The 72,089-nt window shown below is 32.6% G+C and overlaps 2 protein-coding genes and 1 long non-coding RNA gene across 19 annotated transcripts; 1 reads left to right on the top strand and 2 right to left on the bottom strand.

Moving 5' to 3' along the window:
• Positions 1-252: 252 nt before the first annotated feature.
• On the bottom strand, positions 253-7,296 carry LOC148598889 (uncharacterized). Of its 3 annotated transcripts, none has more exons than XM_088560509.1 (2): positions 7,210-7,296; positions 253-1,683 (listed from the first exon to the last, which is right to left on the bottom strand). In XM_088560509.1, the coding sequence occupies exons 1-2, from the start codon at positions 7,220-7,222 to the stop codon at positions 326-328; spliced, it is 1,371 nt and encodes a 456-aa protein (XP_088416635.1). In that variant the 5' UTR covers positions 7,223-7,296; the 3' UTR covers positions 253-325. The 3 variants fall into 3 exon arrangements, with proteins under 3 accessions (XP_088416635.1, XP_088416634.1, XP_088416636.1); XM_088560508.1 differs by having other exon boundaries at positions 7,049-7,228; XM_088560510.1 differs by lacking the exon at positions 7,210-7,296 and adding an exon at positions 4,723-4,877.
• Positions 7,297-16,444: 9,148 nt separating this feature from the next.
• LOC148598887 (cholecystokinin receptor-like) lies at positions 16,445-64,132 on the bottom strand. 15 transcript variants are annotated; one of them, XM_088561379.1, is made up of 3 exons: positions 35,814-35,937; positions 34,929-34,956; positions 16,445-18,723 (listed from the first exon to the last, which is right to left on the bottom strand). In XM_088561379.1, the coding sequence occupies exon 3, from the start codon at positions 18,656-18,658 to the stop codon at positions 17,495-17,497; it is 1,164 nt and encodes a 387-aa protein (XP_088417505.1). In that variant the 5' UTR covers positions 18,659-18,723; positions 34,929-34,956; positions 35,814-35,937; the 3' UTR covers positions 16,445-17,494. The 15 variants fall into 15 exon arrangements, with proteins under 15 accessions (XP_088417505.1, XP_088417497.1, XP_088417503.1 ...); XM_088561371.1 differs by having other exon boundaries at positions 34,929-35,018; positions 35,814-35,934; XM_088561377.1 differs by lacking the exon at positions 35,814-35,937 and adding an exon at positions 26,805-26,892 and having other exon boundaries at positions 34,929-34,943.
• LOC148598888 (uncharacterized) lies at positions 21,256-23,171 on the top strand. Its single transcript, XR_015918721.1, has 3 exons — positions 21,256-21,478; positions 22,029-22,173; positions 22,447-23,171. It is a non-coding gene; the product is annotated as an uncharacterized LOC148598888 (long non-coding RNA).
• Positions 64,133-72,089: the final 7,957 nt, after the last annotated feature.

Genomic DNA, 72,089 nt, shown 5'->3' with positions numbered 1-72,089 from the left:
CTTTATAGGAAGGTCAGAAATCATAAGTGGATGCGCACATAGAAAAGCTATATGCTTCCAAAGGAAATAATACAAGACTATTACATTAATTTTTGACATGTAGGAGTGTTTTTATTTTTATTTTTTTTATTTTTTTTAAGTAGAGTGAAAGTCCTTAGATTGATTCAACCTTGTGTGACCGAAATAGCCATTGAAACCACCCCTGAAGTCGCCCCCTCCCCCTTGTTTTCTTACATGTACTTCGATACAACATTATGTTTAATTCATATACTTTAATACACAAATAAACACAAACATTTTGTAACGCAGTGGAACAGTCAGGAAGTCACTTTGATTTACAGAATACTTTCCTGAATTCACGTCTGAAAATTTTAGTACAAAACCCATAAACGAATGGATTTACTCCACTGCTAATGAAATGAGAAAGTATAGCTACATTGTAAGCCACCTGTAATGGTACACTTATACATTTAAGAAAGTCTGGCATCGTGTTTCTAGAGATGAGTAATGACATGTAAGGTATAAAACTGATGACTTGAACAGTTGTAATGATAAACATTGTTATGGTGATACGCTTCCGACGTAACATATTTCGACTGGGCGTCGACGTCGAACTAGAAAAACTCATTTTTCGCAAAATTGAAAATCGGGATATTCTTTCTGGCTTCATTTTAGTGACATTGTTATTTCTTGAGGTTAAAGGTCGTCTCTTTTCTTTCCTATCAATTGTGCTATTTCTTGAAGATTCTGTTAAGAAGTCACACGAGTCTTCGCTTTCTTCTGCTTTAAATTTGTCTTCAGATTTGTTAACTTGGGTAGTTTTTGGTTTCTGTTTCACTATTGGGTCGTTTTCATAATTTTGTGAAAGTGAGGGGTCGTTTTTCTTGTAGTCACGTAATATTATTCCTTTAGTATCTGTCTCCTTCTCTCCCTTTGATTTGCTTTGAGAAAACGACGACAATTCCAAACTGGCGGTATACGAACTTCGTTTGGCATTTGTCGAAGTAAGGTTTGGAAGTCTAAGGACTCGAATCCATATTAAAGTGTAAAAAACAACTAATGATGACGATATTCCAAAAAACAGCAAACAAATTATCCAGTAATAAATTTTAGGGTATGATGTATCACTGTATTCAGGTGCTGTAGAGCACGACGTTTCAGCAATGATAAGTGTTTCAGGTTCTGTTTCTCCAAAAAGCATCAGAGTCGGCCAAGAGAAAACTAGGGAAAACATGAAACACACACAACATAACCACCTGGCTTGTGATGACGTAATGCGCGTAAGAGTATGTCTGCAGATACTTAAGTACCTGTCAAACGCAATAATAACCAACATTGACCCTGCAGCTAATGACGTCAGTGCACGTGAAAATCTTTGTATCTTACAGAGAGCATCTGATTCCCTTCCAATAGGATGTCGTAGCATTGCTATTTCCATCGGCATACAAATACAGCTTGTCAAAAGATCAAAGGATGCAAGAAAACCAATGAAATATTTTATTTTCTTTTCCTTCCATTTTCGATAACAGATATAGCATACCAATGAGTTTCCAATGGCACCCGACGTCATTAATATGGCAACAAAAGCCACCACTGGAGACAAAATATGGGACATCTCGTCCTCCTTCATACAAACTAATGTTTTATTTTCTTCCATTGTGTCATTTAAAGTTTCCATTTTATCTACAAAAGTTATAAAAGGTTAGAGAGAGAGAATAAAACACGAGCAGATAAATCTACAACACACTTGTAAAATGACATCAGATCATGACAGGATGTGAGAATTATCACATGTCAATTACAACGTATATTTATAAAAAAAAAATCACCATTCATTGAGTACAATTACGTAAAAAAAAAATTCACAAAAAGCTTATTTATTTTCAGGAAATAGCATGCAAGCTTTGCGGAATGAATACATTTACATAGATCAATCTCTCACGTAATTTTAATTTACTGTACAAGCAATTGTATACGTACCGTGGGCGTTATATTTATAGGGACATGGCAATTCGAATAGTAAGCAACAGTGTCATACATGTATGCACTGCCATACTTAAATATCTCTATTATATGGAACGATTTACAGTCACAATTCGATTACTGGTGTAAATTTCTTTTTCATCAAATCGCCTTAAAACAAGAGTAGACGTCATTCTCGGTTATGAATTCACGCAAGCGAATGCTCCAAAAACGCAATTAATGCGCAACGCCGGTTCCATATGAAATAATAGATATCCGTAAAATATCTGGCCTGGATTTCATTAAAAAATCCCAAGTTAAGAATTTCCTCAAGTCCTAGCCCGTGCCACAAAAGTAAAAAAATGTCTAAGAATATTCTTAACTTTCATGGTAACTTCAATCACAATCTTTGAGACTGATGACGTCATAATCAGTTGAGAATTTTCTCAGACTTAAGGAGGTAAGTCTAGGGTAAGAGACATTGATAACTCTGAAATTAGTTATATGTTTCAAATTGTATCATTTTCAATTTCACCAGAGCCTATCAAGCTTTAATTTGAAAGAGAATGAAATTAATCTAAGTCACTTTGATGCTTACACGAGATTGATGTAAAATGCTGAATACAATTGCAAACGCAATCGGAACACCTCAGACTTTCTTGTTACACAAAAGAAAAACCTCGGAGGCACTAGTCGGATGGATCTGTCCGAAATTTGACCGATCCAATTCTAAAATTATAGTTAAACTGGTTGAATTTTTTTACCATTCCTTTTTTTCCCTAGCTCCTCGCTTCGTGCCAAAATTCTGGTAGTTCCAATTGAATACATACGTTCAAATGATTTGTAAGAGTTGTGTCCATTACCCTAGATCTACCTCCTTAAGTAATTTTCCTAGTTTTGTGACAATGTGGCCTGTTTTTTCTCAAACCCTCAATTTCAAGTGATCTGATTGGTTGAAATTTGAGTTGAGGAAGGACTTAAGGATTACCTCAATTTTAGGTATTGTATGAAACCGGACCCTTTCCCAGTGTAATATTTTATAAGAGAGTAATCAAGGGAACCAAGGTTATAGCGGTAATCAAAAGAATGTAATCCAGGGACAAAGACCAGACATGGAAAACAGACATATACAACAAAGAACATAACGTAACCAAAATCATACATTCAAAGTAACAAAAGTAAATGAGCAACTCGGACTCCACTAAAAACTGGGAGCATGGACCAGGTGCACCGGTAGGGTAAGCGTCCTCTGCTTTTCTAGAAACACCCGCACCCACCGAGTTGCTCATAAAAAGTCAAAACCGGGGGAGACAAACGAGGGAAGGAAAACTATGACCCGTTGAATAAATCAGTTTTCATGGTGTGATGGATACACCATAACGATCCACGAGTTCATGATAACGACCATAAAACTTCTGTAGTGATGACTTCAATCTTGTAGCAACATAACCCTGTTCCAGAAGCGTATTTGTTAGAGTTCTAGCCTGATACAAAAAGTCTGCGTAGTTTCGGCAAGCTCTGGCATAACGTATGAGTTGTGATATGAACACTAAAAAAAAGCCGCCATTTTTTTTTATCAAAAATGTCGCCAAAATCGGATTTCAATGAAAATTAAAATCTAGGGAAATCATCGCATTCTACATTCAATGGCCGCTTCACAATTTGGCTAATTCCGACTATTTTGCCGGCTTTGGCGACTTTTGTCTTTCGCTTGCAAACACAGTACCTCTTGTTATTGTTGAAATGTATTGCCAAAATCAGTCATTTTTTCCCGACTTAATTTGCAAGTTAATTGCCTTTTCTGAGAGGGCTTACGGCAGCGTCTAGATTGAATTTCGAACGTCAGACGCTGTTTTGAAGCCTGGGGTTGAAATTAGCAGTGAAAAGAAGTCGGAAAAATAAATTGGTATCATGTTTTGTTATATATTGTAACTACATTTCTTTATATCTGTTAATGTTTACTTAACGTGAATCAGGCTGACGGGGCATTTGCATTACTATCTGCATTCATGATACATGTATTTATTAGTACCTTACATGATATTAACGTAGTATATGGCAAACTAAAATTTGCAAGATTTTAAATCCAATAAAAGAACAAACAGAATTTCCCAACTACAAATGAGAAACAGCGGTCCTTTTCAAAAAAAAAAAATCGTAAGTGTAAAATTAGTCGTAAGTTATGATGTCATAATAGTTAAGTATTGTGACCTCACAACTTACGACTACTTTTATTCTTACGATTTCTGTGAAAAGGGCTGTAGTCGTCGATTTCATAAAAGTCGTAAGTGTAAAATTTATCATAAGTAATGACGTCACAACCAAAAATAGCATTATGGCGTCATAATGTACGATCAATTTCATACTTACCACTTTTGGTGAAATTGACACCTGGTTGAATAAGTAAGTAAGACAAACAGTAGCAGATCCAGAAGATTCTGAGGATTGGAACTCCCAGCTTTTGGAATTATTTGTGCATTTTATGCCAAATATGGGTAGCATATACATTTTTTACAATGGAACTCCTGTTTTCAAATTCTGGATAGGACCTCGTTTTACTAAATTTCTGTGCAAATCCCCTGACAAAACTGACCTACATTGTACCGCCATTGTTTGTTACAATGTGCATTCTATAATACATGTACATGTACCAGAGTACTAAACAAGTACTGTCAGGGTTTGGTTTAACTTCATGTTACGTCTTATCTTTACACAAATATTGATGTACTATCGAAATAAAAGAAAATATAATTTTCTTACCTCAGCCATTCATCAATTAGAAGTCTTAATAACTCTTTACAAACAATAATACGGAATTAGTTTCATGACAGGTTGGAATGTTTTGGATAAAATCGGAAATTTCAACTTGAAACTTAATTATATCTATTAAGGAAAGGCGTTGTTGGCTAATTGTTATGACCTTGAAGTTTTTGTATATTGTATTTTGTTGTCGGAAATCAACGTTTGAAGCGGTTTGTATTTGTTCACATTTTTGTCCTTCATGTTAAATGTTAATGGCGGTAAAATTCAGGTAAAAAGAAAAAAAAGGTTTTTTTACAGTATGTAAATGGACAATATGAAACGTTACTTTCAACTTGTCTGACCCTTATCCAAATACACCATTCAATGGAATGGATAAATAATCTTGGCCCGATGAGATTGAAAAATAATTTTCCAACCGTTAAAATTTCATAAATAAATATTGCAATCTGCTTAATACTGTCATGAATGTGGCAATGTATTCATTCATTTAACATTTCATAATCTGGTTCCCTTTTATACTGATTCTCGTAATTACGCCTCCTTTTCATCCATGAAATCCTGGATTCGCCACTGGATGTATTGAAAGCAAATTCATTTAAGTGTTGTCTTTCTTTTACACCAGAACAGGAGCATCTTGTGGTAAATACTAAATGGCGATTCCGAAATTAATTTCGTGCCTAAGTGAAACAAGATTTAAAGATACTTTTCAAGATTTATACATGTATGTACATACACAATGTTTTCTGTCCTGCCTGACTTTATGTATACATGTGCATGTAGAACATGTGAGCATGTTGGTAGTGAATACGATCCTTTGAGATACAAAAAAATTATCAACTTTCATACGAGGACAAGACCACAGTTTGTAAGTATGCAGCTGTAATATTTCAATGGTATTTTATGTCTGAGGAGAACATCTTGTGAAGGTCGTGACTTTCAAACCTTACACGGATTCAATATCAACTGAAAAGTATCGTTTGAAAACTGTCCTTCTTCCCGAAACTTTATCTGGAGAAAGGTAGTTGACTTGTCTATATAAGTGCAGTTTAGGAATCAATATTAAGTATAATTATTATTATTATATAGTACTTTTGATATAGAAAATTATCTGGACTTTCTGACATCATATAATGAGTTTAACTTTACAATGAACCAAAAAAAGAATGATGAGGTTGATATATATGGACAGTCTCTTAAAAGAGAGATTTGTTACATTTTTTTTTTATTTTTCTCATTTACCAAGAACGAACCAAGGAATCCCACTTCAGAGAGCAGGGTGAAATGACACAAACTTGAAGCCCCATCCGAATGAAAAGATCTGCCAACATCTAATATGAAACCGTGAAAAAATCATATTGGTTTTCAAGGATCCAGACAATTTGAAAAGGAGGGGTGCCAACCTGGGTTCCACAAGAAAAGGGGGTGCTAGGACATTATTTACCATTTTTGTGGTCTCCCCCCTCCCCCATTGGTAAGGATTTGCTTTTTCGCATGCTTCAACAAACTTTATTCCATCCACTTACTGAAATTCTTGATCGAGTATATTGTAATTTAATGTTTATACATCATTCATTCTAAGTGTTATTGATAATAGTTTTTAACGGGGGAATAGTCTAATCAGAGAGACCTAAGTGTTTTGACATGTAAAGGAAGGGAAATAGCGCTTTTAAATTTTATTTTTCTTCTCCTTGGCATTGTGAATGGGATCAGACGGGGTCGATTATTGCACTTTACAACTGGAAAATGACAAAGGTGTTTTGAAACTTTTACACATGATATACAGTACATGTTCTGTACGTATTCGGGATGATCGTGGTATTATCTCTTTATTACCCATGTATCATCATTCACAAATTCCCCGTCGATGCATGTATATATAGTGACAATTTTGTTATCGGCCAAATGAAAGTTGATATAAATCTTCAGCTTTTAATACTTCCTTTCGGCACTACTTTGGGTCATCTATCGGTCGTTTTATTTTTTCTAGGGGCGAATACCAAATTAATAATTATAGGCAAAACATCAAGTAAGAGAAGGAACAAACGTCAACCACTGCGTCCAGTTTAACGTCAACGTTGTAATTAGATTACTAACCAAGCTGTTGAGTGCCATTTGAACAAGATAATTCTTTCAAAAAGATGATATCCTTTGAATGTAATTCCAACCTAAAACACGAGTTATCGACTTGACAAACTGTTCTAGTAGAGACGGTAATAAAACACCTGAATACTAACCATTGTTTCAACCTTCGCTGCAGAGACTTGTTACAAATTAGTGGAGTACAGAAAAAAGGCGTTTAAGTGTATTTATGTTATATACTTACATTTGATCATAATTTGCATATGATTATCAAAATTTTCCAACAAAAGAGGGGTCCATCCGCCAGAACTCCCTGGATCTGCCATTGTTGCTTTATGTTGCTGTGAATGTGCCTTACCTTTCATACTTAGTTTGTTCATTCTATTTTAAACGTTAAGGACTTACCCGATATCGACATTACTCTAACTCTGTAAATAAAGTTTCAGTTTAATTATACAACATAAGCGGGAAATGAATCACTGATTCTTGAGATAGTATCAGTAAACATTTATAACAATACTTGATGGATCTTTAAATACATAATCAAAGTTCATGTATTTGTAAATTTTAACTATGACGTAATACTTGCACTTTGTTTGTAGGGGGAATTTCCTTTTCTAGAATTTTTTTCTTCTATTTTTGTCATGATGTATGTATCTGTTTGTCATCATTTTGTTGTAGGTACAATTATTGTGTAGGGTTTCCTTATTTCTAATAAATGTTTGGACTTAGAATCTCGACAATTATAATTTAACTAAGGTGTCTGATAAAAGAATAAAAGTTTGGGGACTGTACATTTTTCTAGATAATGTGTCTTTTTTAATTCTCAATTGTTGTACAATTATTGATATTTGTTTGCATATGGTTCCTTAATAAACTGTCCCTTTTTATTGGAAAATTTGTCATTTTCATGTGTAAAATTCACAAAAAAATGACAAATAATATCCTAGCTGCCCCCTTTCTTAGGAACTTCGGCAGGCACCCCTCCTTTTCAAAGTGTTTGGATCTATCCCTGCATCTGGTATTTATAGATCTTATTTGATAAAATTTAAAACATGTAAGTACTTATATATGTAGATGTTAATTGACTTAGCTTTTCTACATATAAAATAATCATTTTCCGCCATAATAGAAGTGTGTTTGATTCTCAGGCCTTTGTGGTGAGTCTCGGATTGATATAACATGTGATACAGATTTTGATATGTGACAACCCAGTCTCAATATTTAAATTATGTGATTTTGTTTTATAATTGACAATATTGAAAATTTATAGGTCAACTTAAATGGAATTGTTGTATGTTATCATTGTGTATATACTGTTACATTTTGCTGATGTGTTAAAAAAAGACAGTGCTTATGTTGCTACAAGATTGAAGTCATCACTACAGAAGTTTTATGGTCGTTATCATGAACTCGTGGATCGTTATGGTGTATCCATCAGCACCATGAAAACTGATTTATTCAACGGGTCATAATTTTCCTTCCTTTGTTTGTCTACCCGGCATTGACTTTTTATGAGCAACTCGGCGGGTGTTTCTAGAAAAGCAGAGGACGCTTACCCTACCGGTGCACCTGGTCCATACTCACAGTTTTTGGTAGAGTCCGAGTTGCTCATTTACTTTTGTTACTTTGTATGTATGATTTTAGTTACTTTATGTTCTTTGTTGTGTATGTCTGTTTTCCATGTCTGGTCTTTGTCCCTGGATTACATTCTTTTGATTACCGCTATAACCTTGGTTCCCTTAATTACTCTTCAGCAATTTAGTTCTCCATTACTCTCAGTTTAAATTCTAAAATTAACTCTTTTTCATACAGTATACCTTGACTTAGCCAAACATCTTGGAATCCATGTTTATATAAAATATTTCTAACCTTACAAATGTTCATGCCCAGTTAAGTTTGTCGTTTCTTGGAACTTGTTTTATTTAAGGCTTAATAGATATTGCGTAAAATAAATTATCAATTTTGAAAATATGCAAACAATAGAATATAATTCTAGCGTACCTATTAACATGCATGGGATTTTTGCCCAATGCAACATATACCATATCTTAGTAACTTGTTGCAAGTTACTGTGTATCCATCTGCACCATGCATGAGAACTGATTTGTTCAACGTGTCTTCCTGTCCTCTTTCGTCTTCCCGGACTTTTATAAGCAACATAGCGGTAGGGCCCTTACCTTATCGGTATATTTACGCCTGGTCCATGCTCCAAGTTTTTAGTGGAGTCCGAGTTGCTCATTTACTATTATTACTTTGTATGTATGATTTTAGTTACGTTATGTTCTTTGTCTGTTTTCAATGTCTGGTCTTTGTCCCTGGATTACATTCTTTTGACTGCCTCTAAAACCTTGGTTCCCTTGATTACTCTGTAATATCTTTTTTATAAAAAGGTTAAATGCAAAGTTTCTATATCTACTCCTTTAATTATTATCCATAACAAATACTCATAATTAAGGATACTACCTAAATATGTGTGAACAAAATGAAACAGAGATTCTGCACTGAAAAAAATCATCACGTGGTTTTATCATACAGATACAATACTGACTTTTTACCTTGGTCACAGAGAACTCTGTGTATTTATAAAAGTACCATTGTAATTAAGTAAAAGAACAAGATAATTTAAACAAACATTACATGCGTCAATGAGTGTGCCATTAAGATACCATATTTCGTTCTCTTTTACTATTCTGCTCTGAACAAACTTTTTCAATTAGTGTGTAAACCTATTCTAATTCAACATTCATTTACAGCATTATTCAAATTTTGCAAATCAACAATATTTTCACTAAAAAGGAAAGTGTCGTCAGCATATACATTAAACAAAACAAGTTTAACATTCCTAGTTCATAAAATTCAATACCCTGGGTTATCAGCTTCATTTTATATCACTTATGTAAATTGCATATAAAAAGTGAAAGTGATTCACTTTGCATAAGGCAAACAATCTGATATCAAACGACTTGATGTAATACTTAAACACAACATTTAATTTTTCAATACATAGATTTACAATGTAAGGGTCATAAGCAAATTTCCGATTGTGCTGTTTTAACCATTTTTCAAATAAAAATATGAAACTATGACATAGTCAATAAAACAATATTTTACCATTACTGAGTGACTTAGCAATTAAATAAAGGACAAACATTGCATCTCTCGTCCCTGAACCGGACAGAAAACCGAATTGAGGGTCTGTCATTATATCGTTATCCTTGCTCCACTTAATCAATGTAGTATTAATAACTGATGTAATAGTTTTACTCTATAGCTACCAATGTCATTGGCGTTTCCTATTTTTTTAAAGAGGTACTATAATGCTTTTTACCCATACTTCTGGGAACCAGCTGCAGCTTGTACATAATACAACGTTAAGCAGTTTTCATAAGAGTGGTAGTAACACAGTTTTTCCTTCCGCCAAGACTTCATTTAACACATTGTCTGTACTAGATGTTTTCTCAAATAACAAGTTTTCTATACATTTGAAAATTTCGCCTCTATCCCGAAGAATTTGAAATAAAAGATACTGCAGACACTGTGAAGTCAGTGTCATATATCAACCTACACTAAGAGATGGATGGAAAGGGAAAATTATTGACTAAACTATACGACAAACACGATGAATTTTCATTCTGTATTGTCAGTTTTCCTTTCATCTGTGGCAACATACCTTCAGCACCTGCGTATGAAGTTTTCATATCACAATTCATACGTTATGCCAAAGCTTTCCGTAACTACTAAGACTCTTTATACCGCGCCAGACTTCTTACAATTAAGCTACAGGAACAGGTTTTGTTGCAAGATTGAAGTCATTACTACAGAAATTTTATGGTCGTCATCATGAACTCGTTGACCGTTACGGTGTATCCATCTGAATGATGAGAACCGACTTGTTCAACAAGTCATAATTTTCCTTTCCAATTTCGTCTACTCCTGACTTGACCTTTTATGAGCAACTCGGTGGGTATTTCTAGAAAAGAAGAGGACGCATACCCTACCGATTCACCTGGTCCATGCTCCCAGGTTTTAGTGGAGCTCGAGTTGCTCGTTTACTTTTGTTTCTTTGTATGTATTATTTTGTTATTTTTGTTATTTTATGTTCTTTGTTGTGTGTACATCTGTATCTGTTAATTTTCTCTGTCTTTGTTCCTGGATTTCATCCATTTGATTTTCGATAGAATCTTGGTTCCCTTGGTTACCCTTTCAAGCTTTGTAAATAAATTGTCCACTGCACCACATACTGCATCATTCTGTATCACCATCAAAAATAGTTCAAATTTCTAATTAATCACCTCTAGAACCAAGATTTTTTAAATTTTTGTTATACATTGTTACTAGTTTTGTATACATTGTAGTATCTCGTTCATTTGACCAACACATTCGTCAAGGCGGTTTTGGACGCTATCCAGCATTGTGCTGTTGTCAACAATTTGTCGAATTAAAATGACAGTCCGATATGATCAACTACAAATGGCGACTAACTACCCTACAAAATTTGAACAAAATCCTTGGAATTGCGTCCACAATTGTGACCGGACGCACGGACATACGGACGGACGCCGGTATTTCTATATACCCGTCAGCAGACAAAAATACAAATGTAGGTTAATTCAGATATTAATATTGATCTGTGTGGGAAAGACGCGTCAAGTTCAAGATGGAAAAGTACAGCGATATATTGATGATATGAAAATCTTATGTCAGAAACAGTATTGTCGACAATATCATTCGAAATCAAGAGTGCATGTACATGGCGTTAAAAATCCCTAAAAGATCTCAGCCCGCCTCCTCCACCGACAAAAATAAATTTTTGTTTTCAGTTTAGTTTGCATCGGCAAGAAAGTAAGCATTTATGTGCAACTAATTATATAAGTAGATTGTTACCTTCTGTCAACTTCCTGTTCGCGGAATGGGGTATACATGTTTCAAACACATGATTTATTTCCTGCGTGTGTATTAGGTGCTGATAAAAAATGTACAGTGGCGAGTCCGTCCCCCACCACTTTTTCGTTGGAAAATTGTACTTTTTTTGTGCAAAACATGGGACAAAGCCTGGATTCGACCTTTTACTGTAACCACTCTGGAATCTCCCTTTTCTAACCTCTGGATCCACCCCTGAAATATAACATTTGTCTGCACATCTAAAGTTTTGCTGATCAGTATCCACTCCGCATTCAAACATACTTGGAATGTCCATATTTTGTTTATACATGTGTGCACAGAAGAAATTTTAGTACAGAGATACTGCTAGACGGTTTGTTTGTTTTGTTTGTTTGTTTGTTGGGGTTTAACGCCCGAGCAGCAATATTTCAACTATATTCAGACAATGAACATGAAATTGATGATAAAATGAACATAAATTGATGAAATGAAAAAGGGATGGAACACAAGGATAATGGGGTCGACAAATTTTGATTGCCACTGGAAATTGGGAGAGGTGGGTAGAGTTGGGCAATTTAGCCTCCGGTGGCGGAGCCCTGTGGTTCCTACTCCGGGAGAATACCACAGTAGAGTTCTTTAACGTGCGAGGAACGTGGCATCTTTCCCAACACGGCGCACCACTATGGTTTGCGGTCAGGTTGTCCGTATTATAGCCTGACAACCCCAGCATGTAACACGCCAGGGGTACCCCATTCCACCGCCTGGGGCACACAACCCATTTGCTCTGTGGGCAGAGCGCCCTAGCCCCTGGCTAGAGTTCTGAGCACTATTTAGTCGCCTTTTACGACAAGCTTAGTGATTCTGCAGGCCTATTCTTTTGACACCCAGACCTGCACAGGTCTACTGCTAGACGGAAGAGCCAGGTTAAACGAAGGTCACCTCGGATCCCACAACTCTGGTCAACTGCTTAAGAAAGTAAATTGGCAAATGTGGATTAAGAGAAATACCCAAATTGCAAGGCAAGGAAGGAAGAAAAAACTACAACAAAATACATCTAAAAAAAAAACAAAACAAAAACAAACAAAAACAAAAACAACTTAAGTCTGTTAGAGTTATCTCATCCTTGAATTTACATGATTTTGGATTACCTCCCAATTGACACCAAAATACACGCGGTTGTTTTGCTTACAAGAACAATTTTTGTACAAAAAGTCATCTGGTTTTGGAGTAATTGAAATATTTTCATAATATTAAGCCCTTGTCTTCCTACTTAAAGATACTCAGGAAGATTGAAAGGTCATATAACAAGAAGGTTCCAGAAAAGGGGGTGTTTAAGGCTATTATTTGCTCTAACCTCATTTTTGCCCAATATTTGAACAAAATTAACATGATTCCCCAACAATAGGGGATTTCGCCCCCCGGAACTCCTCCTTGATCCGCTTCACTGCACATGTATCATAAGGAGGAATATAAACCACTAACAATTAAATATCAATGATTCTACGTTGTAATCTAACTGAAATTGAAACGCGCCTACAAAATCTAAACATGTATTTGTTGGACAAGCATACATGAATATATATATATCTAGGGCGCTGGAATTTGTACAGGTGGTGTTGCCATAGATGTCACAGTGGTACGAGTTCGAGTCCCGCGGAGGGAACGACCAAAAATTTGCATTGCAAATTTGACAGTTCTAACATCGTTGGGAATTTTCCAGACACACACATATATATATATAACGTCTCAGAATGTGACGACTCTATTCGCTACACTGCTCCATCGGATCAAATTGATACAGGGAAGATATGTAAACGTATAGATGGTCTGAAAAATTCCCAACGATGTTAGAACTGTCAAATTCGTTCCCTCCGCGGTACTCGAACTTGTACCGCTGTCACATATATGGCAACACCGCCTGCACAAAGTCCAGCGCCCTAGACCACTCGGCCAGCTAGGCTATATAAACATATAGCTTTCGCTTGCCGGGTCATTCCTCCTGGTAGGATTAATCTAGGGCTGTAATTTAGTACGCGATGCATGGTAGCACGGGACAGCAGTTCATTTCGGTGTTATTATGTAGGTTAGAAGATCAAATTAATGATGCATGTCACAACAAATCAATATTATACAACGTCTCAGAATGTGACGACTCTATTCGCTACACTGCTCCATCGGATCAAATTGATACAGGGAAGATATGTAAACGTATAGATAGGTCTGAAAACATCGTTGGGAATTTTCAGACCTATCTATACGTTTACATATATATTAATGTTATTCCTGGCCCGACACGGATACATGTAGCTGTATATCAAATTCTCGGCATATGTGGTATGTTCGAGGCTCAGCGAGAAACAAATACACGTTTTGTATTAACCGCCTGCACATTCTTTTTACGATAATTTACGGTTAAGTCATTTCTTTCCGTTTAATTTGTCTTTAAATGTCACATTTTAAGTGTTTCCGAACTTAACTATTTTTAGAAACCTCTTCCGAAAGCAAGCTTTTGATTGAGTTAGTTTTTAAATTATCAATTTCCCTTTCTTATGTAGTTAAATACATGACTATACCAGCTTCCCCTGCATAAGCAGTTAATACATTGTATTTCCCAGTTGTTGAGGTTTGTCATAACTAGAAGTCCCTATTCATGCACTACGGCTGCCTGAGAAACAGGATTTAGGATGAAACAAAAATACGCTGCCTAAAACAGATTTATATCCGATATCCAAGTCTTATTGAGAAATTATATTCTGTTTCTGGAAAAAAACAGATAGTATATCAGAGTTTTATAACATCAGTAAATTTCTTTTCAGCATTTTGTACTTGTATCAAACATGTATTATTTTTATCTTGAACAATCTAAAGTACAAGACTTATTTTTGAAGTTGTGGTCTTCCTTGTTTTACTTACAGAGTATTTAGATCCATGTTTTTTTCACTTTTTTTGTTCATATTCTTTGTACTGTTTTGACAAACTTCACCAGTTTTGACCGCGATATGATAACTGATTTAACCTATCATTTCCATCGGAAATGCCGGTACTAAGTTAAGACCATTGTGGTTCCAACTTTCCGTCTTTTACCTTGATATTGCTATATTTACTATTGCTGAGTTTTTATGTTCGATAACTTTATTATTGTATACCCTTCATACGCTACATGTGGACATTGGTAGGTTACCCAATAAACACAGTTCAAATATGAAAAAAATGCCCTCTGCATTCCCTGCTTCATATTGTAGAGTAAAACTTGTGTAAACCGTACCATGTATAAAGCACCAAACATCCTCTGTAGTCCATTTACATTACTCAGTACTTTTTAACCTGTGTAAATCGAACCCCTACCTTAAACTAATATCCCAGTCCAAAACTGGGACGGTTTCTAGACAGAGTTCAATGTAATATGAGACCAAGGGGTCAAAATAATCTTCACTGCGCTACTGTCAAGACGGGGTTAGTAAATATCAAGTTCTAAATATAGGAGTTTAAACGAGTTAACATAGTATAAGAACAACCTGCAAATAAGAGAAAATAAGTAAAACCCTGACAAAGTAGACAACCCATGTATGAAATAAGTAACCCTGACAATTCAAGTAGACAACCCATGTATGAACTTGGTTGTACCATAAACATCCTATTCCATTCTAGATGAAGTGTTCAACTGCCTGCTACAGACAAACATGGTTAATGGAAAAAACTGAAATTTATGTTTATTCAAGGGACAAGATGCAAGCAACGAAAGCCTAGCAGGAAATTATAGACATAATACAGGAACCGAGAGAAAACTATTAGTACTACAATGATGTACCAGGGGGCAACAAAAACTGGGGATCATTTTTACCGATTGGACCCTAAGCGTCATCTGCTTTCCTGGAATACACATGTGTAACATGACTTGCCATATTCGATGTAAGAAAAAATATACCGACGACAAATCGAAACATACATGTATGTAAACTATCACTACTTATATCAAAGCGCTCAAGATTGTGGCCGTAGAAGTTTTAAAACCTCTTACATTACCTCGCTCCAACGGCTTATCTTTTTAAGTAGCACTCCAGATAAGAATCATGCAAAATGTGATTCATTTTTCGAAAGCCCACATATATTTATTTCTGATATTGTGTTTAAGATGATATCGTAAACAGAAATTAACACGTGGTATTCATATAACCCTTGTTTTATGAGAAAAAAATAAAAATGTATCGTCGAATTCAAACGTAAGGGAGGTAACGCTGTAAATAAAACTGAAATACAATGAACACTGCTCGAATTTCAGTGTGGATTATCCCCCAAAAGCAGACAGATTGGAATGAATAATTGAACAATTATACATTTCATCATAAAGATCTATAATGCAACTCAATAACAAAAATAAAAATGTGTATAGCCTTTTTTGGTATGTATAACATATAGTAACAGAATTTGCATGATTCTTACGTATACAAAAACTACTAATTAAAAGAAGATTATCCTTGTTAATATTCTAGCGTAACAAAACACTGGTCTTATTTCTCGACAAGTTCTCGAATAACATAAGAGCATGATATTTGTTTTAAAACACCATACAAGGAGCAGACTGAATGTTTCTAAAGATAAATGAATAATTGGAAATGAGAAATGTAGAACCGCCTCTTACGTATACCGGTATCTAATGAGACAATGTTGTGTTTACATCATTGTACAAACTAATAGCAGCTTCAAGGCCTTCTCTTAGAATTACATGTTATAATCAGCAATTAAATTTTGATCAACATTTTAGCTGTAAGATTTATTTTCTTTCTCATAGCGACATATTCTAAGAAAATTATGACACATAAGAACAAGACTTGCAGTAAGCCATGATATTGTTATTGTCACCATTGAACAGATACTTGTTTCATGTGTTAAATGTACTAATAGCTTGCATGTGCAAATGTCATTTTTTGTAATTCACTAAAAACGATAGCCAGTGAAGTACAAGTCTTTTGAAGGATCGGGTGAAATGGGTAAAATCTGAAACATACAAAGTCGTGTCAAAACCCACAGCTTTGACAATAATATACTTTCACTGAGGGAAGATTTCACTATTTAAAATGACCACTATTTATTCGCTGTAGCACTGGAGAAGTTTTAAAACTTTTCATCAGAATGTTAAAAAACTGTTGTTTTTTTGACAGACTTTGCTGCCACTAAAATAATCGTGTGTAGTGCATTTCAATGAAATTATAATTTGCTATACCAAAATGATATAAACAATCAAAGCGGTAGGTTATTAAAACAGTGTTTCGTCTGCTACAAGATTCTTGCAGAGACTTGTACTTAATTGTATTTATGACTATTTTACTTTCAAGTACCCATTAAACAAACCAAACATCTGCCGTTGGTTGGGGTTACAAGTGTGTGTGTGTGATGTTCGTGCTATATTCATTTTTAACGTTTTGATAAACGGTTCTTTTAGAATTAAAGTTGATATACATTTAACAAGTAACAATGGCCTTCCAGTTATTTCTGTCTGTTTGTAACTGTTTATTGTGAGTATAAGTCAAATTATACCAATTTCACAAATCAATTGATCTCGCGATCAGCTGTCCTTTATATTAAAGGCGATATCCGTCTTGATACATTTCTAGGAATGACAAATCTCATGTGTATCATAAATAATGATGCTTTCAACGCTTTAAACTTTTATATCCCTGGATAAGGAACCATATACAAAAATGAAATGATTGTCGAAAACAATTTGCCCGTTAATTATCTCTGACGGTAGTTAAAACATATTTCAGTCGTTAATTCCTTTTTATGGCTGTTGAGTCAAATATCAATGTCAATTCTTATTACGCTGGAAACATTTTATACATTGGAGACTTTCCTTGCATTGCTTTCTAAATTGTTTGCTTACAAAACAGTAAATAAACGGATTTAACACAGAGTTCATGAAATAAGATCTTAAGAAAATTTGATACATTTCCATGCCGGATACAGTTAGTGACTGTACATATGGTTTAGCTTGGTATCGCATTATGACTGCCGCCGTATGAGGAACAAATGATATTATAAAAGTGATTGTCACAAGAAACATCATTATTGTTGTTTTACTTAGAATCTGTTGTCTAATGCTGCTTCCTCGAGATTGGCGCATAAACGTACGAGTACTTTCGTTACTTTTAGTGTTCGACGATGCTGATTCTTTTGAAGCTTCTCGCTTAAATATGGCTGAGAATCTGTTTGGAATACTTGTTGTCGGCGTTGGGGATGGACTTTCGTTTGAAAACTCCATACTTGTTCTCAATTGTGAAATGTCGTTGCTCATGCGCAGGCTCCGTCTCATTCTGCGCTGCGCTTTACGAACGCAAACTTCACGCCCAACTAAACTGTAAAATATTATAAGTAACACATCTGTAATGCCTTGCCCTACGACTAAAACATAAATATAGATAGTTGGGAAAATCTTCCCATCCATATGGTCCGAAATGAGACATGTTTTCCCATGTTTGAGAGTGCGCGTTCCATACAATACACACATCTGCCATGAGGTCAAAACCGCGAATATCCATGCTGCAATGACGATCTTTTTAGCCATAAACGGATCTATATGATGGCCATGAGGTCTACATATTCTCTTATATCTGTCGATAGCAATGGCTATTAATATAAAGGCAGATGAATTGTTGATAAAAGATGAAACAAACCGAGTTATTTTACACAAAATTGGAAAGTCAAAATTGTCAAAATTATCCAACAACGCTATCTCCGATGGCATGATTAGAACACAATGAATTATATCTAACAGAGCAAGAGACATGATAAACACACGCGTTGGAGACTCACGACATTTAAAGAAGTAGATATAAAGCACAGATGCATTTCCGGGAACACCAAGAACAAACAGAACCACCATGTAAACTAAAGCAGGAGTTAGTGATTGCATTAGAATCTCATGGTGGAGGAAGAGGAAATCATCGTTGTCACTCGCAGACTTATTCTCCATGATGTATGTTGATTTCCGTACCGATATTAGGCTTTAGAGCATACTGTCTTTTGTAGGGTGCTCGTCTGAAATTCAAATAAAAGAACATTTTTATTCATTTGGATTATTAAATAATTGCGTACTCCTCGGCGTTGTCCACATGCATGGCTTGGCCATCGCAGAGGTAGTCGTGCATACGCATGGTGGATAACCTCCTGGGCTATGTTAATAGTAATATATACATGTAGTTGTGACAGGCAAATAGGTTACCCAATCTAGGTGTAATCTGGAATTTACACGAACTACATTGTGCAAGTACACACATGTAAATGATTGGCGCACGGGTAACCTCCTCAGCCATGTTAATTGTAATATGTACATGTAGTTATGACATGTAAATAGGTTACACAATCTAGGTGTAATCTGGTATATTCACGAGCTACACTGTGCAAGTACATACACGTAAATGATGACTAGTCGTATTAATGGTGTAAACAGTTTGTGGTGCACGTTAGATCATAAGCTTGTTTGACACGAGTTGAAGGTTAAGTTTATAACATACACCCAAAGATGAACAGTCGTAGATAACGGGAAACAGACTAGCATAAACTATGGAGACGCGCTCGCACAATATCCCACTTTTTGGGCTACATTTTCGTCCTAACCTTTACGACAAAATATCACTGAATGTAGAAAAATAGAAAATTATTAATAATAAATTAAATTTGTCTTTAATGACACACCAGATTTACTTTTCAGATATGCTCTACTATTCTTGTCAAACAATGAAAGTCAAAATGGACATATATATATAAAACCATCATTGAAATGTACTAGTATCTATTTCGCGAATGTATAAACAGAGCATTTTCAGTAAGAAATAATATGGAAAACATATGTAACAAAATTATATTTATACACATAATTATCTACATGAACTATATCTTTTTCATGTTGGTCCATCACATTGAAAATATATGACAAACACATGTTAACATATGAAAAACAAATGTTAATATATGTTTAGAACAAACGAAAAACATTTATTGCAATTGTGTCCTGTTTTTTTTTTCTTTTAATGATTCATGAAAAGTTGCAAGTGCACGGTATAAAGCAGTCTTTTTTAATTTGCGTCTGAGTTGATGAAAACAATATAAATTAAATATTCAGTAATTAACACGTCAATTTGAAGATTAAAATGTTTCCTTCATTGCCAGGTAATGCGTAAGTGGACAACTATTAAGTCCATTGTCCGCGCACATAAAACTAATACTCGTGACAGAAAACAGCAGTAATATATTTTGAATTGAAATTAATATTTGTGGCTCTTATATATCAATTCATGCATTTTGTCAATAGCCATTGTGTTTTTTTTTTTTTTTTGTTTTGTTTTGTTTTACTTTTGTTTTTTTTTTTTGGAAGTATAACAAACAACGGATATCAATTACCGATGTGCTATCCCCTAGCTTTATATAATCATGTCAAGTGTTTTGTTTTTAATGATATAGTCAGTATGACGTTTTTATTATTTTTTATGAAATTATACCGCTAGGAAAAAACACCTCATGAACAAATACCCACACTCCCTACCCAAGAAACTATATGGTTGAAATATAAACAAAGTCGTCAAATATTTAGTTAATGTCAATCTTAAATCGTATTCTACGATTTTGCATACCATAAAACACGCGGCTGTAATAAGCAGTTTCAGAAAAAATAGTTTTACAAGAATAAACAGACGTTCGGACACTATGATCACTATATACATCTTCCACAAAGTGGTTGAGGGTCCAAAACTTTCAAAAGGATGTAAACGCTTCAAAGTTTTATTTATATGAACAACACCCACCGCAATAACCGCACAGAATTAATTATATATATTTCGATCCTAATAGGAATTGTTTATGTGTTGCACAAAATGTTAGTTTAAGCATATCTTATTTCAAAGAATACACCAATTTATGACATGACGATATACATGGTACAACACAAGGATTCGGAAACAAGCTGAAGTTTATGCTAATCCATCTCCTAATAAACAAAGAACTATCTTAAGACATCAATAACCTGCTGTTACATATGTATCTTTGATGTAACGATCAATTGTAGATGTAAGGATTGAATGAAGAATTTGTATTGAAATTGAAGAGGGATAGAGAGGACAATATACAAAAAGGGCTTTCAGAAGTTGAAATACACATAAGATAACACACTATACAAAGACATATATGTGTATACACAATTAAGCATTGACAAATCGTTTACTTTTTAAAATGTAAGTTTGCACCTTTAAGACTAAATCTGTATTTTGTTCTAAAGTTAGAGCATCAGATCCTATTAGTCCGAATTTCCTCTGACCCTGCAACCCTCCTCTTTTTTATTTGGATACTGATATGTCGGGTTGGGGTCAGAACGATGTGCCATACAAAAAGTTGGAGATTCAGCGGTACCGCGGAGTATCGCCCTTCACGCGCTTCTTACGACTTTCATGTTAAAATCGTGTAGGTGATGCATACTAGTTCGATCCGAGATTCATTTTTCTTTATGCTGATGTACGTTTTTCGGCTATTTGTCATCAAATCTCGGTAAAAAGAAGTTTGAAAGCGAGTGACGCGAGATTTGGTCGTATGCAAATGAGATTCCGTCATGCACAGATGGTCACGTGAGATAAACAAACACCGCCTTCTTTGTGTGTCAAAACAAGCGTGTGTACTGGAACAACATTGAGTCGATAAGTCTGAAGTGGGATACTGGTAGATTTGGAATCAAGGTGGTAAATGAAAGAGGTCGTCGTATATTTGATGGACGCAAATTTCAATGTGACTTTTAACAGTAGTTTTAGTAAGTTTCACTTAATTTTTCATTAATTTTATCTCTTGTCCCCTGCACTTTGTACTTCAGTTCCTGCAATTTTATTCCCATATATTGAACCAAATTATGCCACATGCATTTTTTTTTTTGAAAAAGCATCTCCATCAAAATGGTGGCTGATGTCTTTATATTGTTCATTCCATTAGCGCAGCACACCAGCCTATTTATACCCCACTGGACATATATATCTTATCAAGGAACAGGTGCAGAAACTAAGAGCTATAAGATTTTCTTCATATGAAATTTATGAAGGCATAACATAAAATGGATGGTGTATGTGTTTGTCATTGAGTTAAAAATAATCTTTATTTTTTTTCAGTGTAACTATGAACAAATGAATTAGGAATGGGAAAAAAGTGAGGGGGTGTCTTGTCAAAAATGCAATATATTCATGTATTGGAAGGAAATGTTATGTGAAATCAATGAATGATTCAAGTCCATAAACAGTTTTGTTTAATTGTGTACATTTAGCATGATCACTGGAAATAACAACTTTTCAATGAACTGATTTTTACTTCAGGTATCAAAGACGGTTGTGCTACCATTCTCCTAGCATCACCAGGATATGTGATTAAAAAGCATTAAAGAGACATCCTGTTAGAAACATATTCTGAAAAAAATATATGTTTAGTTGCATATGATGAGGCACACTGCATATCAGAATGGTATGTTGTATATAGTGACAAAAAGAAATGTATGCAGTACAGTTAGAAATCTGCATGAATGTCTTGTTGATGTACATAAAATGACAATTACAACATGTAACATTACTAACAAATTTGTATATATTTTAATAAAAGCAAACCTACAGTGTACTGGTAGCTGCCTCCCATGTGTAATAAATTATGTTTTACATGAAAAAGGGCATTTTTTGTAAAGGGTTATTGTATATTTATTTTTTTTACATTACACAATAAAAACCATATTTAATTTTATAGGTGATTAGATTTTAGAGAGGACCATAGAAAAGTTTGAATTATTCAAAGTAAAATAGATTCCACAATTCTCAATCTAACTGCAACTTCAACCAGACATAAGGACATATCTGTTGTATTGGAGCTAAGTGAGGCATCGGATGTGTCAGTTTTATCGAACAATTAAAAGTTATATATACATGTACATGTACATTTGTATATCTGCAAATTGAAACAACTAATATTTGTTTTGGCTCTCAAATCCTAAAATCACAATGTTTTTGTACAGAATGATGCTTTTGGCATTGATGCACAAAAAATGATTTGTGAAATGGACCATGTCTTATGTTTTATTATTCTGTCTTTGTTCAATCTCGGAAGCATCGACCATTTTATTAGCAAGGGGCAAGTGATCTTTTAAAAATGTTCCAAATCCTGAAAGGAATATTTTACTCCTCCATTGATAAGTAGAATAATAATGATTCTATGTTTCCCCAATTACTAAACAGGGCATTTTTTTCAAAATGAAATATTGATTTCAGTTGCTTCTGAATTAAAACTAAATGTTTGTGTTTCTTATCTGACATCAAATCCCTGCCCCCTAAATCCTACAAGAATATTGTCACTGGAAGATGTAACTAAGTTTACTAGTGTATAAACATGTTTTATTTATGATGCATGCACATAGTAATAGAGACAACATTTTGTTTAAACATGTAGGTACTGAAGTAAATTCCAAATAAAATTTTAATTAACTAATGTGAATGTTATAACTTTCACCATAACATACACAGGTGAAGAAAACTCCTCAGTAATTAAAAAAATTGAAAGCAAATGCGAAACCCTACAATACAAGAATGTGTCCAACTTAAAATAAAAAGCTTTGCCAAATGCAGCATGATACAACCACAGTCAATTAAACTCTGCAAGTGTGGACACAATATTAGTTATTGACGCACTTAACATAGAGTCAACAGTTCATTATGGACACAACAAATCATTTGGACACAATATTGCACATTTTGAAATTCAATACAAGTATAAAGGTCTTCTTTAGAGTGCATTCATGGATCACTTTGTACTTCATTATCTCAAAAAAATATGGTTTGTTAGGGCTTGGCTTCCTTTATAATTTGAAAACTGTAATATATATTTGAAATCTAATTGAAAAACGCAGGAAGGGATTTTGTTGTGACATCTACGAAATTTTTCAAACCAAACCAGAAATAAACGAGTATTTTCCCCCTTTATTTCTTGAATCAAGTGGAAAAATACTTGTTTAGGGCCCTTTATTCTTACTTGGCTTAAGTCACAACCCAAATAATCAATCCAAGTCTGTTTATTGTGGTATAGAATATTGTGAAGCAATATCATAGGCATTGCTATACTTTTATTATTGAGTTGTATTGTTAATTCAATGAATTTCTTGTTTTAGGACCCATTTATGCCTCTAATTCTAATCCCCAAAATCTATACCAACCTTCCTGTTGTAGTTTGCAACCTTGTTTTAAAATTTATAAAGATCAACCAACTAATGCTCAAATTTTCACAAAAACCAAGTGTCTCCAGATAACCACAACAAATCCAAACCAATATGGGAGTAAAAAATTTCTGGGGTCGTATAAATATTTGGGATAATTTGGACTCAGACCTGTGAATACATGTATATATCTTTTATTGTAACCAAAGAGTATAATTTGGGATTTATGTCCTCATCTATGGTAACTTGTTAGGACTTACATGTAGTCAACAGAACCACACTGGTATTCAGTTGTACGAATCAACCATACATTCATATGAGGTAGTACGTATATGTATTATTGATAGTTTTTATAAAATGCAAGGAGATATGGCTGGTTTTTTTTTCTGAAAATAATACATGTATTAATCTTTAACTGCGGTCGAATTTCCTCTGAAAGTGCGATCCTCTTCAACATACTCATAACTAATTAAAAAAGAGGAAAATTGCAGGATCGGAGAAAATTTGAATGGTCTTCAGGTAGTTGCAAGTACTACATTTTTGTGTAGAAAGTCAGACATGAACATAATGAAACAAAAAAGCTTAAATATGCTATATATAAATCCACGCAGAGATGTTTGGTAGTGAAAGAAAAAGTATTTCACAAGCTTAATATAATTGGGTTCCCTGAGCCTTCTCTTCCCCATAGATTCTAATTAAGAATCTAAGCAATTGAAAATGAAAAACAAATTTATAAACTACTATTTAAAAGCAATTTAAAATCTAGTAGAAAATGTATATGATTGCCTTCTGCCCCCCCCCCCCCACCCCCCCACACACACACCCCAATGCATTGGGTTTAAAACTCACTGAAAATTGAGTTTAAACAGTTGAATTAGGGTATTCTAAGGATGGGATGCCACATGTAATATTTTACACATCTAAAAAAACACAGTTCAACCAAAAGTAATTGTGAATTGTAAATTGGATCCAACCACGTGTTTACATATGTTGTTCCAGTACACACGCTTGTTTAGACACACAAAGAAGGCGGTGTTTGTTGATCTTACGTGACAATCTGTACATGACGGAATCTTATTTGCATACGACCAAAATCTCGCTTGCGTCACTCAAAGTTAGAAATCGATCTTCAAGTGAATGGCTGCTGACCCTGGGTTAAGGCTTTCAAACTTCTTTCTACCGAGATTTGATGACAAATAGCCGATAAAACTTACATCAGCATAAAGAACAATGAATCCCAAATCGAACTAGGTATGCATCACCTACACGATTTTAACATGAAAGTCGTAAGAAGCGCGTGAAGGGCGATACTCCGCGGTACCGCTGAATCTCCTTTTTATATGGCACATCGTTCTGACCCCAACCGGACATATCAATATCCAAATAAAAAAGAGGAGGATTGCAGGGTCAGAGGAAATTCGAACTATAGATCCTATGAGAAGAATGTCAACATTGGTATGAAAATTCAAAGTATATATAGTGTTACGTCGAATCTCTGAGTAATTGTTACATTTGAGTAAGAAATTGCTGTTTGTTTCTCTTTGTCCGCAGATACAGGTCGGACTATCCAACAGACCTCGCCTGTACAGATGCTCATTTAGAGAGCTGCTGTCCATGCGCATTCTGGCGTGCAAGACCTGACCGTATCTACTACCAATATTAAAGTACATAGGTTTTTTACGATCGTTCGAAATATTAATTCGCGTTATGAATATTTTAAACGACATAAATTCACGAGTGGTGACTGGAAGGTCGTTCCACATTTTTGTGGCAGAAAATAATAAGAGTATAATGACCTCCTAGTACGTAACTCGGTTAAGTTATGTGATTGGCGGGTTAATTGGTTATGGATGGTCACAAAATGTTGGTCATGTGTTTATCACTTTTTTACCATGGTTATGGTCTAAAGAGCTTTGAAGCACGTCATATTAGAATATATATCTACAATTCTATCACAAGATGAATTTTACCATACTGGTAACGTTCATTTTTTTCTTAAGTTATTATTCCATATTCCAATAATTCTTATGCGATAAACTTTACTGATCAGTAAATTACGGTTGATCCTAACCCAAAATATTACCATCCAAGAATCGAAATCCTAAACCCTTTCACTATAAGCGGATGCGGTATGCACGATGTGACTCGCCATCAGCTAGGAAGTATTTACAACACATTTAGTACCTAGATCCTTGAAGTAGGAAATGGGTTATGTTCTATGACAGAAATAATAAAGGAAAAAAAAAACTGTTTTTTTTTAAATAGAAAAATGAGAATATTAAATCAATTTCCTACCTACATTGTTGTTCACAGATACATCGTTTTAAATAAAATATTTTTGATAACATGTTTTCATTTACCAGGAAGGAAATCGATTTAAAAACAATACCATATATCTATATTGAATTATCAGCAAGGGCACAACAAGTAAATGTTGATGATGTTTTCCGGTAAATTTCAATTGTACACACTTTAAACTTGGGAAAATTAAAAAAGGTTATGGGATTTAAAGAAAAAAAAAGAAATATCCAACCATAGTTGAAAGTTGAAATAGTTTACTGATATTCATTCAGTGTATCCTATAAAATGGTTGCGCTTTCCACACTTTAAAGTTTACTAAGTTAGTTTCCATTGATAATGGTTGTAATTTAATGAATTATACGTCGACATGAACGTGAACGGGAAGATTTAGAATTGTAATCAGATTTCATAAATTAAAGTTACACAAGTCGCTTGTAACCATGCATAATAATTGATCTATACAGACAGACTCGATTGTATCAAGTATTTCTACATACTTAGGTATTAGATACATGAAAGTTAAGGTATAGAGGAGAAAAATGGATCCGAATATTACAGACGTTTGGAGCAAAAACTCAAAAATTAAAAGTCAATTTCCAACCTGGTCTCAAATAACAACTGTGATAACATGGATATTGTAGCAACATTGCGTAGGCGTCGGGCTTTCATGATACAAGTGCTATCCAGATCTACAAATACATTGGTTCATATCAGACGATAAATCAAAGAACATGATACATTGATCAATTATTAATACAAACGTTATCAAATAAATTTTGTTATTCAGCTTCAGTATCGAGTCGAGATACTATAACTTTTAAAGTTACAGACTTATCTGGCTTATGTTACAAATGATATTTTTTAAAGAATAACCCATTATACACTTCATAATATCGGGCATGTTTGTTCAAATTAAACTACCCCGTGCAGGTCCGGGTGTCAAAAGAATAGGCCTGCAGCAGCGCTAAGCTTGTCGTAAAAGGCGACTAAATAGTGCTCAGAAACCTAGCCGGGGGCTAGGCGCTCTGCCCACAGAGCCACTGGGATGTGTGCCCCAGGTGGTGGAATGGGGTACCCCTGGCATGTTACATGCTGGGGTTGTCAGGCTATAATACGGAAAACCTGACCGCAAACCATAGTGGTGCACCGTGTTGGGAAAGATGCCACGTTCCTCGCACGTTAAAGAACCCTGCTGTGGTATTCGATAGGAGTAGGAACCTTTGCGCTCCGCCACAGGAGGCTAAATTGCCCGACCTTACCCATCCCCCCTTTTTCTAGTGGCAATCAAAATTTGTCGACCCTATTGTCCTTGTGACCCATCCTTTTTTTTTTTTTTTATCTCATTTCATTTTCATTTTATCATCTATTTCATGTTCATTGTCTGAATATAGCTGAAATATTGCTGCTCGGACGTTAAACCCCAACAAACAAACATCAAATTAAACTAACAAACAAAACATATAAGCAAATAAAAAAATATCTATTTAAAGGTGTTTTACTGGTTTTACAATTGTCCACATTTTACCTTTGCAACATTGCAGAAATGTATAAATTAGTTAATATATTCTCTGAAATATTATGCATTAAACATAGTTATTTATCAGTCATTAAGTTTAAAAATCCTTATTCATGTTTTTTTTTCTTTTTCTAAAACCTGAGCCCAGTGTTGTGAGCTTTCAAGAAAGTGTGTTGCGTTCATTGCCTAAAGTTTGAAAAGTGTGAATATGACATGCAATAATACATATAATGATATTGTAGGCGGAATTAGAATTACATGTGTATGTATAAATACCTTCTTTTTAACCTTTTTTATGCCCACATATCAAATGAAATTGCACACACTACATCGTGTTTAATGCTTTAGAAGGGCAGTTAAGTCTTCTGAAATTATCAACTAATTTGTATTGAATATTACACCCTTATATCAATTACAAATATCTTTAGTAATACTAATATACATTGGTGATTTTTAACACCTTCTTCAAAAGACACACCGGAAATAATTAAACATTATGTTGATATAAGAAACCATGTATGTAATTATATGCGTACCTTTGAAACAAAACAAAACTATGTTTAGTCCTTATGTTCTATTTATAAATTTCACTGGTATTAAACTAGTGTACGCAACTGCATTTACTTGCATCCCGATATGGCGGTTGACGAAAAAGGTAATTCAGATCTTCGATATTTTTGTCTTTTGAATAGCAAAACTAGACATACTCATTCCATTATAAATAAATTAATCAATTACCCAGTTATACCAAAATTTGATACAAATATATTAAAGGTAACATTTGACTGATATAAAATGACTAATGAACGTAACTTTCGCACATGATGTACATAATTGTCTGATTTGCAACAAAATATATTTACGTAATTCATAAAATCGAGGATGTCTTCGTTGATTTGTTCAGGCTATGCAATGACTTATTAAAGGTTCAATACACACAATGGCAAATTTAACCCCAAAGCGAATCATTAATCAAAATCAAATCAGACAGCTTTTAACCCTTTGAAAACACTCTTCTATGGTCACCTGACGGCAATTATGCTTCCTGATTGGCCAAATACTGAAAACTTAGTGGCATTCGAAAAAGACTGTATCGAAAAGTAAAATTCCGTGACATGTACTATTTCCTGAATGTAAAGTAGAAAATTATAAGTAAAAATAACAAATTTAACTGCGTTTACTATATTTTCTTAAAGTTAGCACTAGTTGTTAATCTGGTTGCAAAATTAACAACTTATACAGCTCAACAGCTACTGGATCCTGAGAATGTCGTGACCTTTTAGATCTCCTGTCGTCGTCATTTGATCTGTTGCTATGTCACTTACAGACGCTCCTCAATAAAATAAAAAAAATGACACACTTACGAATGAATGCACCATGTCTACAAATATTACTGTTACCGTTACCATCAGACCTGACCTACTTGCGGGTGTACCCCTGTCAATTTTTCCCCATATCCAATATACTGCTACCTTGAGCATGCCTGGTATTTTATGGAAGGAACTGCGTACACGAGGAAAGCTCAAAGGGTTAATTGTCACAAGGTTATTGTATGGAACAATAACGTACAATACAAAGGGAAATTTCGTATACCAATAGAAAAATTCATGCGTGAATTACGTACGTCATCCATATTTTTTAAGGAGTTTTATGCAGCCTGGGTTAAGAAATGATTGTAATTTTTATCACTGAGAATTGAAATATGCAAACTTTACTGAATCATTTCGGTAAAAAGTTGAAATGATTGGCAAATTTCTAAAGTATCAAAAACACCAGTGAGATTTGCCCTTGAAAAAAAATGCCTACAATATCAAAACAAAAAAAAAACAAAACAAAACAAAACAAAACAAAAAAATTAAACACTTTACCTGAAAAAAACATAATTCATAATCCTGAGTGAATTCGGAATATATTGCAGTTATACTGTAACGCTTTAAGCTGAAATATTCATCAAATTACAGATACTATACGGAAAACACACGGCTCAATATACATCTATCCTGTCTTACCACTGTCATTTGTATAACAAATATTCTTCGCCAATGATATGTTTTCTTAAATCATGCCAAAATATATAGACAGTTTATTGTATAGCAACAAATCATTAGGCTTTCTTATTCATGCTGATTGCTGGTTATGATATTCCTATTAACTTATTCTCTCTGAATTACAATGGCATATGTTCTAAAGAATCGCTAAATGTTTCAGTATTCGTAACTTTGTTGACCATGGCTTCAGCTTCTAAAATTTATGTAAAATAATACTCGGGGGCAAAAAGATTATATGAAGGGTTCTAAAATAGTCTGTATTTATCGCGCATCAGATGTGAAAACAAATTATAAACGTAATTTTATTAAAATGTTGCATTTTTATACCAAAATCATATTCGAACACTAACCGCTGAAAATAATTCGTTTAACAGCTACCTCGATCTAGATGACCGATTGTGATAGAACACTAGTTATGATAATGTTGATATGATCAAAACATTATTAATGATCAGTTATGTAACTACAGTAAATCCTGTCGAAGGCGATCCTTATTCAGAATAAAGACTACTTGTTGTGTGTAGAAACGTCGTAAGTCTTTACAGGTCCAATAATTTTACCCTGTGCCTTGAATTGCAAATGAGTAGACATCAGAGTTGCTTTGTTTTGTTCATCTAGAATTAAGTTTTGTCAGTTTTCTGGTTATTTAAGGTACAGTGTAGATATGTTTGAATGTATTTACACTTCAGTTTAAGAGACGTCAATTAGTTACTTAAACAGGCATCTGAACTATTCTGGTCGACTCTAATTTAACGCTTGATAATCGTTGTTAGTAGTGAGTAAGAAAATTATAAGACTAACTTGTGGATTTCAATAAAGGTGTTGATTAATGCTGTAAATGAATTTTCTAATTAAGTAAAAAAAACAAAATATGCAATACATGCAACATAGTAATGTAAAACATATTTCGATGAAATTTCAAGAAATTATTGATATATTATAAGGTATCACTGCACACCATGTGTTTTTGGTTCATCCCGATAAAATCGATAAACAATTATATGTTAATCCTATTTTTTAGCGTAAAAATGTAATTTAATCAAATTCCAACAAAATCAAAGTATATACTTTTTAGTGCTCATGTCACAACTCATACGTTATGCCAGAGCTTGCCAAGACTAGGCAGACTTTTTGTATCGCGCTAGAATTCTAACAAATAAGCTTCTGGAGCAGGGATATGTTGCTACAAGATTGAAGTCATTGCTACAAAAGTTTTGTGGCCGTCATCATGAATTCGTGGATCGTTACGGTGAATCCATCTGCGTCATGAAAACTGATTTGTTCAACGTGTCATAGTTTTCATTTCCTCTTTCGTCTACCCCAGACTAGACTTTAAATGAGCAACTCGGCGTATGTGTCTAGAAAACCAGAGGATGCTTACCCTACCCGTGCATCCGGTCCATGCTCCCATTTTTAAGTGGAGTCCGAGTTGCTCATTTGCTTTTGTTACTTTGTATGTATGATTTTTTACTTACTCTATGTTCTTTGTTGTGCATGTCTGTTTTCCATGTCTGGTCCTTGTCCTTCGATTACATTCTTTTGATTACCGCTATACCCTTGGTTCTCTTGATTACTCTTTTACATAATTGAACAATTTAGATATTTAGTACTCGCATTCAAATTACGTCGCTTGGTAGTAGGAATAATATTTGGAGAAATGATGACCGTGCAGATGTAAACTTTACTGTAAAGATTTAAAATTTCTGTATTATCTAAATAAAAGAAGAAACATAATGGTGCATATTTATATATATATTTTTTGTTGCTGAATTGTTTTAAATATATATATCTAATCATTTTTTTATAACAGCGATGCAAGGATGTCCTTGAAATACAGAGACAATAAATAAAAAAGCTATTCCGGTCAGGTAAGCACTGACAATACAATGATTATTGTTTAATCATAGTATAAATATGTCAATACTATTTGCCATCGTTCTAGTATTTTTTTTTTTTTTTTCATTTTGTACGTTTATGGTATTGAAAATCATTTTTCATCTACATCAGATATTATCACAAAATACTTCTGAAACCCCACAGTAATGATAGCGTCGATTAATCGGGATTTATTCTACTTTTATTGCATAAAAATAATACCGACTTGATGACTGCACTAGATGTTTAATAACTATTCCCTATGTTTCTGACGTAAAAACATATATGGCTTTCTGCGGACATATTTATAAAATGTGTAAGATCAACGTATTTTTCTTAACATTTAGACTTATATCACTGCGTACCGTAGCAGGAATTCAAAACCGGAACTAAAGTTAAGCAAGTTTAAGTGTAAGTGTTTATAAAAATCAGGAAGATGCGTGTCAAAATCCCACCGATCTGACAATAATATATAACACAAGGATGCTTTCTCTATTTGAAAAAAAATACACTATTTGCTCTCTGCATCATTGGATTTTGTCAGAATTTTTTTCAATAGAATCCATAAAAATGAGGTTTTTGACTGAGTTATCTGCCCTCGAAATGTTCATTTTCAGTGTATTTCAGTAAAATTATAACTCAATGCAAAATGCCAATTACATGTACAATCTTTATTATTTTTATCTCAAAAGCGCAACAACCAAGTAAAAAAAAACTGAACAAGTAATAATACTGCATTTGGTGTGCTTTTCATATGCATGAATCGTCTTCTGTCTTATTTTCAAAAAGGCTTCTATATAGACGATTGTTAATATCCTTGTATATGGCACGCCAGAGTAACACTAATTCGATAATCTGGGTTTATCTTTCGACAACTAAAGGTAGCGGTCGCACGCTAACTATAGTTTATGGTCGATGATGATAATTATAGTTATTTTTTGTATGTTCTTTAGCGATCGCTAATGCTAGTTTAGAAACTGCTAATTGCATTTTAAAATTATTCTAGTTTTATCCAATCGTTAAGCACGAAACGAGAGCCAATATTTGAATGTAAACATTGCTAATGGTAGTTTCTGAGAACGTTAATTCCGCTAATAACTTTTTTTCAATTCAAGTTATCAACACAACTTGTTTTCTCAAATTGTTTGTAAAATAGTAGTCAAGGAAGCCTAGGTTCTAGCGGCAATCAAAAGAATGTAATTAAGGGACTAAAACATACAATATTTGGAAAATGTAGTACTTCAGGTGGATGCGATAACTCTTAAAAAGTCTAAAATTCCAAAATATATGAACTTAATCTAAGAATTTCAATTTTCACTTCACACAGAATATCGTGAATCGTTTTTTTTCTCAATTTAAGGTGATCCAAACCACAAAATTTCTCAATATTTTTGTAATAACATATTAAATTTGGTAAAATATAGAACTTAAGATGGATACCTTTAGATTTATTAAAAAATTCAAATGGTCAGCTGACCATTAGTGAATATGAAGCAAGAAACATGGTTTTGTATATTCTTTCATGGCAGATATGCAGTCGACACTCGTTCAGGTGAATAATTACTACGGAGAAGTCCAGTGTGTCGGCGCACTGAAGTATTTTCATCGTGAATTAAACGCACAGATATGGAACATTTCATTTCAAGTAAGAGGGATACAATCTTTGACCTTTGCCTTTCTATATTCCTTTCATTTTTATCGTATATGTGACATTTCATGAGTGAGTTATATATACAACTCGTTTTATAGCAAGATCACTATTTACCAATCATCTTTTTTGTAACCAAGTCAACTTGACTGCAATTATTGTCATCGTAAACCACAGTTTTGCGCCGATAAATAGAGTTTAACGACCTTAAACTTTAGTTTTCGATTGCAAAATGTAGTTAGTGCACCAGAAATGCAGTTTATCGTAGACAAACTATAATTAGGATCCCGCTAACAATAGTTTGCATTCATAAACCAAGATTATTGACGGTAAACTATAGTTTTTGAGCAATAAACCCAAAATATCGATTTTTTGTTACTGTAGCGTGCCATACATATATATTTCGCTGGAAACGAAATACAATCTAAATTTTGTATACAAAAACAAACACTTGAACAGAAACGTCAGGCGCGTAGCTAGCGTTAGGCAAAAAAACTTGCCTGTACTTAATTTTGCCATTTTTTTAATACATCCAGGAAAGGCATAAATGATGCTCTAAAACGCTATCTCCGCGGAGCTTCTTGGGGGGGGGGTGGGGGGCTTTGCCCCCCTGGACCCCAGACCCACTGCCGTAATTTTGCCTACACTTCAATTTGGCCTCAGCTACGCGCCTGAACGTATTCCTCACATATTTTTACAATTGCACATTTTTTGCTGGGAAAAAAAATTATCTTTCAATATGAATGAACATGAAAATCGAAAGATATAAGGTTATAAGATTCATTCTAAAGATTACATAACTCACTACATTATCAATGCTAGTTTTTATCGTAGCAGCGGAACAGATGAAGCAATATGCATCAGATACTTGTTATTACGTGATGCTAGCTTACATTGGTTTATTTTGAGCCAACTATTTACTTGTGGTTTGTTGATTAATATAATTGTTATTTCTGGTCTTAGAATATGAGATATTTTCAAATGAAAAACGTTGCTCTCATTTTTCATTCAATTAGAAATAAACATGTTTATGAATATGAAAATCGATGCATATCACGTGTTTCACTTTCTCCTTGAATATAAATCAAATTTCTCCTTGACAAGCACATTTTGAGCAAATCATTGAAAATATCAACTTAACGTGCTACCAAGAACTTCACCAGACCATATCTGCAGTGATCCGGATCTCAATTTTCCTTTCAAAGCTCCAAAATAAATCTTTGGATCTTTTACCTGAGTAACATCATTATAATCTCAGAATACCATTGTGATAATCATTACATAGATCACTTGGATTTTGTTTCTTTGTATCTAAATAATCCCGGCTTTTAAAGAAGATGGATACAAATAGCTTTTTACTTAATGTAATATAATTAAACCCTTAATTTCCAGAAGCATCGATAGTAGACGAGGAATGTTTAGACATTTTGACATGAAATGAACCATTTAATTCTACTCTCATAACCATTAAAAAATAATGATGCTACGATTCGATGCAAAATTACTGTGTTAGATAACATTATTTAAAATATTTTTTGTATACACACAGCTATAATATATTTCGCAATATGTTGTAAAAAAGCGTCTAACCTAAACGACTAACGTTATCAGGAAAACTATATGAACATTTATACTTACGAATTATAAATTGGCGGCCATATGTAAACTAAAATTTGAAGAAACTCTTATCGTAAGAGAAATAAGATGAATACAATAACCTGATGGTCCCTGCAAGAAAAATGACTCGTCTCTGAAAGGTACAGCAATATAACAGGATCATTTCATTATAAATACAATCCTCATAGGGAAATAAAGCCCATATTGTTTTCGGAAATAGTTGTCCATATTGATATAATATCATGTGTTGTGTGACAACACTGTCTGACCTTTCGCCAGGCTTGCTTAAAATATATCTATTGTTCTATTGTGTCTCAATCGTCAGGGACAAGCAAAGGGAAATTCATACTTAAATACCATAATTAGTCGTGAATGTAATCATTTGCAGTCTCTACGTAACATTCAACGCAATTTACAAAACCTTATTAAGCAATTTGTGTTACAGTTATCGAAATTTTATAAACGTGCTATGTAATCGTCATATTATAAAGACCAGTCGGTATACATTGGATGGCGGTAGTTTGAGTAAAAGTACCAGGAACCCCTTTTCAACCAACTTGCGTAAATACATTTTGGACGTATAAAAATTCCGACCCTTAATGCATATTGTTGACTGCTCGACCATTTAGATGATAATTGAAATGTTCTTTTCTTGTGATAAACACGTTCTGTCAACTCGCATTATACTATGTACAATGTAGGAAACGACTAGGTAGTATGACTTACTTTTGTCCTCAATAATTTGTTGAGGTATTAAAATCCTGACTGTAGTCCGGGAAATTCTTAAATGAAATTCTTCTTTCGATACTTTAATTCTCTATTCAATGTATAAGTCATTAAAATACTTTCACAACTATCTGAAAAGCTTTTTTTTTTAAACATGACACAATATGCTAAATAACTTACCTGGGCAAGAGTTCTCGCCAACAATTTCATAAATGCTTTCGCTGGATTTAATTGGTGAACATATTTTCAGTTGCTTGATTTACTGAATAAAGAACACAAAAAACTAACAACCATCAAATGATGTGTTGTGCATGAATAAGATTCAATCCTAAATGAGTTACGTAATGATTTATAATCAGTTACATAAATAACGAAATGAACAGACCATTTATGATTTGTTCTTTTCCAATTTTCCTGGAAAAGAAATAGAGATTGCATTAATTTTTTTAAGAATTGCAAGGTCTTTTAGACATAGATTTGATTTGTTTTATTTTAGAAATCGAATGCAATCATAGTCCTTCTCCACATTTGATTTCTCACTGCATTAGAAGTGTTCACATTTTCCACTATTTCAGTAGATATTACATGAGATTTCATAAATAAAATGTGGAATGGGATGTATTCGGTTAAACATATTAGTAGTCCTTGATATCTAATGACAAGTTTTAGTTTGTCTAATCGATGGACTTTTACGCAAATTTCTCCCATAAAACAAAAACAAAATAACTGAATCCAGATATAGAAGACGTTAGGATTGATACGCCGGTAACGCCGATAACGTGTAGAAATGGCGTCACAAATTATTATTTCTATAGTACTTTCAAGGTTAAAATAAATAAAATGAAAGGATAATGTTTATTCGTGTTTGTTTCGATCCAAATCTGGGTTGCAGAAATCATATAAACTTGCAATTATAATATGGGGAAATCCAGACAAATGACGATATGTCCCTGGTCAAATATCTATATGCAATACATACTCATTATTCGTGACATGATGTAACCGTATCGAGCTCTGTCGTGAATTGATCCTTTTGATGTAATAAAAAAATCAATTTAGCATAGTATGATGAGACATTTTATTTTAAAAAAGTAAAACATTGTTGCAATTATAAAATTAGTGAATGAGGATATTATCTAACTCTTTACTTAATGGAACTTATAATAGAAAAAAAACGTATGATATTGTAATATAGATCATATTTCAATTGTATTTGACCGAATTTAAATATTTTCTACCATAAATAGTGTATTTATGTAAATATGAAGCGGACATTAAACTAAGCTAAACTAAAATTTAAAAACAAATAACTGCATTTATATTGATTTAAGAAATATTTGATATTTTTTAGGCAAAATATGGTACAGAATATTTCTTAAGAGTGAAAAAAAAAACACCTAGGAGACAGTTCAGATATACAATAAGCATACTGCAATTTAGCACAATTTGCAGAGATTTAGTTTCAAATTAAAATCAATACACTAATAATTAACTACTGACTCCAAAAAAGATGACGTTTCGGTTATTGTTTTCAATATCGTCTTTTATCAAAGTGTTAAGGTTTTAGAATTTGTGGTATTTTACTGCACGATCCTAAACAAGTTCGTTTCAGATGGATTTCACTGTATTCCACAAGGAGTAAGAAGAATACTACAAAACAGTTTTTTTCTGCTTTTTTAAATCTTGAGATTACTGTAAAACGTCTTTGTTCGAGGGTTATCATTTTTCAAAGTGAGATAATTTTATAAAAAATAAATACTAGGAATAATGAAACCTTGTCGAAATGAATGTCATAATTGATGAAAAATAAGTTTCTTTAAAAAAATTTTTTTTTTTTTCGTACACAATATTTCACTAAAACAACCGAATGTGTTTGTGTTATATATCGGAATATAATAAGAAAATGTAAAAAGCAATCATCTCAACTATATTTACAAACCATATAATGTTCGTATACAGAAATCAAATTTCCTGATGATGAATGAAGGTGCCTAGATTACAAGTTATTAAAAGATTTATATCAATTACATAAAGAAGTTTCCTCAAAATAAAACGAAGCTAGAAGTACCACCCATTGAAACTTGCGTGATAACAATCAAGACTGCAGTCATACAATATTATAAAAAGGAAACAACTGACATTTTGGTTCTTTGTAAATTACAAGGAAAGAACTTTTTAACCGCATTAATGAATCAGAATCAAGCTGACAGGTCCATACAAATTTGAAAACAAGGGGGGTGGTGGATGTCAGGCTACTATTTGGTCATATTTGCCTTCCGTTTGATTAAAACAAAGTTTTCAAACAAAAGAGGGAGGATTCCGAATATGGACCCCCAGTTCCACCACCGGTTAAAATATGTCTTTAAAAATATCAAGTCTTCTTGAGTCAAAATTGTTGGATAACTCCTTGACAAATTAAATGCCCTTAAAAGTCAACATTTAACCAGGTGACCAATTTCCTTTAACAATAGGTAATTTTTGTCCGGCATATCCTTACGAAATTTAGATATATGTCTGACGATGATACTATAACGCGTTACAACAGATATGTGTCCTTGGGCATGTGGATAGTACTGATAAATCATGGCATGGAGTATGACAACAAACTTTTACCTCTTGTATATAGGTACTGTTAAATTAAGACAGGTGGAGTTCCATTAAAACAATACAAAAAAAACCTTCTAGTCCAGTAGTATAGTCTATTATATGATTGAACGTTTGTAGAAGATGGAATATAATGGTTCTGCCCTTTATGTACTTTCACTTTGATATACAATGAAATCTGCCAAACCCGAACCTCGAAAAATCCGAAAACCCGGTTAAACCCTGACACTTTTAAGAGTTTCTTTATATCAATTTTAATGATTTTTTTAAACCTTAGTAAAACCGGGCACCTGTCTGAAACAAATCTGCAAAGACCAAAACAGGTTTGGTATAGACAGGTGTCACTCTACACGATTTATCGATAGTTAAATGTAGATAAGCAACAGTTGCAGATGCGCTTACCACCAATCGTATTATTAAGATTGTCAAACTACGGATATGCATATTTCAAGAGAAGTACTGTTCAACGGTAAATCAGTATAGAATATCAGGTATTACAACAGCACTATAAGACTGTGGAAACTACTCATCGAAGAGATGGGGACATAAAAATAAACGATGGATTTTAATCGTGTTATAAGAAATAAAGTGTTCACCATAAATACTTTTTGTGTAATTTAATACGGTTTTCTGCACTATGATACAGGCATTTGTTTGCTCAAATCAACTTAGTTAAAAAACATCACTTACACCAAAGTTAACTTAATATCCGAATGGTATCCATCAGAATTTGGATGTTTGGCTTAACTTTCATGACAAAATCGTTATTCGTATCCACCGTGTAAACATGTTATTTTGATATACTAAAACATATTACTTTACGAGCAACCGATACATGTAAATCGAACAGGAATCTGTATAGTAAGAATATATTGTGATTGATAAAGATTACTTCTAATGTCTTTGTACGCAATTTAACCAAGAATATTTCATTTGAAACGAAACAAAACATCTGTTGTTATTTCCTGAATTATGAAATCATAGGCATTAAATCTTAGATCAAATAAGTTCGAAGGACTGGGAAATAGTATCGAAATATTTATTAGTATTTCACTGTTTTGAAAAAAATCATACGATGAATATTTAAGTTCTTGAAATGATATATATTATAAATTTTCTACCAGTTGAACTTACGATTACATTAAATATATAAGTATTGAGTACACAACTTTAATCATCAAATGTCCCCGGCCCAATTATCATATTTAATTATACAATTAATTCTAATTAGTTTACTGTTAATTTTCGAGATTATTGATGCTATTCATTTTGTTTAAGTGAATTTTTTATGACAATTTGCAAAGGCAATTGGGTTTATTGAACCGTCGATGGCGTTGGATGAAATGTCAGTATAAATATCGAAGCGGAAGGGTAAATTAAAGTGTAATGCAGAATTGCTTTAGACCTGGATTTGTTCTTAAGTTGTTATTTCCGATATACAAATAATTCTTTTTTCTCTTTTTTATGAAAAAGGTGTAACCTTATATCAAGAAGCATGACTCGATATCATGGAATCCAATTGTAGATATGTAGCTAAAATATCAACTATTCCTTAATTTTTTTCATTAATAATTTGACCTTGCATTTATAGAAATATCGGCATTCTTGAAAGTAAATTTGCCTTTTGCATGTTTGGAGTAGTAACACAATGTCATTATCAAAGTCTAACTTATTTAAAACCTCTAGCCTTCTCATCAGAATGGCATTGTCTGAGTAATCCTTTTAAATAAAAAATTAATTTCACTTAAACACGGATGTCTTGTCAATATAAGGTTTCAATTGCCGAAAATCAATGAAAACAGGAACTCTATGAGATATTACATTCAGTGTAATACAAACACTCGAGAGAACTTAGGTATTGTCAAGTCTAAGTATCATGCAGATAGTGAGGTATTTCAAAAATAACAGATATTACATTTAAAAGCATGACTCTTACAAATAGTTCGAAGTTTGTTTAATATTGTGTTAATATTTATGTATTTTAGTGAAAAGTATTGGCGTGTACTTTCATCAATGTTGTAGGGTTCAAAATTTGTTATCTATTTTTTTCTGATTCAGAAAAATAAATTAAATTTAAATTAGTTGAGGTGCAAAATTTCTTTTTCTTTTCTACTTACAGCAGTTGATTGGTCTTACGAAATTCTCTGATATTATTGACATCTGACATCGAGTTACAATATGATGATATCGCGAAAATTATGCATGGTTTCCTGATAAATACAGAGTCTTGCAATTTGCTTGGACTGTCTGTCAACCTAACGTTTCAAAAGTAAGATCGATATCCCTCCCTCATTTTAAAACGGAAACTTAACTGTAAGTGGACTTTTACATTTATTAAAAAGGCATTACATAGATATTGCTTTACTTTGCAATAACGTGAAAATCGTAGGTAATTTGTGTGTCTTATGTAATACCAACTATTGTTTCTAAATGCACCCGTCTACTGTGGAAATTAATTACATTTGAAATGATATTAAGATAATATGTAAAGAGCAAAGTTGCGTTTTCCGTGCATTTGACCAGCTCTGAATGAAATGGATATTTGTGTTAATCATGTGTTTCCTAAAGGATCAATTAGATAAAGTATACTACCGTTAGATTAACAAAACGTTTACATAATGCATTTGTTTTTAGCATGTGAATTGTATAAATTATTCTTATTCACAATTTCAAAAGCTTGATTATAAATTCGTCTTAGTACATGTATGACATACACGATATACTACGTCGTGAATAAAACAATCTGTTAAAATTCTCGAGCCTCTCAACTGGAAATTTGGTTGGCATTATACCAGTTTGATTAAGTGTATATATCGGAAGGAATATTAAATAGCATGCATTCAAATTTGTTTCTAAAATACAGCTATTGGCGGAAATAATTCTCACGTTTATATGTTTTCCTAAGTGGAAAACTTACGTGGGAACCGAAATCTATATCTTGAAGGCAACGAAATCAATAGAAATATTTAATCTTGTGCCATGGATTTAGAAATTTCCCATATAAGGGGTCGATGATTTATGGCTTTTATCTCTAAGCATTATTAGAAAATTATACTTGACTATTTGTTTTCTAACATTAGTACCCAATATTTAAGTAAAAAAGTAGAATGATATCCATACGTTATGCAATGACACGATGTATCTAATTATATCTTTGTCTGCATACTTGTCAAAATGTCATTCTTGATTCAATAATAACAAACATTTTAACCTACTACACAGTGAATAGAGTCAAACATGATTATTATATGAATCGTGCTTGGTATGGTTACCATATGAAGCGAACTTGGTGTGATTATCATATGAATTGAGCTTGATATGAATATCATGAATTGAGCTTGATATAAATATCATATGAGTCGATCACTGATATTAGTATATTAATCAAGCTTGATATGATTATCATTTGAAACCGAGCTTAATATGAATTTGTGAATTGGGCTTCATATGGTTATCATATGAACCGAGCTTGATATGAATATTATATGAATTGAGCTTGATATAAATAGCATATGAATAGACCTTGATAATATAATCAAATTAATCGAGCATGATTTGATTATCATATGAATCGGGCTTAATATGAAAATCATATGAACTGAGCTTGATATGATTATGATATGACTCGAGTTTAATGTCATTAACATATGTTTCAGTCGACATATAATTATCACATGATTCGGGGAACATGTAATTATCATATGTGACTTGTTGCATGTTTAGCTTCTTTAACAAATAAGAACACAGACTAAATGACATGTTATTAAAATAGAAAAAAGGCTTTTGTTTTACTGTTTTACTCATCAATTTTTCCATTGTTTTCTGACTAGTAGTTTCATTCAAAGGCTACAATCATGAAACAAAAAAAAAACATATCGGCAGTTTCAAATGACAAATTTATGTCAAAGCCGACTTTAACGTCACTATATAATCATGAATAACTCCAGTTATGAAGGTCTCGACACACTTTCATTATTCTGTAAACAGTTGTCTTTTCGTTTTAAATTAAGAATCCACCTTTTTAGTACTACAACGAAGCAATAGATAATATTTATTGTACATGTATTTAATGATTTCTATACAAGCTTAATATGGAGAAGCATAGGTTTTTAATGTTCAACGAAATATAGTAACAAAATCTACCCAGTGTGACAGATTTAAGTATTTTGTCTGACCTCGTTCAACATTGTTGTAGTAACTGCAAACATCATTAAAAGAAACTGAGGGAAATGCAGATATTTTTAGTCGGGCAATCGAAAAAAGAACGGATACGGTGAAACGTAACAAATGTTTGGGTTGAACAATACAATAGAGTCTAAGTTGTTCTAGTCTGCTATTGAATATGAAAGCAGAGAAAACAGACAGTTAATATTCTGATAACGTATTATAATACAAGACGCGTTATAATATCGAATTTCATCCGAGTAGGTTGTTTTTATACGATTATTAATCATAATTAACTTCCTTAATTACATGTAGTGACGCATGCGTAGACATTATTGTTTATTGCAATTTCACAAATTAATTCAACACTTGTAAAATATACACCTGTGTTGTATCTGACGATTTATTTTTACTTAACTATATTTATGATCTTGACGCCTCAAAATCTTCATCTCTAATACAATTTTCTCTCAGAAGTCATGCTAATTCTGATTAAAAGTGAAGCATGCCTATCCTTATCACAGAGATAGATGGATATAAACCCTTCCAAGACGTAATAGATGATGCTAGTAACGAAACAAATGTCAATGAAAGTCGGGATAATTAGATTAGATGGATGTAATTAAAATTGAGTAAGAAACTTCCTTGACAATGCAAAATACAACAAAATTTCAGACAAAATAAACTACTTTCCTGAAGATAGTCACCAATTATCTATTATATATCCATATCTAGGAATCTTACATTATATGCCAAACTTCAAAGGATCTATACAAATAAAAATGTTTTTAGTTAAAACCAAATAATTGTTGTCCCGCCCACCCTCAATATTACTTTGGCCACTCAACTAACTAATATGAAAGGGAAAATCCCCAATTTCTCAATTCTGGCAGTCAAGTTATCAAGATTAAATCAAATGAGAATTATAGGACGACAGTCTTATAATCGTCAAGACCACACCATTTGATCAACAAGCATTAAAGTTGGTGTGATATATTGCTCTTTCTATTTACTCAAGAAATAACAACTCAGAGGATTCAAGGAGCCGGCTTTAAATATTTTTCCACACGACGTAAATACCGTTGTCAATTAACATTGTTTACGACGGTATACCGTTGTATTGATCTGAAATATGAAATGATCTTTGTATACTCTTTTACACCATACGGTGAATAGGGTATGGACACGAAACCTATCTGCCAAAAATTCAAGTACACTTTTGATCTCGAAAAAAATGGAAAGGTTTTTCTGACTGTTCCTAATTTCTATCGTATTTACCACGGGTTGGCTACTTTAGCCATATCGTATATCTCTCTATCGTTTGAAACAACGGAAGCAAACCTGACACAAACAATACAATACAAAAGAGAATTACAGTGCAAGTCAAAATTTTATGATCATAGTTATTCAAATCTGTAGACGTATTATTGCGTAAAGATGTCTAAATTCCAACATATCGTTTTGTTTGATGTAAAATCTTAGCATGTAGAAAATAAATCGTAAATATACGTCACTTAAATCATTTTATTGACTTTTGATTTGCAATAAAAATAACGCTCTATCGTTATCTCTACTCATACAGGATGTAAGAGGTTTCATATTTTCGTTATGATAGAGATTGCTATCGTCTATTAGAACAATTGATAACTTTTTTTATTGATATGTGCTGTGCTATATTTCATAACAAAGAATTGTTGAACAGTTTTCGCATTGCTTAATTAAAATAACCAGAGAATGTTAATGTTATTATTATGGTAAGATCATATAGAGATATGACGTAAAGATGTATTAAACACAGTATTTTAACATTGCTGTCCAATGTTATTATGTCTGATTGATACAAGCAAAGGTATACCTTATGGTGTTTTTTTTTCAACACCAACGTCTAGGATTTGGTGTATTTCCACTACTCTTGTCATTTTGTAAAACTGATTGGTTTTTGGATTTAAAAAACTGGCAAATGCATCATTATTCATTTACTATAAATAAATGTCACACTAAAATTACAAACAATGTTCAACAAAAAGTGCTAAAGTTAAAGGTGGAGTGGATTAGACAGACACTTTACGTAACAATACCGAATTGTATGTAGCCAATATTGTAGTCCTCAGAGACACAGCTTATCTGACACCTATGGGCATTTATAGCAATTATTTTATTCCCTGTACGAACATCGTAATACAAAAAAAAACAATAGGGTGTTATAAAAGTACGTATATTATAGCATTTGGACCTTTACTCTTCGTACATAATTTGTAAAAAGACAGCTTTGTTTTTTTTTTCAGACTCATTCGTGCCTCTGACACAATGTTTTTGCAACTTAAATCTTATCCATTTAGATTGTCATTTTACCAAAAAAAAAATTACAAAGTGAAACAAAATGTGACCACACCCTCTATAATTCAACAGACAAAAGCGAAGAAAATGATATTTGAGACGTTAACACTGAAATAATACAAACACTAAACATAGGGAAAACGAAGCTGTAAAACAACTTAACAGCATACAATAAAAAAAAAACAAACCAAAACAAATTCAGAACAGAAGGCATGGACAAGGTGCATACAGACGAAACTAAATTAAATTAATTTTAAAAAAAAAACAGTTCGGACTCTCTAATAACCTGTGAGATTAGTGTTTGGGTAGGGTCCCTGATCGACTTTTTGAAACATCCACCTAGTTACTCACGTGAAGCATATAGGTGAGAAAGTCACACATTCTGGACAACAATATTCAAGTCTCATATTATGTTAAAGATAATAGATATTCAGGTACTTTATGATATCACTAATACTGTCTAAAAGAGCAGTAATGAAGATGATAAGATGAAAAAAAAACAAGATACTTTAAAACCTAGATGTTCATCTCTTATCTGCCTTTAGTTCATCAAAAATAACTGAGACGCCTAACAAAATAAAATAAAGAAAAGTTTATGCCTATTATTTTATAACTTAGCTATATCAAGAAAATTTCGTCAGTTGTCAATTCATATCTTACTATCAAAGTTAAAAATGCATTACATTTTCCACGAGTTAAGTAACAGGAAACAATTAAAAAAAACTTATATGTTTCCTACCTGAAGTAACAGTAATCAATATTCCAGCCCCAGTGTAGCTACCTGAAGTAACAGTAATCAACATTCCATCCCCAGTGTAGTGAAACCAATAAGTTTAATATCGATTTTCCTGTCTGTAAAATGATGGAGATATATCATGCTATAACAGTACTCTATAATGACCACATAATTACAATTATAGAGCAACTTGACGGAAATTTTGTATTCATGATTTGTTTCGTTTTGTAGTTATGATTGTTCGTGACAATCATACTCGTATCCTAAAATGTGCCACAGCACTCTTGTTTCTTGAAAACTAATTAAACCCCTGACTGTTAATTACGTGCTTTATTGTTTCCATCGCCTCAAATATACAATGATAATTTTAGTAAAGAAAAGACCAAAAATAGACTATGGAAGCCCTGCCTCATAGTACGAAATAAGTAATGAGTTTCTTCTGAGGTTATTCTACCTGAAGTGCAAAGTGAAGTATTTCCTTCTTAGATTTTTTTTCTTATTTGACTACAGCAGACATTTCATTATTCCATGTAAAATAATGTGAATATCAATACAATTTTGCATGATTTGCAACAAAATCAAGATTCGACCGAGCTGATGTTAAATTCAGGTCAACTGTGTAAAATTTAGTACAGTTCAGTGGAATATTACAGCCAAGTAATACAATGTAATGTATAAAATGTAAAGATTAGGCGATATAAAGAACCAAAACTTCATGTCGTTTACATACTATGTCAAATTGTCTGTTAACCCATGTTAAGGTGATTGAATTTTGAAATCCCATCAATTAATTTACCACTGGCATTTCATAAACAACTGTTAAAATGAGGAATGCTAAGTTCAATCAATGGTGAAGGCAACAATACGATCGTCCTTGAAATAGAATGACTGGCATTTTTAAGAACTATTTATATCCGTAAGTATCATATATGATATCTGCTATATTAAATTTACATTGAAACAAATATTAGTTCATAGGAATAAATGTCGAGGGCTTAACGATTAGTCAGAGAAGGTTTACCATCTGTTTATATAGCTACTATATAAAAATACCAAGCATCAAATATATAATGAATTTTACCAAAATACCTATATACAATTAAGTCTTAGAATTAGAGAAGTATCTACGTCTCTTCAAGTCTCTATGTGAAAGAGTAATCATGGAAACCAAGGTTAGAGCGGTAATCAAAAGAATGTAATCCAGGGACAAAGACCAGACATGGAAAACAGACATACACAACAAAGAACATAAAGTAACTAAAATCATACATACAAAGTGACAAAAGCAATTGAGCAACTCGTACTCCACTAAAAACTGGGAGCATGGACCAGGTGCACCGGTATGGTAAGCGTCATCTGCTTTTCTAGAAATACCCGCCGAGTTGCTCATAAAAAGTCAAGTCCGGGGTAGACAAACGAGGAAAGGAAATCTATGATCCGTTGAATAAATCAGTTTTCATGGGGCAGATGGATACACAATAACGATCCAGGAGATCATGATGACGACTATAAAATTTCTGTAGTGATGACTTTAATATTGTAGCAACATAACCCTGTTCCAAAAGCCTATTTATTAGAGTTCTAGCGCGATACAAAAAGTCTGCGTAGTTTCGGCAAGCTCTGGCATAACGTATGAGTTGTAATATGAACACTCCATGCGACGCAGGTGCTGAAATGATGTTGCCACAGATGGAAGGAAAGTTGACAATTTTGAATAAAACGTCATAACGTTTGTCGTAAAGTTTGGTCAATAGTTTTCCTTTACCATCGAATTCTAAGTTTAGGTCAAGATATGAGGCTGACTTCACCGTGTCTGTAGTATCCTTTATCTCAAGTTTCCACGATTTAAGTAACAGGAAACAATTTAAAAAAATCCAAATATTTCCTACCTGATGTAACAGTAATCAACACCCCAGCCCCAGTGTAATGAAACCAATGAGTTGAACTATTTTCTTTACTACTATCACATATGTGTCACTATTAACCTGGAGTCCAATGACTCTGCACAGCAAATGGATAGTAAATAGTTAAACAGTACAGATGTCCTTTTCACATAAAAAAATCGTAGGTGTAAAATCAGTCGTAAGTTGTGACGTCATATAGATCAAAGTATTGTGACGTCATAAATTAGAACGTATTTTACTCGTACGATTATTTGTGGAAAGCGTTGCAGATTTATACTGTTCCCGTTTATGCACTCATACACAGAGACTGTAGCAAGTATAATAAATATCAACCACTGAAGCGTGACTATAACTTCAAATGATATAACCTGCGCCTATTTAGCAAGCACAGGTATGCATGTATAGAAAGCATACACTGGCATCGTTTACCATGTCCATACAACTTTTTATCTGACAAACAGAATGAAAATTTATCCTGATGTTAGCAACGCAGTCAACATGTGATATACAGAGTCATAGATAACTAATTGTCAGTAATTATCTTATTCTTAAATCCACATATAACTTTATTATATGTTGATATATCAGACTACACTCGTTAGTGATACTTACTGTTCTAGAGGACAATTAAATCTTTAGTTTTTTTCAAATTAATGTTTGAATAAAAAATCTAACTAATAAGATTAAATACAATACAATACTTCTAAATAACATATTTGGAAGTCAATAATATAGTATGAAAGTTAACTAATCAAATTATTTTAGGTTTTCCCTGAGTATCAATTGATTTAACTTTTTCACTTGATTTAGATTAAGTACATATAAAGTAAAATGAAACAGTGTCACAATGTCGATCACATCAATATTTTATATGTTTTCTGACGATAACGATCAGATCTATTATGTTAAGCACATTATTAGCCATTGTACAATAAATAGAAGGTTACATTTAAGAATCAGAAGACAGTTACAAGACAAATCCTAATCCCATTTAGAAAATGCATTACAATTTTGATATTGCCACTGGCGAAAGATTGAAAAACTACCAGAATTTGTATGGACATTACGACAGGAGTAATATATAATGTTCACATTTATATACATGGAGTTCTAAATTTGTTGCTCAAAAGTATCTTGCCCAGTGCAGGTCCGGGTGTTAAAAGAATAGGCCTGCAGCAGCGCTAAGCTTGTCGTATAAGGCGACTAAATAGTGCTCAGAAACCTAGCCGGGGGCTAGGCGCTCTGCCCACAGAGCAACTGGGATGTGTGCCCCAGGTGGTGGAATGGGGTACCCCTGGCGTGTTACATGCTGGGGTTGTCAGCTTATAATAAGGAAAACCAGACCGCAGACCAAAGTGGTGCACCGTGTTGGGAAAGATGCCACGTTCCTCGCACGTTAAAGAACCCTGCTGTGATATTCGATATGAGTAGGAACCTTTGCGCTCCGCCACAGGAGGATAAATTGCCCGACCTTACCCATCCCCCTTTTTCCAGTGGCAATCAAAATTTGTCGACTCTATTATCCTTGTGTCCCATCCTTTCTTTTTCATTTCATGTTCATTTTATCATCCATTTCATGTTCACCGTCTGAATATAGCTGAAATATTGCTGCTCGGACGGTAAACCCCAACAAACAAACAAACAAAACAAATCAAAAGTAGTATCTCCATTAGTTTGGAATTGACCGTCATTTGTTGCCTATAATGTTGTTGACGATATGGCCAATATTTTGTTTTCCATATGTGATGGTACTGATCAATAAATAAATAAGACGATTTAATCATATACACAAGTATTTTCTTTGTAAAATGTTACTGACCATGAAATAAAAAAGATGTTTTATCTCACATTTTCCTGTATTTGTAAAAGATACCATAAACTATTGGGTTCATTCACTACACATTACAAAAGATAGGACTGTGAAAAAATAACTTTAACTTGATTGTTTCATAATTTCGTAAGTAATTGAAGGGAGACGGACATGTGACGGAATATCCGATCAGACACTCCGAATATCAACAGTTCTTCCTAGACATTGGAATTGTTTGTGTAAATATTGACTATGTAAAAACATTTATTTTATTTTGAATTTTGATTAGTCCACAAAGACAGATTCGAAGCAATCGATAACTATTTATCAACAAAGAAAATATTGACAAGTATTGTGTATGATCGTCTGCCATAGAAAAGAAATTCAATGCTCAAACAAAAGTAAGAATAAAACACCAATTTAGCAGGTAATCTAATTTAAGTGTAAGTGTTTGTAAAAATCAGGCAAAGGTAGAAAAATCTGAAACATGCATGTCAAAACCCACCGGTCTGACAAAGTAATGTCACTCAAGGATACTTTCTCTACATGAAAATAACACTATTTAAGCTCTGAATTACTTGCTATGGTCAGAAAATTTTCAATAGAATGTTAGGAAAATGAGGTTCTTGACAGAGTTATCTGCCCTTGAAATGTTCATTTTTATTGAATTTTAATAAAATTGAAACTCAATGGTCCAGCATGATACGGAAAATCTTGTCCCTTGATTCTGATTGTGCAAATAACCAAATTACACTATCAAAATGGTGTTTTTTTCATACCATGTTTCACCCACTGCCTAATTCTTACGGTAACTGACACCTAAAAGAGTTCCACTCCATTCATGTGATGAAGGTTTTCTCCATGAGTATTTTTTAGCTTAATTAAAGTATATCGATGTAAATAAAAAAACAAATAAAGGAATACCGTTTCCGTTTATGTTACAAATATGTAGTATTCATTCATCTGATATAGTAGTAGACTTAATGCATATAATTTCATCTACTCTCAAATGATTTGAGAAGGTAGACCTAGGGTAAGGGACAAAACTCTTAAAAATCTTTGGAACGTTTGTATTCAGCATTTTACATCAATGTTATGTAAGCTTCAAAGAAACTTGGATTGATTCCATTCTGTGTCAAATGAAAGCTTGATAGTCTTTGGTGAAATAGAATATGATACAAACATATCATTAATTTCATGAGTTATGTCCCTTACCATAGGTCTACCTCCTTAAATCGATTAGTTTATTTTAATTTATAATTTTAAGTTTTAGTTTTAATTATAAGTTTTAAACAAAGTTCATAAATAGTTATTGATAGCAGTTATCAAATATTTGCGTCCGAAAGGTGGATTGTCTTAAATATATATAGAAACGATTTCTAATTTATAATGAATTTCAAATTAAAAAGATTGAGTTACCGTTATCAAGATTAAGATAATTGAGGGGATACCTACCGAGATAGTCAAATCGGTAAATATCATTTACTATGATTTGTATTTTAAGTGATGTGCTTAGTGTAATAGGTTGACAATACGTCTGGATCTAATGCATGCACACGTGTTGTCGTTTGTCACTTTTGAACACCGATGTGTGATGAATAAAGGCATTCATTCAGTTGAGAGTGAAATGTTTACCTGTTTCGACTTCACAAACCATTGCCAAAAGTTTACTGATGTTTCAATGTGTGGACCGAGGTAATGCCGTTGTAAAAACAATAAAAACCATGATTTCCGAACGTCTTACAAGTTTGAATATAAAAAGGTGATATCTAGATGAATGCTTATAAGGATTTGACATAAGGACATAATCATATCCACTAAACATTGATGACATAAAGTGCAACGCTATTGTCAGAAGTGCAATGGTTCCAAGACAAAAGAAAGACGATACAAATAAAGCATTAACCAATGGAAAGGCCACTGTTCTCAAAATGCTACTTTGTGTTTTATTTTATTATTTTTGTCTTTACTTTTGATTGATTTGTTTTCTATAGCAATAATGGATTCCATTGGAATTGAAGGATATGTGAATCTGATTAAACACATCGCGATTTGTTTATTGTGTAGAGGTGAATAAAAGATCGAGGTTAGCATTGACGAGATTGGCGTTTATAACTAAGAACTACTTTTGTTGGGTTGGAAGACATTTTTATATACTTGTCATCGTTTATGTGTTTCCCTTTTTAGTATCAGACAATGCATGGCATGTTTGTAAAAATGTTAGGAAATTCGCGCCAACGATGCATTAAAATGCATTGAAATCTATGATACTCAAAGCTGATAGGAAATGTTTCAAAACAAATTATCTAATAATAAACCTTATTGTTTTACAAAAATGAAATATAAAACGTTTTAATGTGGCGATAATTATTGGAAACTTAACTTAGTTACACATTAAAAATTACTTAATTTTCAAAATTTCACTTAATGCTTTTTTACTTAACATGTTTTCTCAATATTTATGGCAGTAATTGCAATATGTTAACATAACCATCTTCACTTAGCAGGTGTTCTACACTATTTATCAAATTCCAATATTTAAAGATATAAAGTTCAATTCGCATCATGGTAAGTACAGACAAGAATTCTAACAGAGTAATATAAGTTCAATATGTGAGACCTTCGAATTAAAAAAAAATTGATGGCTGAGGAAAAAATGATATTTGTAATATTTATGTTAAACTAAGTATTCTTAAGTATGTCATTTGAAGGTCTTTAAACCCTAGCCGTGGTAAAATTCTGATAAACATATGACTTGAGGTCTAGTTTTCCGGTGTCAAATATGAGGTTTAACCAATTTTTTCGACCCTAAGATAGATTTCGCTCTACAGTATTCGTAATTTCTTTTAACATGTGTTGTGTTTTTTCATGACCATGAAGTTACTAATTGAATTAAAAGCGTAATAATTTATGGAGACTGTTCTATCGTTTGAGGTCAACTTAGGCGATACACCTGGCCGGTCTGTTGTAAAACAATGCTAGAAAGGAGTTCACGTGAGGTATTTCTTAATTAAATTGTTCTTAGCAAAATTGCTCAATAATTCATTTCTCCATGTTACAGCAATTTTAACTGTTTTACCAGTCATCGCTTCCTTTTGAATAGTGTTTCGCAATTGGTTACAATGTTCATATGCTGCTAAATGAATTCTTCATTTATGTGCATGCATCACTTCCTCTGCTGCAGTGGTAGTCATGAAGCTTATTTTAGTCCCTTGATTCAGTTATTAACGAAGTATTTGATGAACAGCTGATGACATCAATAAGCACATTATGCGGTTTGCATAAACAAGCATCGGAAAATAAATCAGATTTCTGGTTAATCAAGAATAAAAATATAATAAAAGGGGTAGCAAGGATATAATCTGAGGCAGCATTTATTTCCTCCCACATATATTATATTTCAAAGAATTGGAGATGACGATTCAAAACTAAATTCAATAGGTGACAAACCCGTAAACGACATTTCATGCATAAATAAAATACTTTGAAAGTTCTTTTATTCATGGATTCCACTTATCATGGTTGGCAATTTATTACGCCATGAATGTTTGCATTCTAGGTTTTAGCATGAATACCTATCATAAGAAAAGAACAATTGTTTTTTTGTCAGGTATAAATCTCGCAATGTTAAACAAGCACGAACACATAATCAAAGAACAAAAGTATATAAACAATAAAGAAAAAAAAGCGTTAAACGCCTTGTCCATATAAGCTTTTCCCAAATCTATTATTTGCCATGCATTTAGAATAGTCTGTACGCTTGTTGTCTATTAATTAACGCGTTCTTAGATAATGTCAGACTAAACATTATTGCGATTGTTTTCAGCACTAAGTGGTATAAACCGATGGCATATGATTATCATCTTGCATACGTAGTACCATCAGTTTCTGATCCAAAATGGTGTAAATATAGATCAAGGGTAATACCAAAAAATGTAACCAAATTACCGAACTGATAAACTCTAGACAGTGGTCAAAAGGAAAACCTATATACTAAATGGCAATATCAAAGCAAACAACCGGAAACCACTGCAATGTTCCTGACTGTACATTATTGATGATACTATTAGTGTTGAAATAGTCCAATGCGCACGGCGTGTTCTTCCTTAAATCCCTTTAGTTTTATCCAAAAAGCAGTTTAACCATAGCCCAAAGTTATTTTTCCCTTCAAAGGCTCTGCAATGGATGGAGTGATTCTTATACATAATAAAGTAACACATATTAATTTGTTGTTTTCAATAGCCAAATAAAACGATTTTGCAATAATTTACTGCAGAACCCATCCAAACTTGACCCTGACGTAGAAAGTAATGCGGGTATACAATTTAACTCTATGGAGCGGGGCTCTTTTGAAGTATTAATCCAGTTAAGCGATATTAAGTAAATTAATTAATGCTATTAAGTTGGTAACTAGGTCAGAAAACCATTATCACCTATCGTGATTATAAGCTATTTACCACCGAATGTTACGATAATCGTTGCCTTTATCATTTCCTTCCTATAACAATAAGAGAATCAATTGTACAATTGTTAATACGTGTCGCAGATATGTTATCTGTGAACAATCGCGCTGCACCGAGGTAACTCGTTTTTAATTAGAAATAGCAATATTAACTGTTGGATATGATTGTTTTAAGATTTGAATATAAACGCCAAACGTGATTCTTCTCTTTATAAATGGTATTCCAGATTGATTTTTCAACATCGTTATTTCATATTTTTTACAAAACAATACTTATCATCATACAAAAATATCTCGCTAGTGACAATTTCTGATGAAATGACATAGGTGTTTTAAATATTAAAAAATGTATGTATGTCGAAAGCCATGTTCATGCTGATGATTCTTATACTGTATGTAATAACCAATGTTTTGAAATGGTAATACTGGGATTCTAAATAGAAAATCAAAAGAATAAAACCCGATGAAAAAGGCCGGACAGAGACAACAAACACGCACAATGAAGTACGTGAAATAACAAAAAGAACCAAAAGTAAATGAGCAACTCGTACTTTACCAAAAATTGGCAGCATGGATCAGATGCACTGGTAGGGTAAGCATTCTCTTCTTTTCTAGAAACACCCGCCGAATTGCTCATAAACTGGCAAGTCTGACGTAGTCATAAAAGGATAGGAGAACTATGAAACTTTAATACTGATATGATTTGTAATCAATATATCTTTGGATAAACATGTTAAACATGTCAAATTATCAAAACGAATCATGTTATATTCATCTTAGTTGAGCTAATAATTTTGCTGCATAAGTCACCTGAATTTCATGTTACTACAAACGAGTTTTTTTTACGTGAAAAAGTCGAATGTTTTTAAGTGTAGTGAATTAGGTCCGGTGCATTCCATGTAAAGTTGATGTTAATTTTCTTATAGTGGTCAATTTACTCATATCTACCACTTTGGATAAAGTTAGTGTTATAACATGAAGCAACAGTCTATAAATCCGCTTCAAAAGAATTGTAATATTGATACTGATTAAAATATTTAATTTGCACTTTACAACTAAACTTTACATTTAATCAGTAATATTATAAACAAAATAGTTTCTTACTTTATATATGTACCTGTTTTTCTTCCTACCTGTACTCACACCATGCATCAGTCCGGTGAACAAGGTATCCAAGATATTTCTATCATATGTTTACTGAAAAATATTCTTTAAAAATGTCTCTATTTTAACACTACCAAATATTAATAGAACTGTCATCATATCAATCGAACAGCAACATAATTTACCTTGTGTTTTCACCATCAGCGACATCTGGCTGTGGTGCTTTCTGATGTCACTTTTAATTAGCTTAACACCGCCAGTACAGAAGCCGACTCTGAGTTAAATATGCTACTGATGGTAGTCCTGATATTACAAATAACCGTTGTGCGAAAACTATAGAGATTATATAGTCATTGATTGTCGCAGTCTTTTAAATGTGTTTCCTGTGTGATAATTGGTTTGATAAAATGAATACTATTCCGAGGATTGGCCTTGGACGAACTACAACTTACTATTATTAAAACATAACTGTAATGACACATGTCGGTCTTTTTAAATATTATATGGAATATATAGGTAGATAGATTATGGATGAAATTGATAAACATTGTTAAAACTTCCAAGGCTTTTGACATTCTAACCGTTATTACGATCGTTCTGCTCAACAATTTTATTTTACAAAAGATTAATTTAAGTAAATAATGAAAAGTTTTAAACAAAACCGGTAACAAGCATACTGATTAGAAAACGAAATAAAAAGACGAAAATAAATCACACATCACATAAAAAAAGAATCCAAAATATGTCGTCAATATTCAGTATATAAGGACAATGTAACCAGTAAACACCTTGGACAGACAGATGAATCGATACTGTCATATATTTATATGTTTTTTGTAACGTACGTTACTTTAGCGTCGGCCAAACTTTGTTAGGCTAAAATATTATTTATTCGTTAAGGATTATTTTAGCAATCAGTATATGTTGCTATATTAAACCATGTTAAACACGAAATGTAACATACAATAATTGAATTCCAAAAAGATAATATTACATTAGATGACAAAGAGAAAAGTGAAAACAAACACAGGAAGGTTATTTGAAGAAATAGCAACTGCCATGCAATAATGTCAACATGATATTCAAGCCACATACTAGTGCTGTGCGCAAAATACATCGATCACCAAATGTAATACTAGGGTGTTACTGGTTCTTTAGGGTCAGGAGTTTATGGTCGTACGTCTTAATTTTCCTCTTAAACTAAGAAAACTTAGCCTGTTGATATTTTAGGAACTATGTCGTGAAGTAACATGTGGATATCACTATAGTATTTACTCTCGCAGTCAGAAAACTATGCGGTAAAATCGTAAATAGAATCGTCTGAATATAGCTGAAATATTGCTGCTCGGACGTTAAACCCCAACAAACAAACAAACAAACAAACGTAAATAGAAATTAAATATTCCTGTGACAAAACGGACAGAGAACTCATACCGAATAACCAACAACGTACAGGCATCATAGGAAACATATCAACATGTTATGAATTAGCATACCGTTCTCTCCGAATCTGGCCATGGGAGTTCAGTCCACGTAAACAGAATGCTAAAACACTGTTTTATCCATGTCATAATCACGAATATCTAGCAGGACTGTTTTGTTTGATATTGTTACAATAAACATTAATGTTCCATTGAGATAATCATGCATTGTGACGCTTTGAATTAAGCACTTCGCTTACAATAGGTTTGCATTTATTTTTGTTCTAGGCCGTTACGTAATAGTTCTTTTTTAGAATAAAATTTAGGTTTTTGAACAATTAAAGTAATGTAAATTAACAATCGAAAACAAAACATTAATCGATTTTTGAAATTAGATTTTACATTCTAAGCATATTGATTCTTCAAATTAATTATTTAAATAAAAGTTCATTTTCATAAAAAAATTTTGCTTTTGTTTAAAAGTAATGTTGTATTTTGACATGCTATTTACACATTTCGCAAAACACTGTAAATTTCCAATTTGTCGTCTTTTAAATACTTTGAAAGAGTTTGTTCAGACTTATTTTAGTGAAGGCAATTATTAAAAATTAGAAGTTTGCAATCACCACATTCAAAATGTTTTTCCAATTAACAGAAGTTATTTTTGATTAATGCATTTTTAACAACTTGCAGCGTCTAAACGCATTTTTGATTTAAATCGAATTTATTTTCATAATCCTTAACTCGAAAACGAAACAACAAAGGAACAGTAAAAACGTTTATAAAATCACTGGAATAAATAATATAAATAATTTTTTATATAATCTACAATTTTTAACACTAGAAGAATGTCCCCAATATTTTACAAATTATTTTTTTTTTAAAATAAAAATGTTTCCTTCTTATAAGTGAGACTTTGTTGCAAAGGGTGTAAATAACTGTTTTACTTCGTTTCTGAATATTGCAACCATTTAAATGGGTTTGGGGTGGCATGCATACCATGCGTGTATGAGGTCCTCTGTACGATACCCGACCGGTCCACACAAATTACTTAATAATATAGATATCATATTTTTCTTCAAAACTCCTTGTAAGCAGGGCAGACCAAATCTTTTGAAAAGGAGGGTTCCAGTATATGAAAAGAATCGAATTTGCTTATCACTGAAGGAAATTAACTATTGTTTTGACAAAGGAGAGCGATTTCCAACTATCAGAACTCCCATAGGTTCTGATCTGCGGTAGTTTATTAAATATACATATTAAAAAAGTTAATAATTCAAGATTTTCGTTTGTTGTCTAGAGCGCTCGATTTAAATGACAAACGATCGAATTAGCAACTTCGTTCGTATACATACATATTTTTCTGTATATCATATACAAATAAAATGTCGTAGTTAATAGGGTATTACAAAGTATGGAACGAAGCCAGCAGTATGATTTTGGCGCTTTTAAAGTCCATGTACAGAATCTATAATACCATTCAAAAGTCAAATAACTTGTCATATCAATGTGTTATGGCAGTTCGATTGGTCGACGTCATATTTCGGGACTTGCGATATTGCATTAAAATTCAATTATCTCATATGTACCACAAATATCAAGAATAATATGAAAACATCCTTGATCTATTCGAATTCAAACGGAAGAGTAATCAAGGGAACCAAGGTTATAGCGGTAATCAAAAGAATGTAATCCAGAGACAAAGACCAGACATGGAAAACAGACATACACAACAAAGAACATAAAGTAACTAAAATCATACATACAAAGTAACAAACGCAAATGAGTAACTCGGATTCCACAAAAATCTGGGAGCATGGACCAGGTGCACCGGTAGGGTAAGCGTCCTTTGCTTTCCTAAAACATGATCCAAGTCTTAATTATAAACAATAACAAAAATCAAATTATGGAACTAATGTGTGTTTGCATGTTCATGTAACACAGAATTGCCACCAAGTTAACGAATCCCCGTAAACAAAAATATCTCCCGTAATATGAAAGGAATGGTCCTAGTAGTAAATGTTTAAAATTTGTCATAAGTTTGAACGACTTTTTAATGATTCGTTACAGTTTTCTCTACCATTACAATTTAAAGCAGCATCTTTTCGTTTGATCAAATCTTGTCCGGAAATGCATGAAAAATCCACTATAGAACAATTGTCCGTGTTATTGATTTGCATTTGTTTCGATCGAGTTTTCACCAAGACGAAAAACGTATCAGCGTTCATTTCACTTTCTATGTAGACACTGAGTGCTATGTAGTGTGTATATCTCATTTTATATATCAAAATTCATGTCATTTGTTTTTCAATCTACAATCTTAAATTTACATTATCAAATACTTATTCAAGTTATTTAGTAAAATAACTTTCCATCGATAGTAGCAATGCACTGATTAGGTTTAACTCGAATATATATATAAAGTTTATCAAGTTTATTCATTGCAGTCATTCTTCATAACTTGTCTAGCTTACTTATCAGTGCAGCAAATGATTGATTGTACCATGTCGGTCTTGGGACGAATTGACATGTTCACACCTGCAACCGTTTCGTCTAATCTCTCGAATTATTCAGATTAACAAACATATATAAATGAGTGCCAAAACCAACAATCAAATATTTTCGTACCATTTGGATATGATTAAGGTGCCGAGACCTTGCATTGAATGACATAATCAATAATGGTTAGGCAACAATTTGAGAAAGTACCTGATACTCTGAATATTAACCTAATGACCCCTGAATCTCATTTGAATTAACACAGGTTTCACAAACATTTAGACATAAACATCATTACCTCACATGTATAACTCCTTCACAGACCATACTATACACTGTTTTGTTATTTATCGAACAGAATGAATACATTAAGCCCATCTATTGGTTCACTTTTGTAAATCAAATCAAATTACGACAGAAATTCAAATGATGTCTACGTATCAGCTCGTTATTTTTCAATGGGACTATCTTAAATAGAATTTGTCAAAAGATATTTAGATTTTAATCTGTCATTCTACATGCAATTACTTCTTTACATTTATAATGACTTATAATGAGTAGTAAGTGCGTCTTTTAAAATTGTGAATGAACGTTACCTGAAAAATGCAACAACTGAAAATGTTATAATACCATTGAGGAGATACTAATCGAACTACTCGGCCATTTCCGCTACACTGAACGGAAATCTTGAATGCAGAAAAGAAAATTCCTCATAAAAAGGCTCAGTAACTTCGATTGTAATAAATACCGAAGTGCAAATGGAAATGGGGATATTAGGTAGAAGAAATTCATGAATAAACCAGATAAAAAAAAAGACGCAAATACCAAGAAAAACGAACGGAAAAAAACTCATATAAACGATCAACAGAGTTCCGTCCGCAAATCTGGGGATGACCACACCTGCTTCGGAAAAGTGAGCAGTTCTTGCCTTATGCAACACACTCGATCTGTATAATATAGGGTAGTATCAATAATAGCTTAAATTAGAAGAGAGGAAACAGAGAAATAAACCTCAAATACGAAACAACCACAATAAAATAAAAGAAATGATATTTTATTAGCAAAGTTCCAGATATGAAAGTATTGTAAATCTGCCCTTTTTCTAAATTATTTTAGATGCTACAAATGGAAATTAATCCACTGTATCTGTCGCACTTGTTTATATCAATACAATTGATTGAGCATCATATATCCTTATCGCCATCTTGTCATTTATCGGAGTCGTGGTGTTGAATGAATATTAGAGAGTCATATTACTAACGTTTTATCAGGTATTCAGAGTTACCGAACGAATATGCCGAACAACAAGTGTTTGTTGCTCCTGGTGTACTTGTAAATTGAATTGAGGAAAAACAAATACTTACCGATATCATCTGTATGTTAATTACTAAATTGCTATGCTGTCATCAATTAGGAATTAGGATTGATTAGTCATCTACTTAAACGTGCCAACTGTTGAATAGTTATATAGATATAAAGATATGCATACAACAAGTCAGCTTTTTTTTTTTTTGGTCTAAATTGAAATCCAGTATAATTAATTTAGACAACGGTTTTCACCTGTCTAAGCTAACCCTAAATTAATTAAAAACTGTTTTGAAAAGTTACAATTTTTTTTTTTTTTTTTTTTTTTTTTTTTTTTTTTTTTTTTTTTTTTTTTTTTTTTGCATAAAAAATCTTACGCCTGTGTACATTTAGCAAACATTTGACATGTTGTTCGAAACCGAAGGAAACAATATTTGAAATACTTATAGATTAATGTCGGTTTTTTTGGTTTTTATAAGTTTAGTTACATAATCTTAAATTGTTCACCCTTTTAACAAAATAAGAATTTCGTTTCAAATTGGAAAGCAATTAAAAAGAAAAAAAACATTTGAAAATTAAAAATAGAGATTTGTGACAGTCACTCTTCTTAATAAAAAATCGTAAATAATGAAATATTTATAGTAAGCAAACGTAAAATTCGACTTTGCACTCAACTTTGAAACGAATCTATAGTTAACAAACACCACCTGATATCAGGGATTATTGGACATGATAGTTTATGCAGGTTTAATTAAATAGACAGTCATTATAAGAGGAAAACAATTCATGATCGGATGGACAACAAAGACTATATAGTCAACGGACCAGACATAAAGACCACCATTGCAATGAAAAGTATTTAAGGTCAAGGTATGATGCAGTATGCACTTTATTCAACCCAACAGATCTAGTCAAGGAGTTTATACTGATATAAATGGCTGCCAGATTTGACACTCTATCATTTAGTGTATTTTTATAATTACTAATTGACTAATTGATTATGTCTACGTATGCAGATACAATTAAGTACAACAATAAGTGCAAATTATAAATTACTTAGATAACAAACTTGTATGTATTGCCAATATTAGTACATATGTTTCTATGCTTTTATTAAGTTTATCTTGTGGCACCAGAGGCGATTATAATATAGTACACAATATGAACTGGTTTAGAAGTCAACGAGTATATCGAAAATGTGTTTGTTGTACCAAATAGTTTCTGGTTTTCATCCGTTGAATAAGGTTGACAAGGTCGATAAAAAAAAATTATATTTCAAATTTTAATTAGTGTTTGAAATTCTTGAATTCTTGATGTTTTCCTATTTCCTTTTTTTTTTTATTCGTTGCAAAATGTATAATTCTCATCGCAAGGAAATCATAAATCATAAACTATTTTTTGCGCGATAGGATGTTCGTTACTATATGTTTAAAACTTACAGGAAATTTAGAGGGATATAAAATCAAATCAATTAAGATCTTTTAAGCTAGAAAAAAATGAATAGAAAAATGTCAGTGTGATTGTTTTTGAGATATTAAAATTTGAAATTTTGACAGAAAAGGATTTCTCTGGATTTTCCATTGGTTAAATCTTAGTAGGTTTAATCTATTACAAAAACCGAAGAAATAATAAGAATTTCATAAAAACTTCTCAAATAAAAACATTTAAAGTACCTTAAATGAAACTATGAAAATAAAGGAAAAGTGGCGTTCCCTGGGCAAAACGTATTTATGCTATGGAATGGATAAAACCACTGGAGTCCAAAAATCTGACAAAAATGACCGAACATGAACAGCGAACTTCCTGCAGACATGATATCCATGTAAAGTGTAGATAAAGTTGGTACAGTGTCCGATGAAATGTGTTTTATACAGCTGATTTCTAGATGACACAATTTCGCAATTATTTGTAATGCATTTTCCATAGAGTACCTATGTAGTTTCAAAATTAATTTCAAGAAAACCACAAATTATCAGAAAATGGGTTTCAGTTCCTAAAACTAGAAAAGCATACCTTTTATTTGCACAAAAAAAAAGTATATGGTCATGTGGCAAAAGTTGACCTAAATTTCAGTTGTTATGGACTCTCGAAAATTCAGCACAAAATACACTGGAAAACAAATGAAGCACCTAGATTTCATTTATGAGAAATCATTTCAACCCTATAACATTTTATTAATTATTACCAAAATAAAATCAATCATAAATGGGTAAGCTTTGAAATGAAAATAAATTTCAAGTCATATCCAACCAATCAGGTACCACCTTGTTTTCAGTACTCAGTACCATGTTGGGGTAAAAAAGTTCCCGGTAGAATGTAAACAAATAATTGCGCATTTGTATCCTAGAGATAGTGCGTTTAAAATTCTACAAACTGCGTCACTGTCGACTCGTGTAATCATATCCGCCAAGTAAATAGTGTTTAAACGTTTACGGCGTGTTTCTGCAGCTAGAAACTAGAAATATATGTTATTTTGATATCAACGGATAATTTACTCTCCCTTTTCAATACAGTTGTGTTTGACTGTAAGTAAATTATCACAAAAAGAACTCGAACGCAGCTGCGACTTCTATTCGATTTCACGAAATCATTTTTTTTCCTCATACTATTGATTACCATTCGTCGATAACAGAAGTAGTGTCTTGATAATAAGACATATGCGTTTACCTACCGCAAATGTTTCCACACAAACCCTGCTGAAATAGTACATATAAAACAATGCTTCTAGGTTTTTCTTACAATAATTAAATCACAAGTTAACACATATGTAAGCACTTTTTCAAATTATTAAAAATGATATATTTCAGTAGTTGTAAGACTTGATTATCTCATTTTATTTTGTAATTTGGTTTTCTATTTATTAATCTGTTTTTTACCCGTTTGTACCGAAAATTGAAAGTAAGTTAATATGTCATAATTACTAGTACAACAATGTATACAATTGAAAAAAGTAAGTTATGCTGCAGTATCTATTTCTAGGTCTATTTCATGCATAACGTTTTGATCATTTACTCAATTGCAATATGAAAGGAGCCGCTGATTTAGCAGGACATATTTACCGTTCCAGAGCAACTAATGCCACTTCCAGATTTTAACAAAATTCATATTGCTAGTGCTTTAGCCTTTTGTGTGAGTGTCTTGTTTTCCTTATCTTCAGCTTCCATATGTAATTGTATTATTTCTAGTCGCTCAATTGTACATATAGACTCCCTGGGTTTATTTTCATGTTTATGGTATTTACTTAGATTTCTAAATTGCCTTATGACGCGTTCACCTGTTCTAATAATAATAAAATCCATAAGCCTTAAGATTTTTATTATAGTCAGTGATCTTTTTTATAATTGACAATATGTTTATTTTGTCTTACTTCTACAGGTATAATATTAATGAAAGTAATCCATATTCTCATACAGACTACGACCGTAATCGACGTGCAATTACTCTTCATTAATTCATATTTTTTTCTGTTTGTATAAATAATCACAAATGAAAACAGAAAATATCACAGTGTAATTATGCTTTTTTGAAATTTAGTTTCTACACGTGTAAAGCAATAACGTTAAATAAACCTTTTGAAAAATATATGAACTGCCTCGGTCTCAAACTCTAATCATGGAATATATTTTTTTTTGTTATATCTTGGTACACATATACCAGTTCGAGAGTATAAGTCGTTTGAAAAACTCGAATTGGAATAGCTTGACATTACACAATCATGATTGTTTGTGAATCTTGTTTTTTTGTGCAAAACAAGTCACGTTTCAAATTGTATAAAGTAACACTTTTATTGTTAGTTAGATAAAACAATTTCTATCAACATTTGAACGAAAGGATATCAAGGAAAAAAAGATTCCAGCGGATATCCAGGCCAGTGTAGAAATTTGGTGAAATGAAATTTAGCATTATATTCATATTAAATTACAGTTAGTTTACATTAAGACACGATTTGAAGGATGACGTATTTAAGGTTGGAGATCGGAAATCGGAAAAATGCACAATAAGTTTATGTAAACAAAGATTTTAATCAATATTTCTTTACAAGTCAAAAGAAAAATTTAACTGACAAAAAGAATATAAAAAAATATAAAATTATGTTAAGACCTGAATTAAAAACACATATAAACAACTTACTTAAACTTCTATTATTCCTATATGTGAGATAATGTTTGTGATTTAAAGCTCTGCAATTCTAAAAGCAGCACATTATCAATATATATATACCATTACACTAGGGGCATTTTACGCCAACTATCATTTATACCGTGCGATCATATTTTCATAGATTACATTATGATATATAGTGCAGCAATCTGTTCTAATCACTTAACATATCATATTGCTGAAGCTTCTCCTCTTTGGGGAAAAATCTTATCTCTTTTTCACGTAAGTAATGATAGCATTTTAAAAACTATTGTTACTTAATATGTTAGTGTCTTTGTAATACGTTTTTAATGAATACTAATAAAATGTCGCATCTTAAATACATGTTATGCTGTCACATTTGTTAAAACACATTAACTGAGCTTGATTCACCTTTTTATGATCCTAGGATGAGTTGCAAGTTTGTTACTGTTGCATTTGTTAGGGGGGTCAAATCTCAGAGGTCATTTTTATACTGACAAGAAGTCGGATATGGAGTGTTCGAACTCAGTTACGAAAAAGCAACAGACTGTAGGTAATTATGTAACACCAGTAGGACATATCTTTCTGAATTTGAGTCAATATGTCATCATTCTATCTCGTATATACTTCATGCCTGCAAGATACAAAGTTTCTAAGTGTTTACTAACAGTCTTTGTAAGAATCATGCAAATTTTGTAATATGTGATACAGCCCAAAATAAGGCTACACAGTTTTATTTTTGTCATTAAGTTGGATTGTATGTCTATATGATGAAATATATAATTATTAATTCCAATCTGTCTGCTCTTTGGAGATAATTCACATTGAAAATCAAACAGTTTATATTGTATTTTAGTGTCGTGTACAAAATTATCTCCCTTAATTATGAATTTTAACAGTACATCCTATACAATTTTCATCTCATATGAACAGGGGTTATATGAAAAGTCACATGTTAATTTCTGTTTACTATAACATTTTTAACAAAATATCAAAAATAAAAATATGTATACTCGACGTCACATACAACACATTTTCGAATTGAAGCTCTACTTTTTAAACCGTCGGGACTTTCCGCTAGAGTTGTCTCTCTTTTATTTAATCTGAAGATAGATCGCATATATGCATGACGTTTTAAAACCAACGAGTCGCTTATGAGTTTAAATCATGCGTAACAAATCCTTACGGGAAAATCCCATACTAATATCCGCCATGTTGGTTTCTACGGGACGATTTGTTTACAAACGAAGTTCATAAGTTCCAGTCGAACTCCGGTGACAATCGTCTGCTTGATCAACTTCTCGGTATTGTACGTTGTTCGCGTAAAATAAATCCGAGATATCCGAAATAACGCCGAAATGCATTCTGGGTTCTTCGGTTTTTGGACAAACCATTTAAACGTAAACAACATCTCCTAGCAACCAGATCACTGTAAACATGGCTGACTTTTTACAATGTAAATATTGGCACCGAGAATTAAAATCTGATCGGAATTTAACGATTCAATGTTTAGGGAGAAGCCTTTTGGCTAAATGAATGAGCAAGTCATTTAAGACAATTTAAACGACGGTAGGTGTCAATAAAGTCGTAGAAAATATTTGTATTCAAAGTTTAACAGTATCTTATTTATGTGACGCCGAGTATAGGCTTTCCAACCATAAATCACATTTTGTATGATCCTTAAATGGACTACTTTTTAAATATGATCGTAAACAAGATTATAAATATAAAATTAAAAACACTGTAGCTTTGTTTCAGAAAATGTGTCATGAAAATAGATAAAGACAAGAAAAAAATAAATAGTTTGATTACAAGGAAAATTCAAAATATGAAGTAAGCGCATTTTTAAAGAAGACGATGACTAATTCATTTAAAATCGCTGATAACAGAAGATTTAGATAAAAAAAAACAACAAATGTTTCGTAAAACATAAGCACACACATTCGGTATGACGATTTGTACTTAGAAGTATTATTGCCTCGTGGTTTTCAAAAGAAAGATGTCCGACGAAATGCAAACAAAACCGATATGCATGATAGTTGACGGAAATTCAAAATAGATTAAATGAATCCCTACATGATGGAAAACAGAAATTGAGGACAAATCCCTTGCAAACGTTTATAATAATACTTCAGGCAAAACCAGGGCGACAAGTGTTATCCACAATATTTAGATGAGTGTATGACATTGTGGCCATTGAATCGGATGCTTGTATGCCAAGTACATAGAATGTGAAAAATCCTTTGATTGTGTAATTCATAACTTACTCATCAGAACAAACTGGATTGTGCAGTACAGTTTTTCTGTTTTTGTTTTTGCAAATTAAGCAAGAGATATAATGTTTTATAGCACATTTCTTAACACTATTCAGCAATAAATTGACCAAAAACATGACAACAAAAGACACCAGGACTGTTAATGGACAAGTTTTGGTAATTTTTATTTTATTTTTTTGTTTCTGATTTTTAATTTGTTTGTTTGTTTTCCCCTCACAAAAACATAAACACCTTAATAGGATAATCTTATTTCTCACTTTTTAGATATTCATTCAGCATACATGTTATCATGAAAAAAGAAGAAAAATTCAGAAACATGCCAATGGCTAAACCTTCAAACAGAAAATAAAAAAAAATAAAGATAGACAGACCAAAATAACTAGAGCAATTGCAATATGAACCCCGTCGAAAGTAACACCATGTGCTCCGTAATGCTCAGTACGTTATACTCCATCAACCTTCACATTGCACGTGAGTAAAATCAGGTAAGCACCAAGTTCCATTTACTGTATAGCGTGAAATCATACTGAATATATCTTGGTTCATCAATATATGTAGAAATTTCATATTGGTCTATAGATAGTAAATTCATCCAATAATTCCAAACGTTGCATAAATCTGTAAACTTATATTAAATGCAGTATAAGTGGATACTTGTTTCTTTGGTTTGATACACCAGGATAATTACATGGGTAACCTCGATCTGGAAATTGGTTCGTCAAGTAATTGTAAACGACAGAAATAAATACAAATTCATTATAACTTAATGTCATACTATTTACTTTGTTGCATGTGTGACAAAGGCAAACTATAAAAAAATGTTTATTCATATCAATTAAAACTTTACAACCCCTCATTAGATTGAAAGACCAAAATTTTAACCTTATGTGTATGACTTTACTTTATGTTCTTGTTGTGTATGTCTGTTTTTCATGTCTGGTCTTTGTCTTTGGATTGCATTCTTTTGATTACCGCTATAACATTGGTTACCTTGATTACTCTTTTACTAGTAATTTTAAGACAATTATATAGAGTAATCAAGGTTCTAGCGGATATCAAAAAAACGAAATCCAATGGGAATAGGAATATATTCAATTCCTAATGCACTCAATTCAAACCTATTTTTATTAAAGTTATTCCCCGAGTGAATAATCTCAAGAAATCAAGAAGTTTTGAAACCTTCAAAATAAGAAGCATTATTTGGTTAAATGAAAGGCTTGTTTACAGACAAGTAAGGGAAAAACAAAATTACCGATCATGTCTATAATCAAGTCAAGTCAATATTAAATCAAACAAAATAAGACAAAGTAGACATAACATCACTGGAATAGCTGGAACCGCAATGGTCCGGACTTGGTAAAGGCATTTCAATTAAGCTTGGTTTAACAGCGCGCCCAACATCCCTATTCCATTGCGTTTTGAATATACCGGTGGTGATTAAAAACCATGTAAATGCTAATGTGTCATAATCGGTAAGTCAGTGGTCACATCAGCATAAAAATAATGTCCAAAAAGCAATTATTACATATTGAATTAGAAGAAACTGAGTGTTTTTCAACCATGGATTGATATCTGGAAAAAAAATGGTAAGAGACTTTTTGAGAAATCAGAGTTGTTAGTATTTGCTGTAGCGTATCGAATCAATTGTAAAATATAAACATCATATGCAGTGAAAATGTGCTATATGTATACCTAGTCCCACCTTTGTTTAAAGTACTATAATAAAACAATCTGAAGTGCGAAATAAAACTCTGGCATATTTTGAAGTGCAGTAACAAAAATTAAATGTTCTTTTTCCAATCAAATTAAATTTAAAAAATATATATGTTTAATCTGTCTCCACATCCTGACAAATTGTTCTTCCCAAAAGGAAGAGTCCTTATGACGTCATGCAAATTTGTAGTATTTATACCTACAGAACCATTAAAATCTTCTAGTAATGATATCACCAAAGGCTGAAAATAACCCTATATTAAAAGCTTATTTGACAATTTTATTTTATTTTGATGTGATGTTTTGCTTCCTCTTTAAAAATTATTGACTTTTACATTTTACATTACCATTTGAAATAGTGTGATTTTTCATGGTTTTCTGTCATCATATAAATATATATCGTTGAATTTAATTTTGAATTGTGTTGTTTCAATCGAAACCCATACTGAAGTGTATGAAAAGTAAAATTAATCAGGAAGTGAATGGTAGATTAAGGTAAGTTGTTTGATTGCTACCTTTTTCCGACGCAGTCGGTATAGTTTCACTTTTTACCCTTTGACCTTAAAGACGGTCTTCCATGGAAACGCAAATCACCTGATCGCAATTCTGTTTCCCGAATGGTCAAATACTGATAACGTAGTTGCGTTCGAAATAACTGTATCGAAAATTAAAATTGCGTGCCATGTGTTATTTCCGTAATGTAATGTAGAAAATTAAAAAGTAAAAAGAACAAATTGTACTGCGTCGACTATCTTTATTTTTAAAGATAGTACTTGTTTTAGATTAAGTAAAGTCCATAGTCAGATATTTGTTATGTGCTACTTTATTTTCGTTTATTTTTATAACAAATAACAAGAAATATTATGTTGCTGATTCGTATATAATAAAACTGGTATTATGACTCTTAAGTGTAAACTAGGATTTCTCATTAACATTACTTGTTGGTCGAATGGATTCAATATCAAATATCTCTCTTGTTTTTTTATGAATTAAGGTTGACTTTGATGTAAAAGAGGAAGAAGGGTTTAAATAAGACTTAGGCAAAATGAACTAAGGACATTTTCAAGGTATGATAAAATGTCATTTATGTAATAAGAAAATCAGGGCATACGCTAGCATGTACTATTGCGCTCAGACATATGGACCACTTCAGTTATAAGATTTATTATATGTCGTATTCTTGACATTACTTTTGTAATACTTAAGTAAATACGCTCTTTACAGATTATTACATCAGTGGAATGATGCCATTGCAAACAATGTTATTTAAAGTACATTTAAAAGGTAGGAGCAGGGTAAATGCTAGTGCTTAAATGCACTCTACACGGTTGACACCAACAATATCAGCTGAATGATAATCATAAAACTCAGCTGGCAAAGTAATTATGCAAGACGAGAACTGTGTGTAAATCGATATTTTTTTTTGGGGGGGGGCAAAAATGATGAATTGTTAAAACAATTCCTGTATAAACAATTTGGAAAAAAAGGTAGGCTGTACATATAATTGGTAGATATCAGACCGTGATCTGGATTGCAACACAAATCCAGGACAAGCTAAAGTGAAAAGTTAGATTGAAAGTAAACTAAAAATTTATCCAGGACACAAAACTTGATCCTTCCCACCTCATAGAAATCAAAAATGGTTCTTCCCTATCTTCCCTCAGCCAAACAATTGTATGAAAGTAACGCTGTGTATTTTTGTTGTATATTTCAAACTCAAAATTCAACTTTAATATTTGGTTATTTATCATAGACAGTTTCCCCTCGTTACATTTTTTTTTGGCAATATCTAAATTAATTGTTCATACATATTATATTAAATATACAGCTCAACAGTTTGAATTTAATATATAAAATCTTTTCAGATTGTTCCTTTAATTTTTCATTGAATGACTGTGTGAATTATCCCGCTTTAAGTATACTACTATTACTTTTCATTCAATATATCAATTGTCGCATACGTATATGATTGAATCTTGCAGTGTTATCATCCTTCTGTTTATATCTCATATAAATTATGCAATATTGTCAACATGGACACAATTAAGCTATCAGATACTTTTATACTCAGACATACAGTATGAACCACTTTAGTTACCAGAATTGTAAAATTGTATTCCATTGGCATCTCTATGACGACAACATTTTGTACGTTTATACATCTTAACAGATTGTTACATTAATGGAATGATGCCATTACACAAAGTGTGACTAAAAGTACATTTAAAAGGTTAAAGTCCGGTGGAGAATAGTACTGTAACTGTACAGCATGTTGCACTCAACTGTATAATACGATGCACTCTACACGGTTAAAAACGGTACCATCTTGAATAAAACAAATGGTATGGTAATTGAGGGAGAAGAGAACTATTTGTAAATGAAAAATGTTGTGTTTTTTATTTTATTTTATTTTATTTTTTATTTAATCTGCTTTATATAAATTTTATACTATAGTAAAGAATGCCTAGCTGAATCTATACTTTTATCAACAGAAATACTTGATAAGGAATGGTTTATTATTTGCGTATTGTCATTGGATGATTTAAATGCCCCTTGTTTGTTTTATATTGAGAGGTCTTTTTGTTGTTTTATTTCGTTCGACACTCATATACATGTAATATTGGACACTGTTTGTTTGAGTGAACAATAAAAGTGAGCTATAAGTCAAATACTTTGTTGGAGGTAACACTGTGTTATTGTTGTATTTCTAACTCAAAATAACAAAAAAAACTTCTCATGCACATTTTATAATTTAACATTTTATAGCAATAATGATACTAGGTTTTCATTTATATTTTGATCGATAAAAAAAAATTTAAACCTTGAACTTGTAAAGCCTTTAATGACAGATTTTGCCTTTATGTTTTATGATGGCTCACTGATTGAATATAACGAGAATGTGTATGGTGTATATGTCAAAGAGACAACAACCTCATCGGTATGCAAATATCAGCTCAATGCCATCCATTGGACGACGAGGAACATCTCATACCAAAGGGCAGACTGCAGTTGGCCCCTAAACTTCATTATACACAGGTACAGCGAAATAGTTGCCCCAATATACTCAAGTAACATAACAAATAAATTAAAGGCGAAATATAATTCAATGCATAGTGGTATCATTCAATGCATGTCTTAAATAAAATACGAATTATTGCCAACATGCAAGTACCCTTCCGGATATTTATAGAAAAGCAGAGAACGCTTACCCTACCAGTGAACCTGGCCCATGCTGCCAGTTTTTGGCGAGCCCGAGTTGGTCATTTGCTTTTGTTACTTTGTATCTATTATTTTAGTAACTTTATCTTCTTTGTTGAGTTTGTCTGTTTACAATGAATGGTCATTGTCCCTGGAGTAAATTATTTTGATTTTTGCTAAAATCTTGGTTCCCTTGATCACTCTTTGACAGTGTCATTATGGCCAATTATCACTTTCAGAATCCACATTAATGTAAAAAAATATATTCAAAATATATAATATATTCAGCTCTATATTAATCAGCTCTTTGAGCAAATTAGTTCGAATTTCGATCCAAATATTGGAAAAATAACACGGATATTATAAAATACACAAAATACATCGGTGTAAATCCTTAATCCATAATATTACATAAATTTATAGGTTATCACAAAAGTTTAAACAAGTGTAAACTCATTTATAAGCAAACCCCAAAAAGACATTTAAATGATGGCAAACTTTACGACAAACGTGATGACTTTTCATTCAGAATTGTCAACTTTCCTTTCATCTGTGGCAACATCCCTTCGGCTCCTGCGTATGGAGTGTTCATATCACAACTCATACGTTATGCCAGAGCTTGCCGATACTACGCAGACATTTTGTATTGCGCTAGAACTCTAACAAATAGGCTTCTGGAACACGGTTATGTTGCTACAAGATTGAAGTCATCACTACAGAAGTTTTATGGTGGTCATCATGAACTCGTGGATCGTTATGGTGTATCCATCAGCACCATGAAAACTGATTTATTCAATGGGT

The sequence above is a fragment of the Perna viridis genome, chromosome 14, assembly GCF_037379345.1.
Source record: "Perna viridis isolate PV_CMFRI_1.1 ecotype Kerala chromosome 14, ASM3737934v1, whole genome shotgun sequence".
In the NCBI taxonomy this organism is placed as follows: Eukaryota; Metazoa; Mollusca; class Bivalvia; order Mytilida; family Mytilidae; genus Perna; species Perna viridis.
This window is presented reverse-complemented; position numbering and strand designations above follow the sequence as displayed.

Coding starts and splice junctions, on each gene's coding strand:
- LOC148598889 (XM_088560508.1), bottom strand. CDS start 7,184: ATGAACAAACTAAGTATGAAAGGTAAGGCACATTCACAGCAACATAAA. Junction 1,684..7,048: donor TATGCAAATTATGATCAAAT/GTAAGTATATAA, acceptor TAACTTTTGTAG/ATAAAATGGAAACTTTAAAT.
- LOC148598887 (XM_088561383.1), bottom strand. CDS start 18,658: ATGGAGAATAAGTCTGCGAGTGACAACGATGATTTCCTCTTCCTCCAC.